Source organism: Seriola lalandi, unplaced genomic scaffold (assembly GCF_002814215.2).
Source record: "Seriola lalandi dorsalis isolate HSWRI2012SDOR001 ecotype SW California unplaced genomic scaffold, Sedor1 jcf7180002054126, whole genome shotgun sequence".
Lineage (NCBI taxonomy): Eukaryota > Metazoa > Chordata > Actinopteri > Carangiformes > Carangidae > Seriola > Seriola lalandi.
This window is the reverse complement of record NW_019524679.1, coordinates 135,517-204,328: the sequence shown is the minus strand read 5'-3', so window position 1 is coordinate 204,328 and position 68,812 is coordinate 135,517. Positions and strand designations below refer to the sequence as shown.

The 68,812-nt window shown below is 39.8% G+C and overlaps 9 protein-coding genes across 10 annotated transcripts; 7 read left to right on the top strand and 2 right to left on the bottom strand.

Annotated features, from left to right (window-relative positions):
- The first annotated feature begins 2,788 nt into the window (after nt 1-2,788).
- mmp16b (matrix metallopeptidase 16b (membrane-inserted)) lies at nt 2,789-18,585 on the top strand. Of its 2 annotated transcripts, XM_023403365.2 has the most exons (11): nt 2,789-3,237; nt 5,213-5,361; nt 5,613-5,627; nt 5,939-6,055; nt 7,167-7,471; nt 10,370-10,531; nt 10,907-11,124; nt 11,241-11,379; nt 12,539-12,689; nt 14,200-14,315; nt 14,753-18,585. In XM_023403365.2, exons 1-11 carry the CDS (start codon nt 3,109-3,111, stop codon nt 15,112-15,114), a joined length of 1,863 nt encoding a protein of 620 aa, XP_023259133.1. In that variant the 5' UTR covers nt 2,789-3,108; the 3' UTR covers nt 15,115-18,585. The 2 variants fall into 2 exon arrangements, with proteins under 2 accessions (XP_023259133.1, XP_023259135.1); XM_023403367.2 differs by lacking the exon at nt 5,613-5,627.
- Nucleotides 18,586-22,997: 4,412 nt separating this feature from the next.
- On the top strand, nt 22,998-24,544 carry LOC147819296 (uncharacterized). The gene is made up of 5 exons (XM_087173220.1): nt 22,998-23,166; nt 23,287-23,383; nt 23,583-23,702; nt 24,076-24,154; nt 24,315-24,544. Exons 1-5 carry the CDS (start codon nt 23,057-23,059, stop codon nt 24,401-24,403), a joined length of 495 nt encoding a protein of 164 aa, XP_087029346.1. The 5' UTR covers nt 22,998-23,056; the 3' UTR covers nt 24,404-24,544.
- Nucleotides 24,545-29,517: 4,973 nt separating this feature from the next.
- On the top strand, nt 29,518-30,876 carry LOC147819295 (uncharacterized). Its single transcript, XM_087173219.1, has 5 exons — nt 29,518-29,663; nt 29,784-29,880; nt 30,054-30,173; nt 30,408-30,486; nt 30,647-30,876. Exons 1-5 carry the CDS (start codon nt 29,554-29,556, stop codon nt 30,733-30,735), a joined length of 495 nt encoding a protein of 164 aa, XP_087029345.1. The 5' UTR covers nt 29,518-29,553; the 3' UTR covers nt 30,736-30,876.
- A 2,724-nt stretch (nt 30,877-33,600) lies between these two features.
- LOC147819294 (uncharacterized) lies at nt 33,601-35,169 on the top strand. Its single transcript, XM_087173217.1, has 5 exons — nt 33,601-33,765; nt 33,925-34,021; nt 34,152-34,271; nt 34,608-34,686; nt 34,889-35,169. The coding sequence occupies exons 1-5, from the start codon at nt 33,653-33,655 to the stop codon at nt 34,975-34,977; spliced, it is 498 nt and encodes a 165-aa protein (XP_087029343.1). The 5' UTR covers nt 33,601-33,652; the 3' UTR covers nt 34,978-35,169.
- Nucleotides 35,170-37,915: 2,746 nt separating this feature from the next.
- Nucleotides 37,916-39,280, top strand: LOC147819293 (uncharacterized). The gene is made up of 5 exons (XM_087173216.1): nt 37,916-38,062; nt 38,183-38,279; nt 38,453-38,572; nt 38,811-38,889; nt 39,050-39,280. The coding sequence occupies exons 1-5, from the start codon at nt 37,953-37,955 to the stop codon at nt 39,136-39,138; spliced, it is 495 nt and encodes a 164-aa protein (XP_087029342.1). The 5' UTR covers nt 37,916-37,952; the 3' UTR covers nt 39,139-39,280.
- A 6,086-nt stretch (nt 39,281-45,366) lies between these two features.
- On the top strand, nt 45,367-47,420 carry LOC147819292 (uncharacterized). Its single transcript, XM_087173215.1, has 5 exons — nt 45,367-45,528; nt 45,722-45,818; nt 46,559-46,678; nt 46,775-46,853; nt 47,047-47,420. The coding sequence occupies exons 1-5, from the start codon at nt 45,425-45,427 to the stop codon at nt 47,133-47,135; spliced, it is 489 nt and encodes a 162-aa protein (XP_087029341.1). The 5' UTR covers nt 45,367-45,424; the 3' UTR covers nt 47,136-47,420.
- Nucleotides 47,421-50,438: 3,018 nt separating this feature from the next.
- Nucleotides 50,439-51,664, bottom strand: LOC147819291 (uncharacterized). The gene is made up of 5 exons (XM_087173214.1): nt 51,507-51,664; nt 51,248-51,320; nt 51,012-51,128; nt 50,810-50,888; nt 50,439-50,617 (listed from the first exon to the last, which is right to left on the bottom strand). Exons 1-5 carry the CDS (start codon nt 51,611-51,613, stop codon nt 50,532-50,534), a joined length of 462 nt encoding a protein of 153 aa, XP_087029340.1. The 5' UTR covers nt 51,614-51,664; the 3' UTR covers nt 50,439-50,531.
- A 3,739-nt stretch (nt 51,665-55,403) lies between these two features.
- On the top strand, nt 55,404-59,876 carry pter (phosphotriesterase related). Its single transcript, XM_023403368.2, has 5 exons — nt 55,404-55,508; nt 55,981-56,416; nt 56,694-56,959; nt 57,625-57,765; nt 58,341-59,876. Exons 2-5 carry the CDS (start codon nt 55,985-55,987, stop codon nt 58,549-58,551), a joined length of 1,050 nt encoding a protein of 349 aa, XP_023259136.1. The 5' UTR covers nt 55,404-55,508; nt 55,981-55,984; the 3' UTR covers nt 58,552-59,876.
- Nucleotides 59,671-61,805, bottom strand: c1ql3b (complement component 1, q subcomponent-like 3b). Its single transcript, XM_023403369.2, has 2 exons — nt 60,860-61,805; nt 59,671-60,503 (listed from the first exon to the last, which is right to left on the bottom strand). The coding sequence occupies exons 1-2, from the start codon at nt 61,478-61,480 to the stop codon at nt 60,324-60,326; spliced, it is 801 nt and encodes a 266-aa protein (XP_023259137.1). The 5' UTR covers nt 61,481-61,805; the 3' UTR covers nt 59,671-60,323.
- Nucleotides 61,806-68,812: the final 7,007 nt, after the last annotated feature.

Genomic DNA, 68,812 nt, shown 5'->3' with positions numbered 1-68,812 from the left:
TGCTGACATATGAGATAAGACTTGGATTAGATGTGACTGAATCCATAAAAGCTTTAATAATAGCCTTCTAAATTCTGTTTTCAGCAGTATGGTTGAAAAGCCTTAGGCATTCAGAACAAACTGTCAGGTACCAATTAATTAGGTTTAATTAGAGAAGCCAGTGAGATTACCTTGTATCTCACCATCTGCCCCCCTGAAGGAAATTTTCCTTAAGCCGAACTGAAATAGTGAGGGCAAATATTTGAATGTAGGAATGGATTGTTGTTTTGTAACCGTGAGCACACACACATGCAATCACACACAATTTGTTTTCTCTACGTATGAAGAGCAATAAAGCGTGTGCATGTGTCTCATTGCTGTGTTTTACCGTTTCCTGATGAGGCCCCTGGTCCTTGGCTTCGAGCCGTGTTCACTTGCCAGAGCATGTGGTCTCCATGGCAGCCCAATGGGTTACACAGTAAACACCTCAAAGTCAATGAATGAACCTGTTTTAATCCAATAGGAATCCCTTTCTCAACTTCACAACCAGTCACATCCTGTTTCAGAACATGGAACACCTTGTCCGCAGTCATGAGTAATGTGAATAATTGTGTGATGTCTCTGTGTGTTCAGGTTTCAAAGGTAAGGTTTAATGTGTGTGGCATGCCATGCGTATAATAATAACAATATTAAAGTTTATTTATACAGCACTTATCAAAGTCAGTGAGGTCTTTATGAAAGCCAAACATGAAATAATAAAGAATAATGAACTGAACAGTAAAAAATTCAAATCAAATAGCAAAAAGCCAAATAGGGAAAAAGAACTGTACAGTATGCTCATACACACATACTGTACAGATGCACTAATGTTAAGTTAAAAATGCCTCAAAATGTAAATATAATCAAAGTGGGTTTCAGAAGTGATTTAAAATCCGATTTTGCATCAGCAGGTCATTCCAGATTTAAGTAAAAATATAAAAGGATCACCATAAGTGAAAGTATAATGGTCCAGTTCAATGTATTCTAATTATTGATGCAATAATGTATACATCACTTTGATGTTGCTGCTTCAGCTATTTTTTTCTCTTTATACTGATGGGTGGCTTCTGCATTTCCCCCCAGGGATCAATAATATCTTAACTTATCTTAGACTATGATAATACAACATAATTTATTTAATAAAAAGTAAGTAAAATGTACAATGCTATTATTTGAGTTGTAGTGGAGTACATATAGTAGTACAGTAGCAGTAAACCAAAAGTGAAGTACGAGGAGACTACTTCATAGTTGCACTTACAGTACTTGAGTAAAGTAAAGTAAAAGCAACCTACTTGGACATTTAGTAAAATTGTGTATTAAGACTCAGACAACGTTGGACTTTTCGGTTTGATCTTGTTAAACTGATGTTTCTACTCACTGATGCGGTCACTTCGGTTCATGGGGCTTTGATTGCCAGTGTGCACTGAAGTGGTTTTGTGCTGGCTGTGGTACAGTCAGGCTCTGAAGGTCTGCATTCCCAAAGCTGGTGCCATGGTTCTCTTCCTGTAAAAGGAGGGAGGGGGGCAAGGCTCATTCAAATCATTGATGAGAAAGTGCGTCTAACTGCATGAGTCATACACAATCTGAATAAAGAGGATCAAAAGACTGACCGTTGGACAAACTGCTTTAAGCAGAGCACATTCTGCACTGGATTGTGGTCACCAATGAGAATGAAAAAAAAATGCAAAGCCGCGAATGTGTCAGCTTGGCAGATGATATCCGTTTCAAATCTCTGTTGTACAAGTGATTGATAGAATGAGATCATGGATGCAATCAGCTAAAATGTAGATTTCTCTGCAGGTAAGGATATATGTCAGACTCAGAGACAGGAGGCAAAGCTCCTAGAAGAGACCACAGGTCGGACATGGGACACACTGGGAGGCTTGAACCTTACCTAGACCACCACTTGTCCTTAATGCCTCCTCACCACTAACAGATAAATGATTAGATCATGGAAGGATGGATGAATAATATTCCTTTGTTACTTATCAGTCATATGTTATCATTTGCTGGTATAGGCCTATAACACGAATCAATCTCAGATTAATTTCTCAGCTCATTTGTTTGTATGATGTTCATGTTCATGTTTCAGAGTGTCTCCTATGTCCTTAGAGGTTTTTGTAAGCAAATAGCTGGCGGGCCACTTTCTTCAATGAAACACCGCCATCTCGTGGCTTGTTCGCTCGAGGCAGGTTGTTGTGGACCATATCTGGGCTATAAAGAGCTGCAGGCGCTATAAATGTCTTGGGGAGATGTAAGGTCGTGTGTTCTGTCTGCAGACCACAGATCGGGGGTAAATTGTGGGACAAATATTTTAAGATAAGTGAGAATAATGAGGTTAATGCTCGGCTTATGCCCTGGTGTCCTGATTGTTAGTATAACCCTGCAGGCTGATGATGATGATGATTGGATGATTGATTAATTTATCAATTATTGGCAATATCCAGGGTGTTTTTTTTATTTTTTTATTACAGGGCTATTACCCAGTTTTGTCAGAAAACATAGCAACCATTTGGCTTAGCCTTATCAAAGCATCAGCGGAGGAATGTAGGCTACACCAGTCTAATCTGGATCTAGGCCTTTGTTTACTATAATGAATTTAAGTTGAAATGATCTGCACATGTTGCACAAATTGCACAGAGCAGTGGCCTGCACAGTGTAAGAGCCAAAGGCACAGGCAGTTCTGAAGAATGATATTTCATCTCTCATGCACTCTGTAGGGCAGCTCTCAGGATGCTGCCAAGCAGCGCTGCGCTGTGTGAGAAATCAAAGCGCAGGCGTCGAGTCGGGAGGGAGCCTATCTTGCGCAGATTGGGTACTGTACATGGCCATTGATGCTGCTGGATAGATGTAGCCCCTGATGTAAATAAGAATGGCGAGGGCAGCGGGTCTAACATGCCGCGTTATCTCTGCTTGACATCGGAACATTTTATGCCACCGTCGGGATTTTTTTTTTTATAAAACGCGGGGTCCTTTTCTCGTTTTCATCTGAATCTGCCTTGACAGCTCGCCTGATGGTTTTCATTTGACACAAGAGCCAAAGCAGACGGGCGGCTTCTTCTAATAAACACTCGGGAAAAACAGGTCATTATGACCTTAGTATCCTCCAGTAAAAGAAAACCATCGGATTGCTTTTACGCGGCAGCTTTCTGCTTGCATTTTTTGCTTTGGATTTCGTGTGCCGTGTCCGGAGAGGAGGATCATCAGTTCAGCGTAGAGGTAAGATAAATGGCCTTCCCTCCCTGGTTATCATAAATGACCGTGCTATCTCCTCCACATCATCTGCCTCCGCGTGAAAAACATATATATTGACTCTCCCCCCCACGCTATCCGTGGATACAATTACCATCACGCATAACATAGAGACATTGTAAGCCTATCAGGACAGCTCACGTACTGAACAGCGAAAATATAGCACATTCCTCATTTGTGGGGTTCAATGAAACAGAAGGATGCTCATTTGAGGTTGTTACACTGCGGTGCATGAGCCGAGCTGATCCAGCCCACTGATCCTAAATGTGCAACCCAGATATGATTGCATACATAGAGTATGCAATCATATCTGGGTTGGTCTATTTTAACAGAGATGCCCTACAGCATTAGGTTGTCATATAGTTTTGTGACAGGCCAACATAAAGTCAGACATGCTTTTGGCAGCATCATAGTGTTGGAGGAGATTAAACATTTGCAGACACAAGTTGCATAATAGGATTTGCTTTTTTTGTACCTTATTAATTGATGTCATTTCCATCCTCACCACAGGCTCCCCTCCCACCAGTCTGAAGAAATTAAATGCTGAGGCTTTCAGTCACACATACACATCATTATTCAATTTTATGGCTCACTGAAATCTGCCTGATATCTCTCTGAGATGTGCGCCGTTGAACAAACACAACACACACACAGGAAACACACCCACAGGAGAGAGGGGAAAAAGGGGATAAACAAGGCGTTTAGCTCAGCAGAAAGAGGGATGGAGGCAGAAGAGAGAGGGGGGGGTGGTGGTGGTGGACAGATTAGCTAGCTGGAGCATTTCTCATCGGCTGTGTAGTGATGGGGAGGCAGCTGGTTGTGGCGTGTGGACGGCTGTGGATAGCGTGGGCACCTCGTGGCCCCTCAGCATCAGGATTTGAGTCTGGCAATGACCCCTGGATGATGCTCTGTCTCACCTCTCTCCTCAGTATCAAGCGGCACTCTGGCTTTGTAGGGCAAGAGGAGGCAGGGCCACAGTCCTGCACATCTACACTGGCCGGCAGCTGCAAAACACAAACTATGACTAAGGTCACAAGAAGGGATTCAAATGCAAGTCAAATTTAAACCCAAACCAACTGCCGGATAGACAGTTTAAGCAAATAATATACTGTTTACATGCAGATTCTGCTGAGTATCTCATTGAAGCTTCTAAACATGTCACCCACACTGTGATGTTAAGTGTAAATACAACGACAGCAGCTCAGTCTCAGTTCTTGCAATAATGAAAAAAAATGATTGTAGCCATTGTTAGTCATCTCACAGCCTCTTGTGAGATGCAAAATGAATGATGCGCAGCCATATTCCTATTGATTTTTATTCTAGGCTTGGCACTGGACACGAGGTTATAGAAGTTGGTTTGTGGCTGGGATCTCGCATTTTTCTCAGCAAATTTGATTGGTTGGAAAAGGGTAAGGTAACTAAACAAACAGTACTTTGTCCTCAGCTCTGGTTGTGGTGCCCTTGAGCAAGGTACCCCATGGTGGAGGAATATCTATGGTCTCTGTTTGTACTAGCAAACCGCCCAGCATGTGAATACAGCTCTTAAAAAAAAGAGAATCTGTAATGGTTTTTAAGGAGATTCAAGTTCATATCTGCAGCTAATAACAACTCATGTAGAGAACAGACTCTTTCTTTTATTCACTTTTGCTGTATGGCACACAATGTTCAGTTGATACGTGTTCATTATAATAGATGATTAACTTATTTATTATTTGAACAAACTTGGGTCATCATGGTTGTTTTGGTGGATTAATCCAAATGTATAAAGTCCTTGGGTGTTATTTCAACACAGGACCTTTATCACCTGTCATCTCCCAATCCATCTTTATATTGTTCCTCCCTGTTTCTCTTGACTTTGAGTTTACTAATGAAGGCAAAGAATCAAGTCTTAAAATAGCCACAATATGAAGCCCCGAATCTTTTCCCTTCTTCCCCCTCATAGGGATGGCTACAGAGGTATGGCTACCTTCCTCGCACAGAACCGGGAATGTCTGTCCTGCGCTCGGCACAAACCATGCACTCAGCCATCGCTGCCATGCAGCGCGTCTACGGTCTCAATGTCACAGGGACACTGGATGAGAAAACCAAGGAGTGAGTATATACACACGTGCGAATGTGCGAGCTGAGGTGCACACGCATTTCCACTAGGCTGCTGATGTTACATTAATGCAAATGCTCCACTCATTCATTTAAAATGCAGGAGGAATGGCTATCAATATTTCAATGATTTAGTGAAGAACAGAGACAAAGATGTTTATTTCACCCCCCACCACCTCGCCTGAAACAACCTCAGGTGAAGGTTTTAACCCTTTTCCTTCTTCTCATTTTGCATGATGATGCAGTGATATCACGCTGAGGTGAGAATTCATGTTTCGCCTATGTATTGTGTGTGTGTGTGTGTGTGTGTGTGTTTGTACTTGTGATAATCTGATGTGGTATGAATGGGAAAAAGTAGTTAGTAGTTTGGAGTAGTGTAGTAGTGTTTTTGCACAACACTCTCTTATCCTGCTGATGTGATGGTGTGGCACCCGACAGGAAGAGACCTACTGAATATCCTTCACTGCTTTATGTTGTCTTGTGATGGTGTTTGCCTCTCAACTTTTCTCACTTTTCTCACTCTTGTCTTCCTCTCTTCTCTTCTCCTCTTTTCTCTTCTCTTCTCTTCAAGTTGGATGCAAAAGCCTCGCTGTGGCGTTCCGGACAAATTTAAAAGTGCTTCGAGGTCACGGACGCGGAGATACGCGCTGACAGGACAGAAGTGGCAGCGTACACACATCACCTACAGGTGAGAGACAGTGGAGGCAGTTGTCATAGCGACTATTGAGTTCAGCAGCGCTTATTGTAGGGTTCAGATATGCGAGTGTTAATTTTCTCAGCTCTCCTCTGTCTCTCCTGTCCTCCTGGGATCACATGCTCTGTGTTGTCATAGAGACTGCACAAGTACGTCACATATGTGGGAGCACACACACACACAAATATAGTTACAATCACACATCCAGAAACACATAGATTAACACATAAATTTGCCCATGTGTGCTGTGAGTATGTTTATTTTCCAGTGTATAAATAGCTCACTGGCAAAATGAAAAATGGGATCAGGCTGTTTTTCTTTTAACCCTCGTCAATTTATTTTCCCCTTTTCATAAAACAAAACAAACAATTTCAGCTGAGTAGCATGAAAATTGAAGGCTTTCCTCTCCCTCGTATGAAATTGTTTGAAAATCCTGAGAGTAAATTGTCCGTAATCTCAGCAGAAATATTCAAACTCTCATCTTATCTCGCCTGATTAAGCTCCGGCTTTTAATAGGTTCTGAGGAGAACCGATAAACGGGTCTCTGGCACAACTGCAAATTGACAGGTTACAGCAGTAATAGACGATAACACTGTCAATTTATTCAAATCCTTCCTTCCTCCCCGAATTTGAATTGACGAGCCACCTCTCCTAATGGAATGTCAATCAGTGCTGAGCCAGTGCTGCTGCTGACTGCACTTTATTCATGAAAATGAGTGGAGAGGAAGGGAGAAGATTTCCCATTCCTCTCTGCCTGCCAGCGACTGATAACGACTGCTGTGTTAAAAGTTCAGTGAAAGCTGCCAGGCTTGAAATAGTTGTGTCAAGTGAAACTTTTTGTGTGTGTGTGTGTGTGTGTGTGTGTGTGTGTGTGTGTGTGTCACCTCATTTTGAAAAGTAAAAAAAAAAGTTCACTTGAAATTAATGGGATAACAAAGCGCAGGGTTGATGCAGTATGTGGTCTATTTCCTCTTGTCCTGAATGTTTTGTCTTTTACTGTTCCAAACAGTATGTAAACTACAACTTGCATGGCATTTTCTTAGCCTGATAGCCTCCATCTATCAGCGACCCGTTCAGTTGGTTTTCTTGTTTTTTCTTCCTACAGCATAAAAAATGTCACGCCAAAGGTGGGCGCCCGGGAAACTCATGATGCCATCCGGCGGGCGTTTGACGTGTGGCAGGGTGTGACTCCCTTACGCTTTGAGGCCGTTCCATACAGTGCCCTGGAGACTGGCAGGCGTGACGTTGACATCACCATCATCTTCGCTTCGGGTTTTCATGGTGACAGCTCACCCTTCGACGGGGAGGGGGGATTCCTCGCCCACGCCTATTTCCCTGGTCCAGGCATAGGAGGGGATACACACTTTGACTCAGATGAGCCCTGGACCCTGGGGAACCCCAACCATGATGGTAAGTGGATGTGAAAAAATGAGTGTAAACCCTCAATCGGGAGAGAGAGAGAGAGAGAAAATGGCGGTAGTAAGAACAGGTGACAAGGAGACACCAATAAAGAAGTGAGTAAAGCAGAAGTAAGGAAAGGCTACAGCGAGGGAAGAGCAAAGGAAACTATTAAAGGAAGAGATTAAGATTAGGAAAAAGAAAACAAAGAGGAGAATGAATGGTTGTTGGGTGCTGACTGTTGACAGTGAGGTAAAAAAGTAAAGGGTGTGGAAGAAATGAAGAATGCAGAGAGAGACAAAAAAGATCCAATCATCAAGAAAGAAAGATAAGGACTGATAGAAAGCAAATAATGGAAAAACAGATGGCCAGGCAGCAGGGCAATAGGACAGAGATGGTATCACGGGGCAGGGTATGAAGGATGCTTAACCAAAAACAAAAAATGCAGAGATGTCTTTGATGGCTGTGCTCTGTAAAGACGCATCACCCCATCTGTCAGGATTTTGATGTGTTTTTTTTTTTTTCTGCATAATAAGCTCTTCAGATGACAGGATAGAAAGCCCTGCTATTTTAAGACATTGGTTGCTGGCACATGATTATGGCTATTCTGTTTTTAGTGAAATTGATGTAGCTCACTGGTATGCCTCAAAACAGGTCTACATAAAAGTATCAGATAAACATCCATACCGTTACTTTAACAAAATTCAAAGACAATGTCATGTCATGTGTATGGACAGGTTAAATTAGGTCAGGTTACTATTATCACATTACATTACATTATGTTACGTTACATCACGTTATGTTACGTTAGACAGTAGACAAGACAAAGTCAGGTAACTTATGTAATATCATGTTAAGTGAGGATATTATATTATAGGTTATCATCATATTGCTTTATGTCATGTTTTGTTGTGCAATGTTAAGTTTTATCGTGTTGTGTCAGATTATGTGTTATGTTATCATTGGTGTCACGTTAAGTAAAGTTAGGTTATTATGGATTATGTTGTATTATTTTTGTTATGTCATGATTTTATGTGTTGTGTCTTGTCATGTCATATTGTATTATGCAATTTTACTATGGATATATATAAACTATGTTAGGGTATATTAGTATTATTAGTTAATTTATGTTATTATGGGTCATATTATGTTAATTGTGTAACGCTTTGTGTTATGTTATTTTGGGTGTATTACATGGAGTTACGTCATATATGGCTGTTATATTTCTTGCAGCTCAGAGGGGAACGTAATTTGTAGCCATGCCTCCAAACACTCTTTACTTTACTGCATTACTGTACCTACCTATATATATTTAGTATCTATTCAATATATGTACCGATGTGCCATATGTTTACATTCTGCCCATGCGAGGAGAGGATGGTTACAACTCACATTGTGTTTGTTCTGGGAAACTGCTTGCCACCCATCAGCTCCCTTCCCTGTCCCTCTTTTGTTCTCAGACTTCCAATGGCAATTGTCTCAGACTCCCAAATCAAATTCATGTTCAGTCTTGCACAGTGTCCCATGGTTATCCATGTGGAGTGCTGAGGCTCATTCTGGAAAGCTCCTGTCTCAGCTTGTGTGTCTGGAAAGCTGTGCAATCTTTAATGGGCTTTCACAGTGGTGTAATTGTAAATGTTGCATGTTGACATGTGCGCTAATGGTAGCTCCGGCCTGTCTCGTGGGAGTCCTTATGGGATAGTATTGGTTAGGTGGAGGAGGCTGGTTGTGTGAGATAAATGGGGGAGGGGAAGGTGTAACCTTTTTGCTGCTGGCTGAGGGTCAGTGGTTGTTCTGTGCAGCACTGCTGGCAGGAGTGGATATCATGTTTTAAAGGGCAACAATCTCCTGGGGACAGCTTCAGTCAGAAGCTGTACATAAACGGTGTACTTCTTTCTAAATCTGGTTGACACTAAGAGCTGAGTGCTGACCATAGACACTGACCGTGACTTTTTTCTTTTTTCATTTGTGTGTGTGTGTGTGTGTGTGTGTTTGCATGTGATTCATATGAGACACCCAATGTTTGCTTGTAATAGGACGACATTTGTACGTGTTCAGTATGTATGTGTTCATATGAACGTGTTTGTATTTTTACTGTTCTCTGATGCCCTGGGCAGCAACGTGAGTGTGTGTCCCTCTGCTCGCTGTGAGCTGTGGCTCACATGTGGCTTATCTTCTCTTATAAAGCAAAAGAGAGAAAGTGCTCATGCTTGGCAGTTTACCTTCAGTAATCCTTACTTGCACTACTTTGCACCACGTTAGCTCAATGGAGGTTAACTCTGGATGATAGGGCTGGAAGTAATGATTATTTTCATTGTTGATTAATCAACCGGTTATTTGTCAATCATGTTTAATGGTTTGTCTATAATAAAATTACATCAGTTCCTAAATCTGACATCAAGTTCCTGTAGCACAAAATACCATGTCGAACCAACAGCCTAAAAACAATAAATATTCAGTTTACAATGACATGTAACAGATAAAAGAAGCAAATTGTAACACCCTGGAACAAGCAAATGTTTGGCAATTTACGCTTAAATGGTTAACGGATTATCAAAATTGTTGTTGCTTTATCTTCTGCTGATTGACTAATCAAGTAATCACTAAAGACCTGGGAGAAGATTGATTTTAGTGTTTTATCTTCACATCTATTGCACCAATTCCTGCAACACCTTTTAGCCATGAGCTAAAGTGTCTAGCACACGAGAAATATGTGGAAAGAAAACAGTAATTTACAGACTAGGATATACAGTAGAGATGCCCTGTAATTGTATAAATGTGTAATTTTCATATGAATTTCAATGTTTTCAATGTGTGCTTGTTCATTTTTCTCCACCTCCTGTATCTACTGTGTATGTCATAAATGTGGCGTTGTGTTTCTCATTGCACTTGTCCTCTTCCTCTCTCCAGGTAACGACCTGTTCTTGGTTGCGGTTCACGAGCTGGGCCATGCCCTCGGTCTGGAGCACTCTAACGACCCCACTGCTATCATGGCTCCTTTCTACCAGTACATGGACACAGAGAACTTCAAACTACCTCACGATGACCTACAGGGCATCCAGAAAATCTATGGTAACCGTCTCACACACCATTCGTTCTCTTTAGTCAGTGGAAGTTGGACAAAATAACTTTTTTTCTGTAGCTCCAGTAGTTAGAAAGTAGTTAAAAAAAAGCACTTTAGAGCAATGATGCATGTGTATATTGCCCCAACACTTTCTCACAATTACAAATGCTGCGGCATCAGTCATATTGGCTGAATGTAACAAGCATTTGTCAGATGTAAAATAGGCCAGCCAATTTTCATTTTCAAAACAACATGAGTCAGCGAACAGTGCTCCGAAGAGGCCAAATCATTTGTGCTAAAAATTAAAGGTACATTGGTCAAAACACTGTAAAGAGGAACAGTATGGAAGGAGGATGAAATACTGTATGTTGCTTCCTTTTGAGGTCCACCAGACAGAGCGCCGCAGCCTACCAGGCCCCCACCCACGGTCCCTCCGCCTCGCTTCCACCCTCCCTCAGACCCCCGCAAGCATGACCGCCACGCCAGACCCCACCGCCCTCCACAGGGGGCCAAGCCCTCCAACCCCAACGCCAAACCCAGCATCTGTGATGGAGGCTTCAACACCTTGGCCATCCTCCGCCAAGAGCTTTTTGTGTTCAAGGTAGAATAGATCATCAGCTTGAGTAAACATCGCTGCAGGTTATAAAGTGGTTTGGGATGATGATGATGATGATGATGATGAAGATGATGATGATTCTCCTTTATCTGTTTCAACAGGACCAGTGGTTCTGGAGGGTACGGGATAACTCAGTAGTCCCTGGCTACCCAATGCAGATCAACTACTTCTGGAAAGGCTTGCCGGCCAAAATTGACGCCGTCTATGAAAATAGTGAAGGGAAATTTGTCTTTTTCAAAGGTAATAAAAAGCATTTTTGGATCTCAATGTATTCTTATTTACTAAAAGTATCCTGTGGATTTTGTAACCACTCATAGCCTTATGAAGCGAGAGCACACAGGTGACATGACGGGCATTTCTGCCAAAACAAAAAAAATTATATAACAAACGCAAAATTTTTTATCCGATTTTTTTTTTCCCAGTGTAAATTTACAAACATAAAATCAATTAATAAAAGTATTTTTCTTATCAAAACAAAATATACACAAATTAATCTTTAACCCTTTACCATCAGTGATAAATGAGTAGCATAAGTGGCAAGTATTTTCCCACAAAATCACAACAATGTAATAACTGACAAATGACAAAAAAAAAGAGAGTAACCTTTTACTGTTTACCACCACAAGTACATGTGAAAGTGTGAGCTCTTTAAACTCACAGTAATATTTTGTTCATTCATTAGAAATGATTTGTTTTGCATACTGCCATCACAAGTACGCATTTATAGTTGTAGACTGGATGAGTGACTGTGAGGTTGTTTTGCGTTCTGTACGATAACAGAACGGGTGCTCGTCCGGTACAGACAACTGTCCATGAGGCAGATTAACATGACATCTGTCACCCAGTGGGATCAGAGTGCCTCATGCTTTATTTATTCTCACATGGGGACTTAACTGTGCGTGTGTGTGTGTGTGTTTGTTTGTGTGTAAAAGTGTGTGTGTGTGTGTGTGTGTGTATGTGTGTGTATGTGTGTGTGAGTGCCTAGCTACTTACTCCAAGCACACCACCACAGCAGCTCCCCTCACTCTGCCTCAGGCACTTATGATCAAACTGAATTAAATGCAACAATAGCTTCAATAAAACTCAAAACAACAAGTCTCGGTGGAGTTGCCTTCAGAGCATCATCTTGCTGTTTATTGTATTATAGATAACACAGCATAGATTTTCTGCTGTGAAGGTATTTTAAAAATGAGGCGATACATCTGACCTTTGAAATCACATGCATAGAAATAAATAAACTCACAGGCAGGAAAAAAAAAAGAAAAAAAAAGCCACACAGAAGGCTTGAATGAGCTGAGAGCCAGCAGTGTTTTGTCTTGCGCAATTTTTGAGGTCATCTTTATGATAATGTCTTTGTCCCAGAGCCCTGACTGTCCCTAACTGTGAGTGTGTATTTTAGGAAACCGTTTCTGGGTCTTCAAGGACACGACTCTCCAGCCTTCGTACCCTCAGGACATCTCGCTGTTCGGGAGCGGCATGCCCACTCAGAGTATCGAGACAGCTGTGTGGTGGGAGGATGTCGCCAAAACCTACTTCTTCAAAGGAGACAGGTCTGTGTGGAACGATTATTAGTGCTGTTATGAAGTCAAGCAATCGGGCAGAACAGCAAATCTCTCGGAGCAAAAACAAGTACTATGAGGACCACTGATGGCTGAAATTCTCTATTAAAGTCGATTGAATATGTGTTACCAAATGGCATATACAATCATTACATCTTTTCATTTGCCTTTATAAGTATATTACAGTATGTTGAGGAGAGGATCCTACAGACAAAAAGAAAAAAAGTATTTTTAAGTGTCCTCACCTCTGTTCCTCTCTACTGATGCAATGTTTGTCTATGTTTGGAACATTTAATGATTTTTGGGACTGTTACCCATGAGATGTTAAGTAATTTCGCAGGTGTGTGGATCAGTGCATCTTTAATTTTGGCATAAATAATTTAATAATTTGCCATCCTTGAAGCTCTGCAAGCTGTCACATGTTGCTTTGAGACAACTGATTTTCTCTTTAACAGCTGACAATGCTTCTCATTGGCATCCTATTCGTTATGGACCATTTGTAGTCGTATCTTACTTCAGAGTTTAAGTCCTTTTCTGTCAAGTATTTATATAGATTTCTGCAAATGTAGTTACCTGCAGGTAAAAGTGACTTGAAACCAGAAAGTCTTTCCAAAACAACCAAATCAGAGAGTCTGCTGTTTATCTATGTGCGTTGCAAGTATGCCAGTGTGACTCACATGTTTGTTCAGCTGTCATGATAAATCATATCCTAAGAGGTCAGGGGACCCTGTGGTGAAAGCTGACAAAATGCTTGATACTGTCATCCCTCGACCTGCTGCTGCATATCGTGACAAACAGGACGTTCTGTCCATCGTCTCAAAACATTTTTCTCTTTCTTTCTCTCTGTAACAGGCTGGTGTTTTTTCTAATTTAAAAAAAAAAAAAAAAGACATTGTATAGCAAGATTTATGTGTGTGTGCACCAGTGTGTGAAAAGCAGATCAATCACAGAAACCTCTGAGACGAATGTGCGTGGTAGATAAACACAGTATGGATGATTGATTGACCGATGTCTCTGGTCATGTGAATTAAGTCAGTTGTTGATCATTTAATGGTCAGATAGAGATTGAAGACTGTTGTCTTAATTCTGGCCACGATTTACAAACAAAAGACGAGCGTCATGACCACAGTCAGGTCCAGTGCCATTTGAAGTTTTGGCTCCTATAATATCAAGCTATACAGCTTTGATATTGTTCTTTCCCTGCTGTATTACAGAGCATAGTAGACTTCTAAAGAAGTGTAAAATGAACAAAATAGTCCTTATGCAGTTTAGTACGAACCAATCTGCAGAATTTCTTTGTGTGTTATTGCTGTTTAAAAGCATGAGTGGTTATCCCCAAATATCACCACATTATCTCCACTGGGTATTGGGCAACAACATATTATATAGGTCACAATCGCTCAGCCTTAGTATTACGCCCTGATCAATGATTTAAAAAACAACTTATCAACAGTAAACCTCTGTATTGACTGCTTTGTTTTCTCTGTCTGTCCTGTTGTAGATACTGGAGGTACAATGAGGATATGAGGACCATGGACCCGGGTTATCCCAAACCCATCACCATCTGGAAAGGCATCCCTGACTCTCCACAGGGGGCTTTTGTGGACAAAGCCAACGGTATGCCCACTTTACTGACTTTAAAACTAGTTAGTGAGATTTTGAGATAAATACCATCACATTACCATTGTTTTTAATAAAGTAGTGATACCAGGCAATTAGCAAGAAATCAATATTCTATAAAGCTGGATGTTGTCGGTCATGTGTCACTATTGTTTGTTAAGTCCTGAATGTAACACAACAGTTAAGTAGGAAAATTGGAAGTTGACGGAACATTTACAATGACTTAAATTTTCCAGTTTCATTTAATGATTTTCCAGAGCAAATGTTTAAACCAGTGTAACATCTTTGTTCATACTGGTTAGTAGGGGTCAGAGCATCTGCACATGACTGCTACTACCGCTGTACCAGAAAGTGTTGCAAGCAAAAAAGGAATAATCGCTGCCTTTGTTTGTAAATGTATGATTAAATATATGTCCAATAATCCCTCTGTCCAGGCTTTACCTACTTTTACAAGGGAAAGGAGTATTGGAAGTTCAACAACCAGCTTCTTCGTGTGGAGCCTGGCTACCCAAGGTCCATCCTGAGGGACTTCATGGGTTGTGATGGCCTCCCTGCAGACCCCGACTGGGACTGGAGCCCCCCGGTGGCAGAGGAGCGCCACTACGACAACGGTGACGTGGACGTTGTCATCAAACTGGACAGCGCGGGTGGCACGGAGAAAGCAGTGGCCATCGCTATCCCCTGTGTCTTGGCGCTGTGCATGATGGTCCTCCTCTACACTGTTTTCCAGTTCAGGAGGAAGAGCACGCAGCGCCACATACTGTACTGCAAGCGCTCCATGCAGGAGTGGGTCTGAGGGATTGTATAGAGAGGGATGTGAAGCTCTGATAAAGGTCTAGTTAATGCTTGAGACCCTAAGTACAGTAATTGGAAGCACTGTAAAGGGTACAGTACATAAGGATTGCCATGTTGGCAGATTTTAAAACTGCTTGAACTCACAACGTGCAAGCTGCAAAGAAGCCGAACTCAACTGAAGACAGTGAGGGAGCCACATCTCCTATGTCCAGCTAATATGTATGTATCTGCTTTGACTTTTTTCTGTAACTTGGAATGAACTCAATTAAGTGAGACAGAGTTAAGCTTCTGTAAGTGGGACCTTTGTCTATCCTCGTCTCTGCACGTCGCTTAAAAAGCCCCTAGCACTAACTTCAGTGGACAAATTAGATATAGGCTTCTACTTTACTTTCATTTCTTAATTAAATCGCCCTGAGCTGTGCTTTCTTTTTTTTCGTTTTTTTTTTTGTATTTAGGGTCCCTGTAAAAGATTATTCATTGCGTGGAGGACTGATACACAAACCAAATATGACCTTTTCTTCCAAAGAGGATTACTGCTCGATGTTGTTTTTGATGGGATATTTTTCCTTCACGGATCGAACATTGTGGCATCACACTCAGATTTTCTTTTGCCATTTCTATTCATATCCACCCGTCTGCTCTGTAATCTGTGGGGATAGGAAGCAGCCGTTAGTAAGAGCTAGGAACTCAAGACTGTTGTGGCGGTCCATCTCCAAAACAGGGGCCAAAAACCTCTCTGCAATATTTATGAGACTGCCTTAATCACGGATTGCTTAAACTTCCTTTTCTTTCTCTCTCTGTCTCTCTGGTAGATGGGTATGAATACAGACAGTGTATGAAGGCATTGATTAGTGCCCATAATGCAACTTCAAAGCCAGTAGTTAAGGACAGTTTGAGCCACAGAGGGTCCATCGCTCTTGAAAATGTGCTAAGCCGTGCTAAATACCTGATGGCAAGTAGGCTATCAGCTTTCATTTACTGCCTCACCGGAGGGTATGAGAGAGACAGCGAAGGTTAGTTGTGCGTGTGTGTGCGGTGAAGGGAGAATAATTACCCACACTCTAGGTGTACTGTACTGTAGTGTCAGTTATTGAACAGTTAACATCCTGCTTCCTTTATTTTCCTGCCAACTTTGAAAACTAACACTCCAAACAAATGTCAGTCCATAGATTTTAAACAGCTTTACTAATCCACTTTGTTTTTTTTTTTTAACTTTTTGTACAAGGTTTGTAAGTTCACGTAATATTTCACATAGCACAGAACGGAGAGAAGGAGGGGAGAAAAGAGAAAGGAGGGAAAAAAACCCACATGTACCCATTTTTAAAATGAGACACACATTTCATAATAAAAGAAAATCATCTCTACATATCTAGATAACAGCAGCCGGTGCTCTTGCTCAGTTGCTCCATCTTTCCACCAAGTTGTTGCAAGTAGTTTTCGAGGAAATGCAAAGAAAAACTATTGTTGTGAAAAAAAAAAAAAAGAAGAAGAAATCATTTCTAAACAATAAGGGGAATTAATCAGCACGAATAAAGAAACTGCATTCTGGTTGTCAGAAAAGTAGTTGAACTGGTTTTGCTGGTGTTCAATAAAGGAACCAGGTCGTTTTATGCACTGTAATTGTAATTAACCGCCATACTAAAAACTACACTTATGTTACATTAATAAATTACTAATAAATGTTTATGGAACTACTCTAACATTGCTGGTATTTACAGGCATATCGGAAATCCAAAACCAGCAAAATGAAGTCTGATGACAAATATTTCACATATATATCATGGTCTGTGATGTTACATATATATATAACATCATACATACAGCATATGTGTTTTAAGACACTTTAATCAGGTGAGTATGAAACACAAAAAGATGAAGATCTGATGTGAGATGGAGCTGAACTGAGCAGAGGCTTTTTCTCTCCCCCACGTATTGTATTATAAATGCAATGCACAGCCTGGATCCTAACGAAATATATTGTCTCGCAGTTGCCTTTGGTCGCCTGCCATACATGTAACAATGTGGTTGTGTGGTGCAGCATTTCTCAGAGTTTGCCAGATGACCTGTCTGTGAGCACTCATAACGCAACATGTTTTATATTTGTGCTCACTGTTTTTGTTACTCTTTTACTTGAAATGGTCATCAACATCAATCGTGCGAGGATGTCTGACGTAATCTTCCCTTGATATCGAGGCAAAGGCGTTTTATAACATATCAGAGAAGGAATATGAGATTTTAAAATATACTTTATCATAAAAAGGATACATGGATTGTACCAGGATTGTTGGGTTGAACTGTGATTAGATGTTGTTTTCTCTCATCGTCATTTGTTAGGTGTAAAAACCTAAAAAGTAAATAAGGGCAATGCATGCCATTGTTAAACTTAAGATGTCATTTTGGACACTATTGTACTATTCAGTCTGTCCCTTTATGGTTAAATAAAGTGACTGATCAGCATTGCAGGTTTCTGCTTGGATGCATCGACAGATCCGAACCTGTCGTCTTTCAAAAACCATGTGAAATTTCTCGCTTCCAGTCTGTTCACCTTGTTTCGATCTTCGAGCGATTGTCAAAATGAGGAAGAAAAATTGACATCGACATGTTTTAAAGAAAGGAACATCTTTGCTTTCCTAAAGCAGTGCATATCAGTTCATGTTGATCCACGACCACTGTTAACGTAAGGCGGAAACAAAAACCTTTGGCTCAGTGTTGTGTGTGATGTCTTCTCAGTTTGTGTGTTTGTGGTGAGGCTCTGATGGCTCCAGCGAGTGTGAATTAAAGACGGCCAGTGAGGCGAGTCGGTACTGTATTTATTGCCGTATTTATTCCTCTGTGCTCAGCACTTCAAATCTTGCATTGCATTGTACTGAGGGCAAGAATCTGTCAATAAAGTGGGTTTGAAATGCAATGATTTTTTTTTTTTCTCTCACTGCTACCTAGTAATCCTCCTTCTGTTACTGCCTCAACAGCAAATAATTCATCTGGTTTGAATTTTTTTCCATCACAGAGGTAAATCACAAACTTTAAGAGGTGACGCATTTACATGGGTCTTTTTGGTTGGACTTGAAATATCTGGTATTTTAGATGTGTCTCAAAGCTCTGACCTCTCCCTGTTTATCTCCACACTCTTAGGGGCTTTTTTTGGTGTTTGCCTTGATACATGCTGCTAAGCATTAGGGCTAATTTGGAGTGTCATTAAAGGAAGTAGATGGGGCTGATTAGGCAGCAGTCAATACACCAGAGAGGCAAAAGTGCGGAAGAACGAGGAGCATTTTGCAATCACTGCAGTCAAGATCTTATACACATCTCATACATGCAGCATATACTCCAAGGCATAGTGTATGAGAAGTAAACATAATATGTACATAAACACAGAGTGTATACTGTGTGCTTGGGAGAATTTTGTTTTTAATCGTCCGTTTCATGGATAAAGAAAATACTGTGTGTTGTAAATAAAACAAGTGCATATTGAGTGTCTCGTATCATGTTCTCACACACAAACACTGGTGAAAAGTTTTATAGTTCATCAACCAAACACGGTGACAGCCTGAAGATGCATGAAGACAAGTATGATTAGATGCAACATTAAAGGACAATTTAAACCTGGGTTAATTATTGTGCAAGATATTTTTCAAGAAGAATAAAATGATACGAAGAAAGACACATTTCCACGAGCAGTGGCACAATGATCAAGAAACACAAACAATAAAGTGCAATATTTTTTGTAGGCCTTCATTTTAGAGAGAGAGGAAACATTGTGTGTTTATATGGTGAGGAAACTAGAGATAAATCCCTGATAATGAGACCCACACAATGGGCAACTCTAAATGCTCTCCGTAGCCATCCGCCTGGGTCAATCCACATCCTGTTTGAGTAACAAGAGACACAAAAGTGCACAAAAAAGGGAGTAGGAACACAACACAACCTGAGTCGGTCACTCAGTCATCCAGAAGTGATAAGTCAAAGGCAACAGCAGAACTGATGAAGCCTTGATTCAGCAGTTCTGAACCCATAACACAGTTTCTGCAGATTATTATTTTTGATTGATTTCTGAAAACACATGCCGTAAGTAAAGTGGAAATATATAAACAGCGTAATTACTTATTAGCGGAGTTAATCTTTAGTAGGCTACTAATAGTTTACTTTTACAGTATGTACCGTCACATAGATGTAGATGTAGGTACTGAGGAACAAGAAGTTATGGAATAAGGGGGTAACACTTTGGGATCGTACAAAGAATTTATACTGTAGTTTTTTAACTACTACTATTAATGTCTGACCTGCTGAGCGATGATCTGGACGTTTGGGAGGAACTCCCAAGAGAGAATGTATAACGTAGTTATTATTTAACTACTGGGTACCTATTCTATTAAATGATGGCTTCTGCATCACTCTATAAATATGTTGTGATTTTATTTCAAAATGACCTTAATACTAAAAATTAGGCTACAACTACATTGTTCCAAAGTAAATGCACAAATGTACCCTGTAGTTACTTCAAGCACCCCAAAGTTATAAAGGAACAAAAGTAACTGTATATTGCCATGGATATGAGGACTGACGACCAAGAGAGGTGCAAGTGAATACCTACAGATCATATCAACAAGGAGAATTGGACCATAATGTCTGTGTCATTAAATACAATATTTGAAATAATGTTTCTTTTTTTAGATAATAAAGAAATGCAGCATGCTATTCCGACACAGGCCTTTTCCACCTCGTCTTAGGATGCCACCTAAAATGAGCACTGCCTCCTCTACAATCTAATGGACGGTATGAGATTTGTTTTGCTTACATATTTACAGCAGTGTTTCAAATATAAATAAAATAACCTGCAAAAACTGTCTTATGCGTCCAGAACTACTAAGTCAAGGCTTCATATAAAAGTCTTCTTCGGTCCTCCTGTCACCCTTGAATTAGCACTTCTGGATATACTATGACCTGATGAAGGAGTGACAGACTCCCTTTGTGCACTTTTGTATCTCTTGTTACTGAAACAGGAAGTGGACTGAGCCATGCAGATGGCTACACCGAGGATTTATCTCTAGTTTCCTCACTATACAAACACACAATGTTTCCCCTCTTTCTAAAATCAAGGCCTACAAAAATTATTGAACTTTATTGTTTGTGCTTCTGGATTATTGTGCCACTGCTCTCGGAAATGCTTCTCCTTAACTAAATAGTATGTTATCCGTTATTCTTTGCTCTGTCCAGTTCACACACAGAAATAAAAAATATCTTGCACAGTAAATAATCCAAGTTTCCTGAATAAATTGTCCTTTTATGTTGCATCTAAACTTACTTGTCAACACAATTCCCCCCAGCACACAGTATACACTCTGTGTTTAGGTACATATTATGTTTACTTCTCATACACTATGCCTTGGAGTGCATGCTTCATGTATCTGTGTATAAGATCTCGACTGCAGTGATTGCAAAATGCTCCTCATTCTTCCGTACCCTTGCATCTCTGGTGTCGAATGCTGCCTAAACAGCCCCATCTACTTCCTTTAATGGCACTCCAAATTAGCCCTAATGCTTAGCAGCATGACATGCAAAAACATGTCAACCAAGTCAGCCCAACAATATCCATGAAGGACCAGTCGTCACACTAACTTTAATGTGTTGGACCAGATGACTGTTATGGCCTAGATCATCAGATATATCTTATAAATACATTTGTTCTGATGTTGTTTTCCATGCTTTATGTGTGTGTGTTTGTCTGTCATGTAAACAGAAAAGTCTGTATTGGTCACAGTGAACATGCTGTGCATGAAATCATTTTTTTCTGCATTTAAAAAAAATTGTCAACTCATGGTCATTCACAAGTCAGTTGACTAATTATTCCTTTGTTGAGTTGGATGTGTGGACTGGTGAGCATTACAAAGAAGAGGGTTGAATTCTTACAAGGGTGTAGGTTCATGCCACTTTTAAAAGATACATAAGGGTAACGAACAATTACCTTTGGTGTTAAGCCAGGTGAAATCTGCCAACCTTTTCAGATAGTTTTCTCCCTCTTCTTTTTTTTTTCGTTATTCAGGTTAAATGTCCCGTATTTAGAGTCCTGCATTTAGATCTTTGCTCATCTTCTCTCTAACCTGTTCTCCTGAATCTCTCATGGTGCCATTCTCTAATACTGGTGAACTTAGTTAGCTTAATTATAAAAGACAGCACATTTATGAATTTTTTTTCCTTTTTTACAAGACACACACACAAAAATGAAAAATAAACAAACATGATGGAGCAGAACAAAATAAAACAAATTGCATGCTCACAGAAACAGTGCACATATGCATGTATGCATTGTAATCGCATACACTGTGGTTAATCCACAGATCGAAATAGGCCGAGTCCGTAAGATTAACATTCTGATTAACAGCTGATGGGTTGTGGGTGGATCAAATAATAGGCTGCATAGAGTAGGAAGAAAATATTAATTACATTGTCTAAAATGTGAACATAGTTTAAGCTTAATTTTTCATCAGACACGAATGATCTAGCTGTGTCCCAATTCAGAGGCTGAACCCTTCGGAGGCTGCATTTGAAAACCAATGGCCTCACAGCAGCTTCCTCCAGAAGATGCGGCCCCTGGCTTCTGTGTTTGAACTGCTAACCCACACATCACTACAGTCCGTACAACGACTGAAATATCCAAAAGTGGACTGAGGATCAGAAACATGGAGCCAAGACCAAGTGAGGACGAGGAATGCCCAAGACGAAGGCCAGAAAACTGAAATCCTGGCGGATCAAAGCACAAAGCAATACAATACAGTACATTGCAATACTGTCTAATATGAGACGCAATGATGTCAGATGTTGACAGTGGTCCCAAAACAGTTTTCAACAATGTTCTCAGTTTTGCATATAGACATTATGCACACCAGCCATGTACTTGGTTTTGACCTAAACTTGTTTAAAGTAAGGAAGGGAATCTGATTTTCACTCTCTCAAGATAAGACTTTTTGCTATGACCACACCGAACATGAGGGCTTGTTGTAATGCAGGGGAAAGACTTAGAGCATAGCTGGAGCAAGCCAATATCAGAGAAACTGTTAGGGATTAGCTGTTTGCTGTATATGTCGCTGTACAAATGAAAAATGTCATCCAGAAACTCTTGAGCTTCCCATCACTTGACTTAAACTTATCACAGGTAGCAGAGACAGAAGGAAAAATTCCATTTGTTATAGTCAAAAAGTGCAGCCGATGGATGAATTTAAGCCAAAAAAGTTGAAGTCAAGCATTTATACAGCATGCTTTGATCCCAACTAACCCTTTCCCTGAAAACTACTAAGATTATAGATCCAATAATAATGTCAAAAGACTGGAAGGTTCAAAATAAACTCCTTAAAAACTCTTGAGTCTGGGTCTGACTGAGGCTCAAACATGTGGCTGAGTCTCTCAGATGTTTCCTCAGCTAACTATCTTGATACGCTCTGCTGTTTCACCTGTTAACATAGTGCAAGCAGCGGTGGTAGGATAAGCCCAAAGCCTGATTTTTCAATGAGGAAGTAAGTGCAAATGTGCATCGAGCCCCAGTTTTCCTTTTTTGTCATTTTTTATGCAGGAAAACAAAATTTTAATCATAGCAGAGCATTCTTATATAGTTTAAAATGTGTATGGAGAGGAACTTCCATCCCTAGGTATAATAAAAGACAAAACATTTGACCTCTAAAAATGTCACGTGTGTCACATTGTACTATCATATTTTATAACATTTGGTCATTCCCAGTAATTAGAACAATCAGCACAAGACCACCAAGTCAGACAATCACCAAAATATCCCACAAGTCATAACCTTAACCAAATCAATTTCAAGCATCATTACTGACCCTCATGACAAGCCTCATATATTATATAAATGGGCTTGTAAGGGAATCAGCAACCAGCACACTCTCAACAGTAACACTGCACTATAGGAGAAGGAAACCTGCTTCACTGTGACCATGAGGACTCTGCTGCTGGCCTCTGCTCTTTTTGCAGGACTGATTGGCTCTTTAGCTGCTGCCCCTTTCCCTGTTCCTGTTCCTTACCATGCCTTCTGCAGAACACTGTGGTGAGTTGCGATTGCTGATCTGGTTTAAGAGTCTGTTATTTTGTGTATCAATAGAAGATGTTTTGTTTCACATATAAAGCTTGAATGTGTCCAAACTGTGTTACTTCTCTTCTCTTCTAGGCTCTTTGCAAGACCTTGCACTGAACTCAGCACCACAATGCTGCAACAGATTCAATCATTAAACCCACTGCTTGGCTGTGATGAATGTCAGTATATGGTAAGAGCTACTCATTGTTCAAGTAAAAGGTGTTTTAGATGGGTCGAATTCCAACAATCAATAACAAAAAAATTATTTACCAATGTCTTTGATTATATATCAAAGACATTGGTAGTAACAAGTACTTTGACAATTATTTACCAAAGTCAATGTAAAAAATCATATATGTAGTGTAACCATGAGTTGTTCTCTCTTCTAGCTTGTGTCAGCCACCCCTCGAGCTATCAAAGCCAACCACACTTCCCTTGATGGCCTTCAGGCTGAGAGCATAACCTTCACCTTCAGTCCCACTGTACTGACCGGTGGCTGCCGTGTGTCTGTAAGTATCAATGAAATTTTTAACTGACTTCTGTTAATCAAGGACAAAAAAAATTGAAGTAGTTACCTGACACACTGGCAAAATATGGATTAATAGAATAGTGACTATAGCTTTAAATACATATTTATTAAAAATTCAGAATTATTACTGAGCTGTAAATGTGTTGGAGACCATCTAGTCATTCTTAACAGTGCATAAATTATAGTATACTTTAGTCGTCTATTTATTTTTCTATTTACTTTCTTACTTAACAGGCACAGTCTACTTCTCTTGGATTTTAAATGTATTGGATTGTAAAAGTGTTGGAAACCATTAAGACATTTGTACCACTGCATAAATTATCAGTATAAATTGGTACTTTCTTACTCACCAGGCACAGTCCACTTCTCTTGGATTCACCAGCCTTCTTGATGATGGCCTCAATTACTGCAACCTCTACAACCTCCTGTCAGGTGGGTCGACAAGACCAGATTGTGTCATCTTTTACATACGAAACTATTTCAAATAATCAAATTGCTCACATTATTTGTTGCAGTGTTCCTGCTTTGTTTGCTCGAATGATCAATTTCTAATTCTAAAATTTTAATTCTAATCTCCATGTTTTATTCCTAGTGAGTGGACTCAACAGATCACCAGGCTTCATGGAGATGACCAATGAATGGGCTTGCCTGGGCTATGGACTCGCCACCTGTAAAGCCTAACAAGAGTCAATGTTGAGATGACTTGACCATGATTATTTTGGTACATTTGATTTAAAAGAAAAGTTCTTGTCCCTTAGACCTGGCTGTTTCTGTTAGTTTAGTGTGATAGAGAGAAATATCAATAAAAAAGTTGCAATTCTATTATGCTCTCTATGTGTATGTGTGCTTTTTCATCCTGCAACTGAGCATGAAAAGGGAACCATCCCATGCTTTCATTTCACATAACTTCCTCCTCTTCTTTATCAAATTTCCAAAGCTGGATAGGAATATTGATGTTTGTTACATGTTAACAGATCTGGAAAATATAGTATTTAGAATTTATTTATAAAGGATTAAACTCTTCTCAATCCATGAAGAAACACTTAATCCTTCTCTTGATCTGAAAAAAATCTACATATTGAGATACATGGTTTTGTTCAAACAGCGATTATATGCCCAAACATGGTGTTTGTTATGAAGAGCCCATGATGAGCACAGGGTTCAGATCAGAGAGGTCTGTTTCTCCCAGTCAAACCACCCCTGCATTCTCTGTCATTGCCCTTAGGAGCACTGAAGTCCCCGGGTATAACTTCTGGCACCCTCTCCAGCACCCTACCTCAAGACTACATATTGCCCTAGCCTCTACATGACACTCAAAGGAAATGTCAACCAAAACAGCCAAATAATATCCAGAGCTTTAAGCATTTTATGGTGTATCTCATCCACCTCTGGTAGTGAAAACCTAGCTCCTGTTACCATAAACTGTATATAAAGATGGACGTAGCCCCACTGACATCATCCATAGATCTCAGAAGAGCAGTTTTGAAGCTCAGAGTGGGTTGCTGTGCTGTCACCATCTTGGCAGTGTCTGACTCTGCTTGTATATGCCCATAGACATATATACATAGACGCTGCATTTGTCCCTTCAGCCCATTGCTGTGATACGTCAACATATTGGTCCGGGCAAGACTGCCTTGTATACAAATAGGAATAAACACAGGACCTGCAGTTTTTCTGGATAAAAAGCTCCATTTATATAAAACATTTATATTCCTTAACCGATTTCAATGAGTCATTTTTATGTTCAAGGGTTTATGATCTACGTGCAGTAAAAATAAAAGTTTGGTCCCTTGTTAATTAGAATCATGATAGTTTATGCTGTAATCACTGCTTTCTATAAGGAGCTGCGTATCAGCATTAGGTTTACATTAAGTGAATAAGGCAACGTGGTGGAAAATAATTAATTGTCATAAGGAAGACTTCTGTGCTAACCAAACTGCAGGTGACAAACAAGACACAGTGTCTTGTTTCTGTGCTAACCAAACTGCAGGTGACAAACAAGACACCTCCTGTGTCTTGTTTGTCACCTGCAGTTTGGTTAGCACAGAAGTCTTCCTTATGACAATTAATTATTGGCTTTGGTCCCGAGGAGTTCAGCATTTATTTTCCGACAACCAGCTAAAACTGTGCCCACATTTCCCTGCAACTTTGCAGCTACTAACTCTTAGCACTACTCCGGTCACCAACCTCACCGTCACCAGCGCTCGCTCTCTCTCGCTCCACCACTCACACCTTACCAACAGAGCTATAAATGTAATGTAAATAGTAGTTTAATTTAGTAAAGTAAGGTGAGTCTTACAATTCCTTATGACAATTAAATATTTTCCACCATGCCAGTAATCCAGTTAATCTGAACCTAACGTTGATACACAGCTCCTTATGGAAAACAGTGATTACAGCCTAAATTATCACCATTCTAAGTAACTACAGACCAAACTCATATTTTCACTGCATGTAAATCATACACCATTGAATATAGAAACCACTCAATGAAACAGATTGAGAAATATAAATGTTATGGAGCTTTTTATCCAGAAAAACTGCAGGTCCTCCGTTTACCTGCGCTTGTTTACAGTCTTGCTCTGAACAATATGGCGGCGACGTTGAAATACAATCCAGTGTCCAATAAGGTGTCTAGGTGTATATGGCTATGTGTATGAAGGTTTAATAAGTGTGGAGAAGATACACCCCCGTTAGCACATCTGGAAATCTAGAAGTCTCCCTTGATGGCTAACCGAAGGCTAATTCATTTGCTGGCTAATTGGCTAGTCCATCAGTTAAGCTAACAAGCCAGGTGAGTGCAGACACTGATACCTGCTAATTAGTGCTAACTTATAAACAAAATAATGCCAGAATGTCACTCCCCTCAATACACAGGAGCACAGACCTCCTCACGTTCTGTCAATTAACTGCACAACAAGCAATATTATTTGTCCGATATATGCATGAAAAAGCAAAAGCCACCAACACGAAACAAACACAAATACGGCTCAGTGACCCGAATGAGCTATGTTGACACATAGCAGACACTGAGCAGCTAGACAACTGTGACAGCACCCACCTGTCACTTAAAGCAGCCATGCCCTCAATTATGTGTAACTAAAAACCTTAATAAAACTCAAACTGGTGAGTTGTATAAAAATTCACCACTGCAGTTTTCATGAAGGGGGAAATTAACTATAGACACCAAAACTGTTTTTTGTACCAGGCTATAAACATGTTTATTTCTGTTGTAAAGTTGGAATTTTAACATGGGAGTCTCTAGGGATTGACTCGCTTTTGAAGCCCGCCTCAAGTGGCCATTTGAGGAACTGCAGTTTTTTGCACATCTGTGTTGGCTTCATTTTTCAGCCCGGTAGGTTGCCACTTGAATGTAACTGGCATCAGAGTTTAGTGTTAATGCATCTGTTTGAAGAGCCAGTCGTCTTTTTAACTTCAATGTAATTGGCCAGATGAATGTGATGCCATCACATTCATATGTTTATAATTACATTTGGCCTGATGTTGTTTGCCATTGTTTACCATGCAGTATATGTGCATGACTTCTCTGTGTCTCTAAGAAATGTCTGTAATTGGCACAATGACCACATGAATAACAAATGATGTGCATAAAATCATTTTTTCTTCATTAACATAGTAGACATCTAATGGTCATTCATAAATCAGATGACTAATTCTTATATGCTCAGTTGGACCAGATTGTGTCATCATTTATATACAAAACTATTTTAAATGATCACATTGCTCACATTATTTGTTGCAGTGTTTCTTCTTTGTTTACTTAAATGATACAATTCAGTGCAATCCCTGTTTATATATAGACAAAGGAATATGAGAAATGAATCTGGAATGACCAAATTTCCATCCATGTTTTGATTCTAGCGAGTGGACTCAGCTCAGCACCAGGCTTCATGGAGATAACCAGTGAATGGGCTTGCCTGGGCTATGGACTCTCCACCTGCAAAGCCTAACAAGCTTCAATGCTGAAATTCATTAACCAAAAAAGGCATGATTTTGGTAGGCTTCATTTAAAAAAACAGTTTTTCCTTAGTCCTGACTGTGTCTGGTAGTTGTTATGAAAAAAAATAAAAGCATACACTAGAAGTTGTTTGTGTTTTTACCTTAAAATTTTACTTTTAAATGAGAAGTACGTGTTAGCTTGACCTGTCATGGTGTAGTCTTTAAAGGTGGGGGTCAAACTATACATTGGAGGACGGGCCGTGACTTACTGACCTGAATGAGTGACCTCTAACCATGTAATGATTTCCACAAGACCACCAAATCATATGTTTTGTCAAGTTGGTCTCAAGAATCATTACTGGATTTTTCTTAATGAATAAATTTGCTTTTCATAGACTCTTTTATATTTTGTTTAAAATTCACAAAAGTACTCAAAAAATATGAGTAAGTTCTTCAACAGATTGCTGTGAACCAGAATGAATTCATGTACAAATCAATAAATAAAGTGGTAAAATTCCGTTCAATATGATAGTAGAGTAATAGTCACCCCCCAGGGCCACTCCTTTTCAAGCTCACAGTGACCATATAAATTACAAATTGGGTGTGTGAAATCACTTCATTGTTCACTGACATGGTAAAGAGCCTGATGGTCATTCACAAAACAGGTGACTATTTGTGAAATCAGAGATTTGGAAGCCACATTGGAGAGAGATTAGTATTTATCCATTTAATCATTCCCCCACAAATTATAGGTAAAACAAAAATAGGTATAGAAAATATGTTTCGACTTAATTTTGATGAACTGAGGCTTTAACTTAAAGAATTTTAGAATTGGATTTTAAAAGACAGCACTGACTTCTAGATAGATAGATAGATACTTTATTTATCCCATAGGGGAAATTCATATGTTCATTAGCTCATTGTTGATAATGATAATAATAATAATAATAATAATAATGATAACAGTTAATAATAAATAAACGATAATATTTAGATTAGTGAACATCCTTTGACTGAGTTGTTGTATAGCCTGATGGCAGTGGGAATAAAGGATCTCCTGGACCTCTTTGTTCTGCAGCGCAGTGAGATGAGATGTTTGCTGCAGCTGTAGCTGCTTCTCTGTCCTGCCAGAATGTTGTGGAGAGGATGGTTGGTATTGTCCAAGATGGCCTCCATCTTACATTGCATGCGTCTCTCCACAACAGTTCTGAGAGAGTCCAAACTCCTGCCAAGCACAGACACAGCCTTTTTTACCTGCTTGTCCAGTCTCCTTGTGTTCATGTCGGACATGCTGCTGCCCCAGCAGACTGCAGCATAAAAAAGTATACTGGCCAACACTGACTGATAAAACGTGCAGCATTTCACTGCAGACGTCAAAGGACCTGAGCCTCTAATCATTCTCGTTCCATCGATATTACTTACAAAAGAAACCTTCAATTAGTACATTAAAACTCCACAGTAACAAAAATTAGATGTCATCAAAGACTGGATATGCATCCCTTGGGAACAAAAATAAAAGTGTACACTAGAAGTGGTTTGTGTTTTTACCTTAAAATTTTACTTTTAAATGAGAAGTATGTGTTAGCTTGAGCTGTCATGGTGTAGTCTTTAAAGGTGGGGGTCAAACTATACATTGGAGGACGGGCCGTGACTTACTGACCTGAATGATTGACCTCTAACCATTTAATGGTTTCCACAAGACCACCAAATCCTACGTTTTGTCAAGTTGGCCTCAAGAATCATTACTGGCCCTCATGACAAGCCTGTTATTTTGTATAAATTGACCTGCAAGAGAGACACTCAGCCAAACACCGGCCCACTCCCACCAGTGACACTGCACTACAGGAGGAAGCAACCTGCTTGACATCACCATGAGGACTCTGCTGCTGGCCTCTGCTCTCTTTGCAGGACTATTTGGCTCTTTAGCTGCTGCCCCTTTCCCTGTTCCTGTTCCTTACCATGCCTTCTGCAGAACACTGTGGTGAGTTACGATTGCTGATTTGGAATCAGAGTCTGTCATTTTGTGTATCAATAGAGGATGTTTTGTTTCACATTTAAAGCTTGAATGTGTCCAAACTGTGTTACTTCTCCTCTCTTCTAGGCTCTTTGCAAGACCTTGTACTGAAATCAGCACCACAATGCTGCAACAGATTCAATCATTAAACCCACTGCTTGGCTGTGACGAATGTCAGTATATGGTAAGAACCACCCATTGTTCATGTAAATGGTGTTTTAGATGGGTCGAATTCCAATAAAGGATAACAAATAACCAATAACAAAAAAATTCACACAAAAAAATGATTTACCAATGTCTAAAGTCAATGTAAAAAATCATATACGTAGTGTAACGATGAGTTGTTTTCTCTTCTAGCTTGTGTCAGCCACGCCTCGAGCTATCAAAGCCAACCACACTTCCCTTGATGGCCTTCAGGCTGAGAGCATAACCTTCACCTTCAGTCCCACCGTACTGGCCGGTGGCTGCCGTGTGTCTGTAAGTATTAATGAAATTTTTAACTGACTTCTGTTAATCAAGGACAAAAAAAATGGAAGTAGTTACCTGACACACTGGCAAGATATGGGTTAATAGAATAGTGACTATAGCTTTAAATACATATTGATTAAAAATTCTAAATTATTGCTGAGCCGTAAATGTGTTGGAAACCATTAAGTAATTTGTACCACTGCATAAATTATCAGTATAAATTGGTGCTTTCTTACTCACCAGGCACAGTCCACTTCTCTTGGATTCACCAGCCTTCTTGATGATGGCCTCAATTACTGCAACCTCTACAACCTCCTGTCAGGTGGGTCGACAAGACCAGATTGTGTCATCTTTTACATACGAAACTATTTCAAATAATCACATTGCTCACATTATTTGTTGCAGTGTTCCTGCTTTGTTTGCTCGAATGATTAAATTCTAATTCTAAAATCTAAACTCTAATCTCCATGTTTTATTCCTAGTGAGTGGACTCAACAGATCACCAGGCTTCATGGAGACGATCAATGAATGGGCTTGCCTGGGCTATGGACTCGCCACCTGTAAAGCCTAACAAGAATCAATGTTGAGATAACTTGACCATCATTATTTTGGTACATTTGATTTAAAAGAAAAGTTCTTGTCCCTTAGACCTGGCTGTTTCTGATAATTTAGTGTGATAGAGAGAAATATCAATAAAAAAGTTGCAATTCTATTATGCTCTCTATGTGTATGTGTGCTTTTTCATCCTTCAACTGAGCATGAAAAGGGAACCATCCCATGCTTTCATTTCACATAACTTCCTCCTCTTCTTTATCAAATTTCCAAAGCTGGATAAGAATATTGATGTTTGTTACGTGTTAAGATATCTGGAAAATATAGTATTTAGAATTTATCTTAAGGAGTAAACCCTTCTCAATCCATGAAGAAACACTTAATCCTTCTCTTGATCTGAAAAAAATCTACATATTGAGATACATGGTTTTGTTCAAACAGCGATTATATGCCCAAACATGATGTTTGTTATGAAAAGCCCGTGATGAGCACAGGGTTCAGATCAGAGAGGTCTGTTTCTCCCTGTCAAACCACCCCTGGATTCTCTGTCATTGCCCTTATGAGCACTGAAGTCCCCGGGTATAACTTCTGGCACCCTCTCCAGCACCCTACCTCAAGACTACATATTGCCCTAGCCTCTACATGACATTCAAAGGAAATATCAACCAAAACAGCCAAATAATATCCAGAGCTTTAAGCATCTTATGGTGTATCTCATCCACCTCTGGTAGTGAAAACCTAGCTCCTGTTACCATAAACTGTATATAAAGATGGACGTAGCCCCACTGACATCATCCATAGATCTCAGAAGAGAAGTTTTGAAGCTCACAGTGGGTTGCTGTGCTGTCACCATCTTGGCAGTGTCTGACTCCGCTTGCTTGCTCCGGTCACCAACCTCACCGTCACCAGCGCTCGCTCTCTCTCGCGCCACCACTCACACCTTACCAACAGAGCTATAAATGTAATGTAAGTAGTAGTTTAATTTAGTAAAGTAAGGTGAGTCTTACAATTCCTTATGACAATTAAATATTTTCCACCATGCCAGTAATCCAGTTAATCTGAACCTAACGTTGATACACAGCTCCTTATGGAAAACAGTGATTACAGCCTAAATTATCACCATTCTAAGTAACTACAGACCAAACTCATATTTTCACTGCATGTAAATCATACACCATTGAATATAGAAACCACTCAATGAAACAGATTGAGAAATATAAATGTTATGGAGCTTTTTATCCAGAAAAACTGCAGGTCCTCCGTTTACCTGCGCTTGTTTACAGTCTTGCTCTGAACAATATGGCGGCGACGTTGAAATACAATCCAGTGTCCAATAAGGTGTCTAGGTGTATATGGCTATGTGTATGAAGGTTTAATAAGTGTGGAGAAGATACACCCCCGTTAGCACATCTGGAAATCTAGAAGTCTCCCTTGATGGCTAACCGAAGGCTAATTCATTTGCTGGCTAATTGGCTAGTCCATCAGTTAAGCTAACAAGCCAGGTGAGTGCAGACACTGATACCTGCTAATTAGTGCTAACTTATAAACAAAATAATGCCAGAATGTCACTCCCCTCAATACACAGGAGCACAGACCTCCTCACGTTCTGTCAATTAACTGCACAACAAGCAATATTATTTGTCCGATATATGCATGAAAAAGCAAAAGCCACCAACACGAAACAAACACAAATACGGCTCAGTGACCCGAATGAGCTATGTTGACACATAGCAGACACTGAGCAGCTAGACAACTGTGACAGCACCCACCTGTCACTTAAAGCAGCCATGCCCTCAATTATGTGTAACTAAAAACCTTAATAAAACTCAAACTGGTGAGTTGTATAAAAATTCACCTCCGCAGAGTTTTCATGAAGGGGGAAATTAACTATAAACGCCAAAACTGTTTTTTGTACCAGGCTATAAACATGTTTATTTCTGTTGTAAAGTTGGAATTTTAACATGGGAGTCTCTAGGGATTGACTCGCTTTTGAAGCCCGCCTCAAGTGGCCATTTGAGGAACTGCAGTTTTTTGCACATCTGTGTTGGCTTCATTTTTCAGCCCGGTAGGTTGCCACTTGAATGTAACTGGCATCAGAGTTTAGTGTTAATGCATCTGTTTGAAGGGCCAGTCGTCTTTTTAACTTAAATGTGCTCATTCAGTGCTCATGTGGACTAGTGAGAAAGATTAAAGAGAAGAGGGCCAAACATTTATTGAAGGGTTGGTTCACCCAATTTTTTTTTGGGGGGGGCTTTTGTGCCTTTATTGGACAGGATAGTAGAGAGAGACAGGAAATGGGGAGGCAGAGAGAGGGGGAATGACATGCAGCAAAGGGCATCCAATGCGGGACTCGAACTGGGGCCAACTGCAGCGAGGACTGTAGCCTCTACACATGGGGCGCCTGCTTAGACCACTACGCCACACGACGCCCCCACCCAACTTTAAAAAGATAAATAGATATAACAAACACTTACCTATAGTACTATCAAGCCAAGTAGACACTGTGGTTAAATCTGCCAAGCTTTTCATATATAGTTTTCTCTATATATATTTTAATTTTGTAATTAGGGTCAGCTGTCCCTTAATTAATCAGAGAAGTTTGCTCCACCTATCTCCAACCTGTTCTGAAACCCTGATGGTGAACTGAGTTTTTGTTTGCTGATTATATTAATTATAGTTGTGGTGAATGTCTACCCATTTTAAAATGGGAATCCTTTCAAAGTATAGTAAGAGCAATCAGAATGAGACCACCAAGTCAGACAATCACCACAAGACTCACAAGTCATAACCTTAACCAAATCAATTTCAAGCGTCATTACTGACCCTCATGACAAGCCTGATATTTTATATAAATGGGATTGTAGGGAATCAGCAACCAGCCCATTCTCAACAGTAACACTGCACTATAGGAGAAGGAAACCCACTTCACTGTGACCATGAGGACTCTGCTGCTGGCCTCTGCTCTTTTTGCAGGACTGATTGGCTCTTTAGCTGCAGTCCCTGTCCCACCTGGTCCTGCTCCTTACAGTGCCTTCTGCAGAACAGTATGGTATGCTTGATTTTCATTTTGTGCCTCTGTATTTGAATTTGAGTTCAAAAGAGTTTTTTATTGTCAGGAAAGCTAATTATTGTCTCAACTAAAAGCTTGAAATTGTTAATATTTAATAGTTCAGTGTGTCCTAACTGTGTTACTTCGCTTTTCCTCTAGGCTCTTTGCAAAACCTTGTACTGAAGTCAGCACCACAATAGTGCAGCAGATTCAAGAGTTCAGCCCTCTGATTGGCTGTGACGAATGTCAGTATATGGTAAGAATCACTCATTGAACTCCAATAAATGATAACCGTTTAAAAAAATCCACAAAACATTATTTACTAATCTCTAACATTAATGTCAAAAGACATATGTAGTGTAACAATATGTTGTTTTCTCTTCTAGCTTGTGTCAGCCACCCCTCTATCCATCAAAGCCAACCACACGACTATTGAAGGCCTTCAGGCTGAAAACATAACCCTGTCTCTCAGTAACACCAAAACAACTGGTGGCTGCCGTGTGGCTGTAAGTATCGATTACACTCAATTTTTAACTGACTTCTATTAATCAAGGAAAAAAATGGAAATAGGTACCTGACACACTGGCAGGATATAGGTTAATAAAATGATAGCTATAGCTTTAAAGACATACTTATTAACTTCATATATTTTGATTGATTTTTATTTTGTTTTAAGTACAGCAAACAAAGAGGACCTAAACTGGTGAATGCTTGCTCATGATCTAGCTGATCAGAATTATCACTTATTTACAAATGTATTGGAAATTATTAAGTCATTCATAACAGTGCATAAATCATACAGTAGTACAGTGTGTGAGTTTATTGAATTTCCTACTCACCAGGCACAGTCCACTTCTCTTGGATTCACCAGCCTTCTTGATGGTGGCCTCAATTACTGCAACCTCTACAACCTCCTGTCAGGTGGGTCAACAAGACCAGATTGTGTCATTTTTTACATACAAAACTATTTTAAATAATCACATTGCTCACATTATTTGTTGCAGTGTTTCTTCTTTGTTTACTTAAATGATACAATTCAGTGCAATCCCTGTTTATATATAGACAAAGGAATATGAGAAATGAATGTGGAATGACCTAATTTCCATCCATGTTTTGTTTTTAGCGAGTGGACTCAGCTCAGCACCAGGCTTCATGGAGATAACCAGTGAATGGGCTTGCCTGGGCTATGGACTCTCCACCTGCAAAGCCTAACAAGCTTCAATGCTGAAATTCATTAACCAAAAAAGGCATGATTTTGGTAGGCTTCATTTAAAACCCTAGTTTTTTCCTTAGTCCTGGCTGTGTCTGGTAGTTGTTATGGTAATATGTAACTGTAGACTAAGACATGCTGCATATATCACTGCCTATAGATTAAGTAAATAACAATAAAGAATTGCAATTGTATTATGATCTCTGTGTGTTTGTATGTGTGCTCTTTCATCCTGCATCCGAACATAGAAAGGGAGCCATCCCTTGAAGAAGAATCCAGTTTTAGATAACTTATAACTTATTTTTCCCATGCTTTCACTTCCCGTAACTTCTTCCTCCTCTTTGCCAAATTTCCAAATAGCATATATATGTTATAGTAATGTAATGTTGGAGGTCAAAATATGAATAAACAGCTTTTTCCTGCGTTAATGGTGGCAAAAAATTACTGTTACACAGTGTAAAAATCAACATCATTAGATACTTGGTTTCTTTGGAAAGCAACGCTATGCAGTCCATGATGAGCACAGGGTTCAGGTCAGACAGGCTGCTCCTTCCCATCACCCCCTAGCATAAGCATGGAATCCCCTTGCAGCACCCTCAAACACTCAAAGAAGTCCAGATACTCTGAACTGCCGTTTGGTACACAAGCACAAACAGCTGTCAGAGACTGCCTTCCTGTGTGATGTAATTGCATAGAGGTGATGATGTGGTTATCTGGAGAACACTCCAGCACACATCTGTGAAGAGTGTCAGTCATCCAGGTCATGGTTATCCAAGAAAAATTTGATTTGATGGCAACTGGACTGGGTTGTAGATACTTGAATATGTTTCATCTCTAATCCAAGAGGCTTCTTGAGTTCTGACTGAAGGAGTGTTTCCCACCAATGGTGCTAGGATGGTAGCTATGTGTTTGGCAGTGTTATAGGGATGATGCTGCTGAGGGGGGCTCCTTCTTTGTGAATCTTGGGCTGGCTTCTCCAGGATACAGGCAATGATATTGTCCATTGTCAATGGTTTTCATCCTTCTTGAGCTTCTGTAAACTTTCAATTGGCTTCTTATATCCACTATGATATGTGTTGGTATTTGGCTGGGCTGGGCCAGGTCCCATGGTCTCGCTAACAGATGCTCAGTATGGATCTATCACATACAACATACATTTTATTTATTTATCTATTCTTCACCATAAAATCCATTCCATGCTATAATTATCAGTTTAATTATCTATAGTTATCAGTTTGTTGTCAATGACAACTTTCTTTCTCTCAACAACGTCCAGATCAATGACCTCCAAAAAAATGATGATTTCAAAATTAATTACGTTGTGTTATTTAAACGTACATACAGTAAAATGCCCACCTTTTTATGTAACATAATAAAATAAAATATTAAATTTAACAAGTACATTTCTTGTTCAGATTTTTCTTAATGGTAAATATTTACTTTTCATAGACTTTCTTTTATACTCTGTTAAATTCACAAAGATAATCAAAAAAGTATGACTAGTAGTTCTTCAAAAGAAGAGATTGCTTAGAACCAGAATTAATTAATGAAATAAATAAATAAATAAAGTGGTAAAATTCCGTTCAATATAATAGTAGAGTAATAGTCACCCCCCAGGGCCACTCCTTTTCAAGCTCACAGTGACCATATAAATTACAAATTGGGTGTGTGAAATCACTTCATTGTTCACTGACATGGTAAAGAGCCTGATGGTCATTCACAAAACAGGTGACTATTGCGTACTGTGCTGAGTTACATATGTGGATCTTTGAAATCAGAGACTCTGGAAGCCACATCTGAGAGAGATCAGTGTTTATCCATTTAATCATTTCCCAACAAATGATTGGTGGAACAAAAAAAGGTATAGAAAATATGTTTTGATGTAATTTTGATTAACTGAGGATTTAACTTAAAGAATTTTAAAATTGGATTTTAAAAGACAGCACTGACTTCTAGATAGATAGATAGATACTTTATTTATCCCATAGAGGAAATTCATATGTTCATTAGCTCATTGTTGATAATGATAATAATAATAATAATAATAATAATAATAATAATAACAACAACAGTTAATCATAAATAAACAATAATATTTAGATTAGTGAACATCCTTTGACTGAGTTGTTGTATAGCCTGATGGCAGTGGGAATAAAGGATCTCCTGGACCTCTTTGTTCTGCAGCGCAGTTAGATGAGATGTTTGCTGCAGCTGTAGCTGCTTCTCTGTCCTGCCAGAATGTTGTGGAGAGGATGGTTGGTATTGTCCAAGATGGCCTCCATCTTACATTGCATGCGTCTCTCCACAACAGTTCTGAGAGAGTCCAAACTCCTGCCAAGCACAGACACAGCCTTTTTTACCTGCTTGTCCAGTCTCCTTGTGTTCATGTCGGACATGCTGCTGCCCCAGCAGACTGCAGCATAAAAAAGTATACTGGCCAACACTGACTGATAAAACGTGCAGCATTTCACTGCAGACGTCAAAGGACCTGAGCCTCTAATCATTCTCGTTCCATCGATATTACTTACAAAAGAAACCTTCAATTAGTACATTAAAACTCCACAGTAACAAAAATTAGATGTCATCAAAGACTGGATATGCATCCCTTGGGAACAAAAATAAAAGTGTACACTAGAAGTGGTTTGTGTTTTTACCTTAAAATTTTACTTTTAAATGAGAAGTATGTGTTAGCTTGAGCTGTCATGGTGTAGTCTTTAAAGGTGGGGGTCAAACTATACATTGGAGGACGGGCCGTGACTTACTGACCTGAATGATTGACCTCTAACCATGTAATGGTTTCCACAAGACCACCAAATCCTACGTTTTGTCAAGTTGGCCTCAAGAATCATTACTGGCCCTCATGACAAGCCTGTTATTTTGTATAAATTGACCTGCAAGAGAGACACTCAGCCAAACACCAGCCCACTCTCACCAGTGACACTGCACTACAGGAGGAAGCAACCTGCTTGACATCACCATGAGGACTCTGCTGCTGGCCTCTGCTCTCTTTGCAGGACTATTTGGCTCTTTAGCTGCTGCCCCTTTCCCTGTTCCTGGTCCTTACCATGCCTTCTGCAGAACACTGTGGTGAGTTACGATTGCTGATCTGGATTCAGAGTCTGTCATTCTGTGTATCAATAGAGGATGTTTTGTTTCACATTTAAAGCTTGAATGTGTCCAAACTGTGTTACTTCTCTTCTCTTCTAGGCTCTTTGCAAGACCTTGTACTGAACTCAGCACCACAATGCTGCAACAGATTCAATCATTAAACCCACTGATTGGCTGTGACGAATGTCAGTATATGGTAAGAACCACCCATTGTTCATGTAAATGGTGTTTTAGATGGGTCAAATTCCAATAAAGGATAACAAATAACCAATAACAAAAAAATTCACACAAAAAAATGATTTACCAATGTCTAAAGTCAATGTAAAAAATCATATATGTAGTGTAACGATGAGTTGTTTTCTCTTCTAGCTTGTGTCAGCCACGCCTCGAGCTATCAAAGCCAACCACACTTCCCTTGATGGCCTTCAGGCTGAAAATATAACCTTCACCTTCGGTCCCACCGTACTGGCCGGTGGCTGCCGTGTGTCTGTAAGTATTAATGAAACTTTTAATTGACTTCTGTTAATAAAGGACAAAATTAGAAATAGTTACTAGTTACCTGACACACTGGCAAGATATGGGTTAATAGAATAGTGACTATAGCTTTAAATACATATTGATTAAAAATTCTGAATTATTTCTGAGCTGTAAACGTGTTGGAAACCATTAAGTCATTTGTACCACTGCATAAATTATCAGTATAAATTGGTGCTTTCTTACTCACCAGGCACAGTCCACTTCTCTTGGATTCACCAGCCTTCTTGATGATGGCCTCAATTACTGCAACCTCTACAACCTCCTGTCAGGTGGGTCGACAAGACCAGATTGTGTCATCTTTTACATACGAAACTATTTCAAATAATCACATTGCTCACATTATTTGTTGCAGTGTTCCTGCTTCGTTTGCTCGAATGATCAATATCTAATTCTAAAATCTAAACTCTAATCTCCATGTTTTATTCCTAGTGAGTGGACTCAACAGATCACCAGGCTTCATGGAGATGACCAATGAATGGGCTTGCCTGGGCTATGGACTCGCCACCTGTAAAGCCTAACAAGAATCATTGTTGAGATAACTTGACCATGATTATTTTGGTACATTTGATTTAAAAGAAAAGTTCTTGTCCCTTAGACCTGGCTGTTTCTGTTAGTTTAGTGTGATAGAGAGAAATATCAATAAAAAAAGTTGCAATTCTATTATGCTCTCTATGTGTATGTGTGCTTTTTCATCCTGCAACTGAGCATGAAAAGGGAACCATCCCATGCTTTCATTTTACATAACTTCCTCCTCTTCTTTATCAACTTTCCAAAGCTGGATAGGAATATTGATGTTTGTTACATGTTAACAGATATGGAAAATATAGTATTTAGAATTTATCTTAAGCAGTAAACCCTTCTCAATCCATGAAGAAACACTTAATCCTTCTCTTGATCTGAAAAAAAATCTACATATTGAGATACATGGTTTTGTTCAAACAGCGATTATATGCCCAAACATGGTGTTTGTTATGAAGAGCCCATGATGAGCACAGGGTTCAGATCAGAGAGGTCTGTTTCTCCCAGTCAAACCACCCCTGGATTCTCTGTCATTGCCCTTATGAGCACTGAAGTCCCCGGGTATAACTTCTGGCACCCTCTCCAGCACCCTACCTCAAGACTACATATTGCCCTAGCCTCTACATGACATTCAAAGGAAATATCAACCAAAACAGCCAAATAATATCCAGAGCTTTAAGCATTTTATGGTGTATCTCATCCACCTCTGGTAGTGAAAACCTAGCTCCTGTTACCATAAACTGTATATAAAGATGGACGTAGCCCCACTGACATCATCCATTGATCTCTGAATAGAAGTTTTGAAGCTCAGAGTGGGTTGCTGTGCTGTCACCATCTTGGCAGTGTCTGACTCTGCTTGTATATGCCCATAGACATATATACATAGACGCTGTATTTGTCGCTTCAGCTCATTGCTGTAATATGTCAACGTTGTTGCCATATTGGTCCGAGAAAGACTGCCCTGCAAACAAACAGGAATAAACGGAGGAGCTGCTGTTTTTCTGGGTAAACAACTTTATTATGTTAATATTCCTTACCCGATTTCAATGAGTCATTTTTATATTCAAGGGTTTATGATCTACGTGCAGTAAAAATAAAAGTTTGGTCCCTTGTTAATTAGAATCATGATAGTTTAGGCTGTAATCACTGCTTTCCATAAGGAGCTGCGTATCAACATTAGGTTTACATTAAGTGAATAAGGCAACGTGGTGGAAAATAATCACCATGAGGACTCTTATGCTCCTTAACTGCTGTCCCTGTTCCTCCCACTCCAGCTCCTTACCATGCCTTCTGCAAAACACTGGTGAGTTACAATTGCTGATCTGGATTCAGAGTCTGTCATTTTGTGTATCAATAGAAGATGTTTTGTTTCCCATTTAAAGCTTGAATGTGTCCAAACTGTGTTACTTCTCTTCTAGGCTCTTCGCAAGACCTTGTACTGAAATCAGCACCACAATGCTGCAACAGATTCAATCATTAAGCTCACTCCAGCCCCTTACCATGACTTCTGCAGAACATTATGGTACGCTTGTTTTTCATTTTGTGTCTCTGTATTTGAATTCATTAGAGGTCAGGAATACTATCTATTGTCTCAAATAAAAGACACTGTTAATATATTTTCATGTTTAAAGATTGAATGTGTTCAAACTGTGTTAAACTCTCTTCTAGGCTAGGGTCTTTGCAACACCTTGTGCTGAAGTCAGCACCAAGATAGTCCAACAGATTCAAGCATTCAGCCCTCTGATTGGTTGTGACGAATGTCAGACAATAGACAATAAATCGCTTTTGCTTCTTGCTTGTGTCAGCCACCCCTCTATTCGTCAAAGCCAACCACACAACCATTGAAGGCCTTCAGGCTGAGAGCTTAACCTTCAGTCCCATAATGACTGGTGGCTGCCATGTGACAGTAAGTATCAGATGCTTTTTTTTTTTTTTTTTTTTTTTTTAAAACAATGGCTTACCTTAATCAAGTAGCAAAAGGAACATATTAACTGACATAGCAGTTGCTTTTATAAAATGTACAAATCACTGATAAGCTAATTTATGGTAAAAAATTAAATATTCCCTTTAGTGGATTTGGCAACAAAGCAGTTTATCTTTTCACCTTCCTATCATCTCAAGGACAGTGTCACACCATCTAGGTCAATAACAATGTATCTAAATGGGTCACTAATATGTATTATTTTAATAACTGCAGGCATGATGTTTCCACTTCTTTTGTACTCCCAATGCCCAATATACATAGACATTATGACAAATTTTAATGGGCAACTGTGTCTGAGCACCAGTGTGCCCTGGAGGCAACAATCTCACTATGTGTCTACTGGTTTGTGCAAATGTTGAAGGTTTGGGAAAATGCACCAATAAAGCACAATTTCAGCTGACAAGATGAGGGTAATAAGGTGGGTCCTGCTTTATTTCCCCAATCTGAAGACCATCTGAAACAGGGTCCCCGTTTCAAAAACTAATTTTGAGACTTTCAATCTTTCTGTTTTTCTGCTCATTGGTTGTCTATTCCTGAATTAATTTGTGTTTAATCAGTTAACATGGCAACCCTGGGGCCATAGAATTACACTTTGCACAAAGAGTGGGAGGAAGTGGGGATTAATGAAGGCCCAAAAGCTTGTTTTTGTCTGCAGGCCACCTAGCAGGTTAACACAGCTATGGATGAACTTCTGATGTAGCTTAAAGACTTATTTACTGATTTGCAAAACAGTCATAAATGCTTTGGAAACTACCAGTAAAGTCATTAGAAGCACCTCGGTATAATTTAGCATTTAGTAAGCCTAAATACTTAATGACTTGTTTATCTACCAGGCAGTCCACTTCTCTTGGATTCACCAGCCTTCTTGACGGGGAACTCAACTACTGCAACCTCTACAACCTGTCATCAGGTGAGTTCAGGCACCAGCATCTTTACTTTTTATATAAAAATGAATGATCTTTCCATGGTTACTGCTCCACATCAAACACATCAAAGTGCACATCAAAGTCAGCATGTTGACTGCTCTGCAGCTGAGGATGCAGCAAGCAGAAGCTGCAGAGATAAAATTAAGGTAGTAAATAGAGCTGCCTTTTTTTAAGATCCCATGAAACAGACTGCTGGACTTTCTTGGAAAACCTAATGCCTCACCAGTCAGTGTAATTACAAAGTGAACCAGTATAGGGCTGCCTCTCTTTTCTACAGTTATTAGCACATTGGGTCACACTCAGGACCTGACTATGGGGCACACTGGTAGAACTGAGGCGAAAGTTGATAATCGCAGCCTCCCTCTTGGATTTAAGTGGTTGACCTTTGCTGCGTTTTATTCCCATGTGTCTATTCCTCATTCCCTGTGTGGCGCAGAGTGTAGGGTAAGAGAAAGAATGTAGTGAGAGGGGCCAACAATGCCACCTGGGGAATCACAACCCAGGAGATACCATTTATAATCTCTAGCTGTTTGTTAAATGGACATTAGGACACAGGCTCGTTAACTGATAAAGGGAGAGACACGGTTTTGAATTTAACTAAATATTTTATTAGAACCAAACGACTAGCAGGGACTGAAGCTACTGAAGAGGAGAATTAAAAAAACAAAAAAAAAAAAAAAAAAAAAAAAACTATTTTATTCATTGCATAGATTTCTTTATGAAGAGTGGCATGGATCTTGAAGTTTACAGAAACTTTACCTAAGATTATCAATACTAAAATACCTAAAACCAGTCCAACATAAACTAAGCAAAATAGGGGGGAAAAAAAAGTTAAAGTGAGCTGAGGCCACTGGTGGAGAAGCAGACTACTGAGGAGTGCCCAGGGGTGCTACAACTCACTTACCTCAGGTGCAGCACAGCAAACCTCACCGCAAACAGGGTCGGTGCATAAAAACCTCACCCGGGGTGCCTAGCCTCCCAACCTGGCAGCACTCAGCTACACTGCAAAAGGAAAGGTAAGACAAAAGCACTTAATCACAGGTACATAAGCAACCAGACAACTAAACAACCAAAGAATTAACAAAGAACAAACAAGGAACTAAACAACCCACAAACAACCCAGTTGACTAAACAAATGAAACCAATAAAGCAAAATAAACGAGGCAAAACCACAGCAGGTGAACGGCCTCTGGTATGGGGCATGAATGGCCAACTAGAAACAGTCTAGAACAGTCTAGAAATGGATGAGGAGGTGCCGCTGCAGCCAATGATACCAGCCACAATTGACAGGAACCAGCAAGAGACTGAAAGAATCCAGCAGGTGCCCTTTATAACCTGGCTCTGATGAGGAGGTTGGCTGGGGGAGGAGTCATCCCAGGGCTGTGTTCACAGGCCCTACACTACCTGAAAGCATTCACCACTACAATTGTCTAAAATTGTCAAAAATACTTATTAAAAGAAGCACTGATATCATTTCATGAGCCCTTTAAAGGTTCCATGATACCTGGACCGTTAGTGTAAACCAATATGCTATTAGTTATGGAATTTGTTTGGACTTGTTAGTTACACTTACAAGTGCAGAATGATGGCAGAAACACACATAATCCAGAGGAGCCACCAGTAACAGCCAATACTTCCCACACTCTGTTGCCTGTGGGCAGAACATTCGAGCTGTCAGTCCAAATGCAGATTACTGCTTGCTTCCACTGTTGTTGCTGTTTGTACGCACATGGGTACAGAGTGTTCAGGAATAGAATAATGAGGTGGAATTTACATTTATTTACAATAGATACATGACGGATATCAGATGTAACTGGTTACACACCAATTTTTCCCACTTCTTCCTGGTTACAGTTCAATTATTTGAGCTTTGCACACCACACTGCCTATCAGGGGATTTGCAAATTCTCATTCAAGACACTACACTTTCTGGGTTTTTCAGTGTTTGGGTGGTTTTGAGATACAGCAAGTTGACCATGAGAAGCACAATGGAGACGGCCAATGGCAAGAGACTCGACATATAGCTGCATTCATGGGATTTCAAACAGTTCAAAAGTCCTCCAAACAAAAGGTTTCAGCACAGGACTTGTAAGGTAAATAAGCGTCGACAATTGAATGGTCATACGCCAAACACCAGAAACAGACAAGCCACAGATTTCTTTCCTTTTGGTTAACCCCTGACAGTCAGGTGCCAAACGTGTTAAACACCAACGAAAAGAAATGGGATAAATAATGTCACTGTTGGGTTGATAGATAATGTTAATGGAAGTTAAGTCAGAAGTCCATCAGTAGCCCAACCAGTATTGAAAATTGCTTTCTCTTCTACGCCATTCGCTGCTTAATCTGAGCTCAGTTTCAACTTCAAACAAGTAAACATATATGCATACATTTTCTGCCACCTATTAGGGTCGATAAACATGTTTATTTCTGCAGTAAAGTTGGGCATTTTAACATTGGAGTGTGTGGGGACTGACTCGCTTTTGGAGCCAGCCCCAAGTGGACTATTGAAGGAACTGCAGTTTTTGGCACATGAGTGTTGGCTTCATTTTTCAGCCCCAGAAGTCTCTGCTTGTGAAATATCCAGTGTAAATTCACTCTCTGGGCTAACATTAAGGCCATGTTTAAGCATTAGTGTTGACTGACTGATAGGAAGTCACTTCCTCCTCGCTGAAGATGACTCAACATAACCTTAATTATAAGAAATCCAGCAGTCACATGACAGACCTGCAATAATTTGACTTGTGGACAAAGCCGTCTGTTCCGGGTCGATGGTCTATTTGTGGAGACAAAACTAATCTGAATGACGTAGTAAAATCCTAATGATAATATAGTTTTTGCAGCTGGGAGCTTGGCGTAGGTTGGTGTCTGTGTTGTTTGCTTCTTTTTTCTTTTTTACTGGTTTGGAGTCTGTGGGGCTCCATTGGAAAAAGATGAATTTTTGATTATTAATATTATTGATTTATGCAATAAGTTTTTTTCCGACTTTAACTTTTCCTTTTGCTGATCAAGTCACAGATATTGAGTATTTTAGAGAAAGATTTTATTAAGACTTTATTAGTGCTGCGTCTCATTATAGTAAAAAATGTATAACACTAAAAACATGCACAAAGACACATGTACATAACAGCATTTATTCCAACTGCTGTGTCCAAGGGCTTGAGTTGAGGCTACTCGCTACAAGACCAATAACTCACGTCCTTGATCTGATCAATTTTAATCGGCCATACTGGCCCTCGTGACAAGCCTTTTAGATCTGAATTCTCCTCGGAAATGTATCCACTTGCCTACTCACGAGCTCAGGTTACATCAAGGGGATACATAAAACTCTACAGAGCAGGCAACCAGCACACACTCACCTCCAGCATCATTGCAACCATGAGGACTGCACTACTGGCCTCTATTCTCTTCACAGGATTGTTCGGCTCTTCAGCTGCCATTCCTATACCTGTTCCTTACTATGATTTCTGCAGAACACTCTGGTAAGGCTCACGGGCGTCTCTTTATTGAGGGTTTTATTTGTGTCTTTGTGTTTGAGTTCAGACAGATGTTCTGTCAAATTGAAATAACAAACATTAGATGCTATAAAAACATCCAGAGGAAGTCCATTGCTGCTGCTTTCTGTCATTTCAAGAGTAATGTGTCCACACTGTGACAATTGCTCTCTTCCTCCAGGCTGTTTGCGCTTCCTTGTGCTGACGTTGGCTCCAAACTGGTGCAGCAGATACAAGCCTTCAATCCTGTGAATGTCTGTGAAAAATGTCACTATACAGTAAGATTTGTTGTTTTATTGCTTTTCTGGTGTTTGACATTTTCAAAAGCACAGACTATAATTAAAAATGAGTTTTAATCACATGTAAGGGACATTGGAAGTTTATGTTTCTCTGCTCATCATTATTCTGGCCTGTTTCTACATTACTCATAGTAATTTGCTGAGATATTACTTATACTAAATAATGTTGTTGTCTTTAACATCGCCACTGATGACAAACAGTACATGGGCAAAAGTATTTGGACTACTTGTCCTCTGCATGCTTTTATTCTGCAGCCGTTTTTCATGGTTTGGGTTAGGTCCCTTTGATCCAACCTAGGTAATTTTGTTACAGCATACACAGATCTTTCTTAGATAATTTGTTGTCTGGGACCAAATCATTACAGTCTGGGAAAGGCTTTTTCCAGTTTAATCTTGACAATGCCCAACTGCACAAGGGGTTATCCAAAGAGAAATGTTTTTTTTTCCAGGTTTGTGTGGAAGTAATGCTCTCGTGGCTTAGTGGGAGAAAATATCTTACAGGTTCCAAAATCTTATGGAAAATCTTGCCAGAAGAGTGGAGGTTGTTGTATCATCATGTTTACGTTCATGGTTTTGGAACGAGAGGCAACAATCAACCATATATGTGTGTGAAGTTTGGGTGTAGACTTGGTCAATGTGAAGACAGTGCAAATCATTCTGAAGATCATATATTAAATCTAATATATACATATAAACAACCAATGTTATCTCTGTTCCAGCTTCTTTCAGCCACCAACTCATCTATCCATGCCCACCACACTTCCCCAGACAACCTGCATGTTGAGAGCATAGAGTTCACATTACATAGGACCATGCTGACCAGCAGCTGCCGTGTGTCTGTGAGTCACTCTGAAGTTCAGACCTTAACATGAGTTACCTCCATAAATCAAGAAAATAAAGCAATAAGAAGCTTTTATTTTGTTTGTTTGGAACAGGCTCAGTCTGCTTCTGTCACGGTCACCAGTTTTTTTGACAGTGGCATCAACTACTGCAACCTCTACAACCTGCTGACAGGTGATTATCTTTTTTCTAAAAGAAGTGAATTATCTTGTGTTATTAAACCAAAGTTAGCTTCTCAAGTTTAGTCTTTGCTGTTATAAACACACATTCCTTCCTATTTGTGGATGTATTGTGTGGAAAACATTATAATGTGAAATAATCAGATTTCCACTCATCTGCGTTTGTGAATGAACCTTTTGTTTTCTAGCGAGCGGCCTCAACGTAGCACCGGGGTTCATAGAGATGACCAGTGAATGGGCTTGTCTTGGCTACGGATTCGCCACCTGTAGAACCTAAAAAGCTGGAAATAATATAGAAGCACGGCCTGTTGCATCATGCTTCGTGCTTTGTGAAATGTGTTCTACTCATGCTGACGTGTGTCATGAATTGCCCCGCTGCCTGTGACTCTGCTCTGCACACCCGAGTCACTCTTTCGTCATTGATACACATGACATGTAGGAATTCCTATTTGATATGGTTAAATGTCATCAATTCACATCCAGACTTTGTTGATATAATATACAATTCATGAAAAAAATTTCAAAGTGCATAAAACTGAATAAAGAAGGAAATAAAAACAAGCATGTGAGCATCATGTATAATTTTGAAGGTCTATTGACATCGCATTGGCTGTTTCATGCCGTGACTGTAAATAAGAATAGTCATCATCACCTTCGTCATCAGATAATAACTACAAATATTTTCACTGGAGTTTTCAACCCTGCTTTTATATTCTGTGAAATCACTATATTATTGATTTACATGGTGAAATGCATGATGGTCATTCCCAAGTCAGATGACCTTTTCCAGCTGACTGGGCATCAGGAGGCTTGTCAGTCAATTTTCTCTCATCTTGAAAAAGAAGACAGCAGCGGATGTCTACGTATACAGAATAAAAAATCCACAGCTAAGGAAAACAAAGGACTTGTAACATTCAATGATTTATTTATTCACTTTAAATAATAAAAGCAACATGTTACCCAAACCCTGCACACACACACACACGCAAATTTCTGCTAAGTGTAACCAGACGCACAAACAGACACACACAACCAGCAGAGTCACAGCAACACATGAAAGTCCCATCACAACTGATTTTAAGCATTGAAGAACATGACCATCACGTTCATCATCATCTTTTATCACTTTAACATAGATAATGTAACAGCATATTTTTTGATTAAATCATACCAGTTGTAGTGTGTGGAAGTAATCAAATAAACAAATAAACACATTATCATAAAAAAAAAAAAAAAAATTAAATGACCAGGGAAATTGACAACAATCATATACTTTTATCATGAATTGTATAATTTTGTACACATAGCAGTTATGTGGAAATATAACGCTCAGCCTTAATGTGTGATAAAACATTGTGTTGGACAGGAAAGAGTAGCTAAAGAAAAAGAGCAGCAAATTCATCACAAATAATCACCCAACAATTGAAATTCAGTGCCACGGTTGGAGACAGTGATATCTTCAGTTCATGGTTTACAGTATGTCTAAAACTTAAACTAAAGCCAAATCAGTGTAAACTACATCATTATTATAGAAAATGAGGTCAGGTCAGGTCAAATTACTTAATTTGTACATTTGGGTAAATTTGATTTGTAGTTTAAAGAGTCATCAATCTTACACACACACATTTACCACACAGCACAGACAACATCATGTGCACAAGATGAATAAAAATGATTTAAGTAAGTAAGTAAACATTTCTTCTATGCAGTATTACTAGCACTTATTGATATGCTGCTGGAACAAAGCTCTTTTGGACAATTAACCTTTGTCCAGAATGAAGAAGGTGAAATTCACTGTTCAAAGGGGTCGGGAATTTAAAACAGAGCCAGTTATCTGCTGTGCCTGTTTGGTGTACAGGGACGCTGTAGGTTAACCTGTGACTCACCAATCAGCTTACTGGAGCATTTGACAATTTGATTTAGAGAATTCCTGCTCTTTAAAGATAGGTTTGCAAACCATGATGCCCAAGGAAAAAAGATAAAATGCTCTTGTCAATGTGGAAATAAGAAAAGCTTCCTTAGACACAACAATCCCCCTTTTTGCACACAGCCTCACAATTTGCCTAAAAGTTCAGTTTTGTGTCAAAAATGATCCCAAGTTATTTGTTAGATTGTACACATTCCACTTTCTGACCCTCAATGGATGTGATCCAGGAGGAAGTTGATCAGTCACACCTGTGATTGTGACATGTGTTGGCCTGTCTTCTAAAATCAATTATCACATTTTTTGTCTTAGATATGTTTGGTTGAAAGATATGATAATTAAATTTAGAATTCGGGCCAACATACGTCACAATCACAGATGTGACATTGACCAACTTCCTCCTGAATCTGGGTCAGCCAGCTGGCCGAAGGAGTCAGACGACAAGAATCCTTTTGAGATGGAAAACATGGATAGTTTTTTCAGTGTTGAAGAGTCTTGTGGACAGTGTGACAAAAACAGAGTGTACTGCATCATGCTTTTGTATGAATAATGACTTTACAGTCGTTTGTAGGGCGACCATTTTTTCTAACCCTATTTAAGAGTCTAGTTGAAGAAGAAAGAAAGGAAGGAAGAAAGGAAGGAAGGAAGAAAGAAAGAAAGAAAGAAAGAAAGAAAGAAAGAAAGAAAGAAAGAAAGAAAGAAAGAACTAATACTCCACCAAAACAATGTAAAATGTAAATAGTATGGAAGTACCTATGAGCTAACTTCTGCTACCTTGACCTGATAGGCAGATGGAGTCTAGGGAGAATTTAGAGAGCATAACTTCTGTACCGTAATTAAACATTTACTCTGACTTAACCAGTTTGTCCGGACTCTTTATGTCAAGTGTTAAATAACTTTACCTTAAGTGCTTAAGGCCAGATTACCCAGACCCCTAGGAACCCAGAGGCCCAATAGTTCATTTGCCCACAGGGGTTTCTAGTAGGGTCATCTGACCATAGTCAGAGGTGCACAGTTTGTGCTCCGATCACATTTTTGCTCCTTATTGTTTAGTGTATAGCACCATCCTGTGTTAAGTTCAAGAAGGTTTCAGGAGGACAGCTGTATCAGGGATGTCGACATGTCTGGCAACAAGACTGATATTGTGCTCAAAGTCCAATATTTAGTCAAACAGTAACTTTTTCCTGTCTGCATGCTTTATAGTTAAAGAGTCAACAAGCTTTAAACTGAAATGACAGTATAGTGAGTTACTTTCTTGAAAAGCACATCATGGGTTCCAAATTCTGCTTTGTGTGTTTAGCTGCAGCATTAATTATAAATTGTATCAATGATGAAATAATCCGGAAAAGCCAAATATTGATCATTTGCATTCTGTTGTGTGAGGGGTTTTGAAATAAAATCAGCTGGTGTCAGTAACTGTTGCCATCACACTATCTGAATAGTTTGGAAATTACATCTATAGATTCTAATTTTGTAAATTAGTTCACCAACAGATGTACTATAATTACATTTAATAATGTCTCATAACTGTAGCAGAGAATGAGACATTTTCACAAGTTCATGCTTTTATGTGCCACCAGTGTCCCACAAGCACACTGATCATTCGAAAACAACACCACAGGCAGAGTGTATTCATTCAGAGCAAAAACACACCACTTTTAGTCATGTGAACAAAGCTTTTATTCAGTAAATCCATTCTCTTGTGGGACAGTGTCAACCATTACAAAACACACGTCTCAGATTTCACAATCATTTGCAGGAAGATAGTCCAAATCCAAGGCAGAGCCACTCGTTGGTGAACTCTACGAAGCCTGGTGCTTTAGTAAGTCCACTTCCTGTACAGACAGGAAACACAATGGTAAGGATAAACACTATACACAGTGATGGTGCTCAATATCCAGATTTTGGGATTGGATTCTAACTGTGATTTCGAGGTCTCCCTCGTATGTAAGAATATTGCTGTAAGTTGCGTAAAATACAGTTTTAAAAAAAAATAAAGTCAACAATAATAGTGTGTGAAAATGTACCTTGTATTATATTGTGGAGGTTACAGTAATTGGTGCCATTATCAAACAGACTGAACCAGAATGCAGACACGGATGAACCCTGAACAGCAACCAAAGAAAACACATACAATTTCAAAATTATAATTTAGTTTTTTTATTTTCTCTAAATGAATAACATTTTACTGATGATGATTAAGAAGAATTAGATGCAGAAATCTCTTACTTGTACATGGCAGCCCAGGCCCATAGATATGGCGCTCATGGTGAAGTTAACGTTCTCGACCTGACCAACCGCCGAAGTGTGGTTGGCCTGAATTAGGAGTGGGGTCACTGGGCCGAGCTGGAATGGAAACCCAGAAAAACCCTTATATAAATCAGCATGAACTACATGACAGTAATTTTAGTCACTAAAATAAATCAGTTCTTATATATAAAGTTCCTCTTTAACAACTGTCTTACCTTGTATGAGCCCATGGCCTTAATCTGAGTCACGATGGCCATGTTGACTTGATCACATGGCACTGCAAGCAACCTAGGAAGAGAAGGCGTAAAAGATAATTCTATCTATCTATCTATCTATCTATCTATCTATCTATCTATCTATCTATCTATCTATCTATCTATCTATCTATCTATCTATCTATCTATCTATCTATCTATCTATCTATCTTCATTCTTCATGGAAGACTGGAAATCTAAATGAGGACTAAATTCTCACCAGACAATCTTGCAGAAGGCGTGTGTTGTTTCCGTTCTTTCGCCACTTGTGATGAAGCACATTCCCAAAAAGAGAGCGCAGGCCACAACCAAAGTCCTCACAGCCATGATGAAGTTTGTTCCTTGTTCCAGAGGCGATGTTCTCACAGTCACTGTGTGAATGTTTCTGCTGTCGGGGTTTATATAGTACACTGCATGAAAAAGAACAACTCAGCTTGTCACATGGACCCGTGGAAAAGGTGATTTGCATGACCCTTTGCATGAACAGTATGGCATCTTTCAAACCAACAGGATCAGATCCAACAGCTTCAATTCAGCAGAGGCCCCTCAAACAAAAATACCAGTTCATTTTTAGCATTTCTGCTTAGAAATGATTTAATCGATGAATCGACCAATCTGTCACCTATTACAGTCATTTTTGGTTGATTGACATAATTGATTAATCGACCACATGGTTCACCTATAGTCTGGTTTAATCAGGAGCTGGAAATTTTTTTTATCTAAACAGCTTTTTAATCCTTTTCTACAGTCAAAAGATTTCTTATTGTAATAGTAGCCTAAGGTCGTACTTAAGTGAATCTTCAAACTTATGCTCCTCAGCATGTCTCTTTCTCTAAACTTACCTCAATCAAAAAGTTGTTCCTTAAACCTGTTCTTTATGCAGCAACCACTGGCTTTTACACATATTTCATTCATTACTTTCAAAGCAATTAATGTCTTAGATGATGCATTAGTCTCAAAGGTATATGTTTATTCTGCAGAGCTTTTACTCCTCTGTGCTTCAAATGCAAAATATAGCAATATACTGTATGTACATATGATGCTGCAAAGTGTGGATAAACCTGTTCTCATACAATTATGTACTTTTGGTCTGGGGCTTCACGGTTTGGGTCAAGCCCCTTGGTTTCAGTTATACAGTGATAATACATACAGTGATATTATAGAGAATAATGTGCTTCAAACTTGGTGGAAAGGGTTTTGACATGAATACACCTGGCTTTTACCCACAGTCAGGCCCGTGACCAAATCTAGTGCTGAAGAACTCGCCTGCAAACTGACCTGAACTGTATCTAATAGCTTTGGGATGAAGTGTAACGCAGCCTTATCGCCCAACATCAGGCCGACCTCACTAATGCTCATGTGGGTGAATGGGAGCAAATCCTCGCAGCCACGTTCCGACATCTTGTGAAAAGCTTTTTTTTAGAAAAGTGGAGACTGTTGCAGCAGCATATTAATGCCTGTGGTTTCGAAAGGAGATGTTCAACAGTTATATATGAGTGTGATGTTGAGGTGTTGACATACTTTTGGCCATGTAGTGTATATGATATGTTGATAGTCCTACTTCTAAATGTCAGAGTAAGTCAAAACTGTGAGCTTTATTTTCATCCACTTTAATAAAACTGATTATTTCCTCCTTGATTGATACCTATTGTTTCTTTTACTATACAATTACAGTTTGTACTTAGACACAGTTTTCAGCTATTTTAAGTGAATACTGTTTTCTGCTATTAACAGTGATTTTGTTTAGTTTTTTTAAGCAGAGTTCATAGGAAGAAGTATAAGGCAGAAGTTAAGGTAGAGTTACTCTGAAGACTCCCGTCCTCTGACTGAATAAAACTTACATTAAAGCATAATTTTGATCACATTTTCCTGCCTGTGTATCATCACGAAACATGTGCCTCTGCTTAAACGCTGTAGTTCAGTGTGGAGTTTACAATTCATCAGTTTCATTGTGCTCATAATTCATGATCACACTGTTACTTCTTGAAACAAACACGCCTATTGATTCACGATGCTCGAGGCTCTGGACGGTCTAATCAGCATGAAAATGAGATAAAGAGCAGAAACAACAAACAGAACACCTGACTAAACCACTGGCTTTTATTGTCACTCATGTCATTTAAATTAACTGAAAGCACCCCAGTCCCCCCTCAGGCAAGAGTATATTTCTACTTTCATGTAAAGCATTTTGAGTGGCTGTTAATATTAGAAAAGCAATATATACATGCAGTCCATTTACCATTTACAAGGGTGGGCTACTGTGTGTTGTTTGGAAAAATTAAAAAAAATATAAATCTGATGTTTTACTACCAGAGCATTTGGTTCACATCTAACTGCAAAATATGTGCCTCCTCTCTGTCTGCAGAGGGCACCAGACCACAACACTCAACTGTTCCTCCTCTCCATGCTGCTGGCTTGAGGTCAGTCTTTTTCTGTCAATTCAGTGTAAATACCAAATATATAAATGCAGAAAACAAACAAACAAAAAAATACAGTTTAAAGATAGTTCAACACTGAGTTTAGATAAATAGGCCATGCTTTCAGTACATTTCCACCTCAAATGTGATGGTTCTTCCATCAGGACTGAACAATAGCCTCAGCAGTAAATCATTACAGACTCCTCAAAAATTACACAAACTCAAACTCCCTTTAATGTCTGAGATGTTTCCCAGGCGGCCTGTCCACACGAGAGAGGGCCGTTTTAGTCATCTGCTCTCCTTGAGAACCTCCCTGTGGTCGTGTCCGTCTGAAACGTGTCAGCCATGCAGATGAATGAGAGTGACCAGCTTCTCTTGTCACTAATGAGGAACCCTGCAGTGGGATGGTACTCATGAGGAGCAGCACTCCAAAAACTAATTTGCCATAGGGAGTTTGTATAATTTTTGAGTTGGTAAATTCAATTTGTATCCCTGCTGCCTACAGACATCACAGTGGCTGACTGTGCTGATTTTGTTTTTCAGCTTATTATCAGTGGCGATGCTTAATATGTTAATATATTAGAGGTGTTTTACTTTCAGTTTAACCAGTTTTATTTCATAGATTTTCATGATCTGTCTTTTTGGGCTTTATATCAAAATTTAGTCTTAGCATCATTTTGTATTCTGCTACAGTACATTATATATTTCTAAAGTAATTTCTGTTTAATAAAATTATTATATTTATTATTTCAAATAATAAGTGATTAAGTAGATAAGTAAAGTTTATTTGTATGGCACCTTTCTAGATCAGGTGTTTCTCCACAATAAATGGACATAGAAATAAATGAAACTAAACTAAAGTAAGTCTAAGCAGGTGGGTCTGGGGCTGCTTTTCAAATGTGTCCACAGATCTTGATTCCACAGTTCCTGTTTTCAAACAGCTGAAAAAAAATTACACAAATAAAAATAGTCACTGCATGTAACCCTGACCACCGCCCACTCCTTAGCTAATAAAGACGAGAACGCTTCATCCAGCCTTGAACATGAAAACTAAACACAGTATGTTTCCTTTAAATCGCAGCTGTTCCTCTGTTCCACAGAGTAGTCATCTCGCCAACAAACGGATGGCACAGGCTCTACAGTATGATGGTTGTTTGCTCAGCCATTTGCAGAGATGGTCAGTGCAATGGTGACTGTTCACAGGGCAGTTCCCTGCAACAGCAGACCAAATGCTGCTGTGGGGACCATCTGCTCAGTGTACAGCACAGAAACAAAGAGTCACAGTCTGTCTCCCAATCGCTGCATCATCTTCACGTTCTCCTCAAATTACTAAAACATACATATATTGTATATTGTATTATACATATATTTGTCAGATTTTAAAGGACAGTTCATTACCCATTTGCCAGTAACTGAAATGAAGACCTGTAATATGTTGTTGTTATGTAAATCTGTAAATCTATTAAATCACGTGCTTCTAAGTTAAACTATTTGGTACCATTCTCTAATACACCACCATGTATAAAGGGTTTATACATTCAAACAAATTATATATACATATATATACATATATATATATATATATATATATATATATATATATATATATATATATGTATATAAGGCTATATTTCTGTAAACTTTGATCTGACATACACCCCGCAGACCTGCTGTCAGCAGTACTAAACTCTCGTAATATCTCGCGATGAAAGGCACTTCCCATGTTGCTGTGTTAATCTGTGAGCGGTGGAGCAGCTGTTTGTGCTCGGCCGGTGATAGGAGTGGACCGCTGTAACCGAAACAAGGTCAGCAAAGTGTTTCAGCAGTTTAGATGCAATCAGTGATTTCAGCTGATGAAAGCTGAAGTATTCGCCTCCCTCGTGCTGCAGCACTGACTTCACTGCACGTTTTTTCGGTTGATTTTAACGAGTTTCAAGTTGTACTTTTACAAAACGCTGCTTTGTTGTTAGTCAACTACTACTGTGCTGCAATAGTTACTCATATTTTGCCAAATATAGCAAATGCTGTAAGAGGGAAGCGATCAAAGTAATTTAGCCTTCAGCTGGACACAAGTTTTAATGAGGATTAGGATTTGCAATTCCCAGTTCAAAGGTCTCTCTCCTGCACTCACCATGAAGTCAGCCTGGTCAATGAGTTGTCAGAGCTTCTTTTTACAAACACACTCCTGTTGTAAAGACCTGCTAAAGCTTTAGCACGTAGGGTATTTGTCTCAGTTATAAATAAATCTGTAATCTGTGTCCTTTCAAACTGTGGCAGCATCATGTCAGAGTTGACCGGGAAGGTCCAGACTGTCCTTGGTCTAGTGGATCCAGACCAGCTGGGCCACACTATGACCCATGAGCACCTGACCATGAGCTTCGAGTGCTGCTACTTCCCACCTCCTCCAGGTGATGAGACGGTGGCGGAGAACCCGTTCCAGATGCAGCACATGCACTGGCTGAGACAGAACCCCTACAGCTGCCACGAGAACTTGCTCCTGCAGCAGGAGACCGGCGCCGTCCGGGACGAGCTGCTGGCCTACAGGAAGGCCGGCGGGGGCACGATAGTGGAGAACACCACCACGGGCATCGACCGGGACCTGCCCACCCTCCGGCAGCTGGCCAAGGACACCGGGGTCCACATCATCGCAGGAGCAGGCTACTATGTGGACTGCACCCACACTGAGGCCACCAAGAAAATGAGTGTGGAGAAGGTGTGACCCAGTCTGAGAGCGAGTGTAGCAGCAGCTACTCTGGCACACACACTTTTGTCAGGAAGTTTAAAACAATTTTATGTAAACTGTGGAAGCTTCATAAATATGTGTGTGTGTCTGGAATAGGATGCTGATACTGTATGTCTAAGTCATAAAATGAGAAGAACGCATCAAGCTTGATAAAGAAATAGAGAAATCAGAAACATGCCGTCTGAATATGATATGTAAGGTGCAATGTTTTCCTTCTTTAACTAACTCCCGATTCCCTGCGCATCAGCTCACAGACATCATCGTCAGTGAGGTGCTTCACGGCGCAGACGGGACAGACATCCGCTGCGGTGTGATTGGAGAGATTGGCACCGGCTGGCCCATCACAGAGAGCGAAAAGAAGGTGCTGAGGGCCACGGCTCACGCTCAGGCTCAGCTCGGCTGCCCCGTCATCATTCATCCCGGCAGAAATCCTGCCGCTCCGGCTGAAGTCGTCCGGATTCTCCAGGAGGCCGGTGGTGACATCAGCAAAACTGTCATGTCTCACCTGGACAGGTGAGTTGCTTGGTCACTGCAGAGATTTTGTTGACAGTGTGGTAAGCTTTTTATTGGTTAAGGTTAAAAATTAAAGCCACATCTTCCATATGCCCCGGCCCTCGTGTCATGTTGCTACTTGAACCACTAGCGTTTGTTTTTCTCCCTGGTTTTACTATAAATAAATGTGTTAGAATTGATTATTCGTACATTTCACCACATCTCCACATGAATATATCTTTAGCTCTGTATGTGCTGGAAGAAAAGCAGCAGTTATGAGATAATCCATAAGATAATCAACTAATTTGCACTTTCTCCTCATTTCGTCTATTCACATTCCATCACTGGAAACCTTTTCCAAGCTGAAGTGAGATGAAAGGAAATCTTGTTTACCATGAACACAGGGGATCAGTGTCTTCTTAGAGAGGAAACACAAGTTTAGTTTTGAAAGCACAGGGACATAAAGTCTGCATGGAAATGTGTTTAAACTGATGTGCTCTTTGGGGGGAAAAAAAAACCTGGTTATGTTTCAGTTAAAATAAGTCAAAACTGAAAATGACAAGCCTTACTGTTTTACAACAGATCAGCAGATCGCTGGTATTTTTGCATGATTAGGAAATTGAATAAAACATTTTAAGAGAAATTTAGCTCCTTGACTTTATCCTCTTTCTGTTCTGTTCCTGCAGGACTATATTTGATGAGGGTGAACTGCTCGAGTTTGCCAAACTGGGGAGTTACCTGGAGTATGATCTGTTTGGAACGGAGATGCTGAACTACCCGTATAACCTGGAGGTGGACATGCCCAGTGACATCCAGAGAGTTAAAGCGTGAGTGCCGCTGCTCAGGGTTAAACTCGTCTTTTCAGAGTGACATTTGTGATTGGAACTATCAGTGCGGTCACACTTGTAGACTGCACTGATTTGTGACCAATTCACACTTTAATGTGTGTCCTCTGGGTTGGATCCAATTTCCTTTTAGTTTGAGAGAATCCCTCTATTTTTTTTTTTTTTTTTTTTTTTTTTTTTTTTTTATATGTACGGTATATAGCGTTAGCGTTGTTGGACGAAAATTTAGTTTTTGTGTTTAACCCCGTGTGGAGAGAAGTGTGTGTCCTACAGCTTACTCATAGAAACTGTGAGACACTGATCTCCCACCACAGTGCAGGGAGGAGTGACGAATGAGTTGCGTCGCGCCGGAGATATTCATATTCTGGCCAGACTTTTGTTTGCACGCACACACACACACACACACACACACACACAACACACACAACACACACAGGACAGGTTTAGTAACGCACGAAGTCTGAATGGCAATGACGTATACTCTTAAGCGTAAAATTATCAGTTGTTGTACTGTCCAAGGTCTGATGGTTTTCACAAGTTTCTTTGTTTGTGTTCAGCTTGGCGTTCCTGGTAAAGGAGGGCTACGAGGACAAGATTGTGGTCGCACATGACATCCACACCAAGAACCGCCTGACCAAGTACGGAGGCCACGGCTACTCTCACATCCTGAAGAACATTGTGCCGAAGATGCTGATGAGGGGCATCTCGCAGCACCAGGTGGATAAGATTCTCATCAACAACCCGAAACACTGGCTGACCTTCAACTAAAACAAACAAAAAAAAAAAAGAGAACGGAGACAGGCGCTTTGATGTAGAGATTATTTTATCTTCAGATGATGAACGAACAATGAATATTCTTAAGATCTTGAGCAATAATCACATTCCAAAGTGAGTCGTAAATGTGCTTTTGGGCCCCTAAACCAATAAGCTTCACAGCGTCTTTGTCTTTAATGTCAATGTTCTTCAATTTTTCAGCAAAGCAAAATGTTTTGTAACATCTTTTTCAATGGAAAATAATTACAAACTGTTTCCTCCAGCTGGAAGAGTTTTTACAGAGATCCTTATTAATTAAAGCTTCATTTTAAATTGTGATTATACATTATTCACACAAGCAAATGATATAAAAGGAGCCTTGCAGGATCACAGTGCCTCTCATTAGCAGTCTTGTTTTGGTCCAATTTATGCCACAAAAAAAACAGCTCTTGTCTGCAGAAATGTGAAAGAAAAATAAGTCAAACATTTCCCGTTCCGTGGAGGTATTGTCTACGGCGGTGCTGACAAATATGGTGCTAATTGATTTTTCAATTCCAATGTCAGTGTCGTAGCTGCTGTCTCTGTATTTGTAAGTGACATTTCTGCAAACATGCGGTATGGAGGGAAAATAATGAGCGTTTTAGTAATCAGTATGCTGCTCTGCTCTCGACACATTGCGGCTGTGTTAGATGAGTCGTCCTGTTGCCCCTCAGTGGGTGCCTGGGTGTCTATGGGAGGCCGACTGTCTGGCAGGTCCGGATGAAGGACACGTTCTCCTCTCACCTGGGAACAGGTGGCTTCACAGGGTGACTTCACCACATGATCAATGGCAGGATTGCAACAGCTGACTTGTGCGCCGTGAAAAACTATATAATTTTGATTAATCTCCCGAGAGGGTGACAAGAGTGAGGCAGAGAATTTCATTTTTACATTATACTTTACATTCTAGCCGGCAGTCTTATCAGGAGGGGCTTAACAACCAGCAGGCAGATCGATGAACATTTTTGATCTCGAGGAAACATTTCTGTCCGTGTGACTGTCCAGCTTTGTGACGGTGACTAACTATCGGGCCACCCTGTTGGCCCAACCAGCTGTTGTATTGAGACAGACAAGACTAATGGGTTGCGATTATGAGTTTGTGACAGTGCTTCAATGTGAACATCAGAATGGCCCTTTACAGATTTCTATTTCTCTTTAAAGTCTTTTTTTTTTTTTTTTTAATGCTGCACAGAGTTAAACTGTTAATTTATTTAATCATGCATCACTACAGCTTTAAACATTATCACTCAGTGCAACAACTATCACGATGTTTGAGAAATAAAGCACACATGGACAAGCAACACTGTGAACAGAGTGGTGATTATGTATCATTTTAGCATCTATACTTCAGTATTAAAAGTCAATATATTTTTTAATCTACATTCACTCAGTATGTGTTAACCACAGCAGCTACAGTATGTTTGACACATCAGCAAACTTAATTTGTGAAGCTAGAGTTCATTCAAGTGCACTAATCAATCCGACAAGGGTACAAGTCAACGCTGTATAAAGTAAATCTCATTATTACTATCCTGTAATTACACTGTAAGCGCATCGCTATTGCAAAGAACAGTCATTGTCTCTCTTTTTTTCGCACGACTTCCTCCACATCTTCCTTCACCCTTTTTGCAATATGGAGATGGTGAGCTCTGTCTCTAGTAATCCATCTGACATTGAATTGAGACCGAGCAATGAAGCAAGCTATATGCAGAGCAGATCCCCCTCCCTCAGCAGAACTCTTCCGTGTTTCAATCAGCGTACAACATGAAGCCGGTGAAGGTGCTGTACTTGTTGTTGTTGCCCCCGTGCGCCTTCCCGCCATCCAGTTTGATGTAAATCTCGTCCCCGGGCTCGAGGTGTAGGACCACACTGTTGCTGGCGTAGTCGTAGTTCTGGTCGGCGTCTTGGGCGATGGCACTGGCTCTCACCTGGAAGACAAAAGGTGTTATCTCTAGTGATGAAACGGGTCTTTTATTTTGACATCAGAGCTGTGGACAGCTCCATCACGTGAGGTCAACTCACTGATGACAGGCCATGTTCACTTCATTTCAGCCTTAAAATAACCCTCGAACAACTCTTTGTACTTGGAAGTGTGTGGGAAAGGTATTCTTGGAGTGCCTTTCTGTGTAGAACTGTGCGTAAAACGTGTGCGTAAAAATGCGGGAATTTAAATTTGTTCGTAAAATTAGCGTGTCTCCTCGCTTTGTATCGTAAAAAAAAGACCACATAGATATGGTTATTGAGTAAAGCTATTGTTACGTAACTATACCATGAAACGTCATACCTGATTGTTTTTACAGAGGTCAGCCCACATGCTGGTTCCATCTCCGCCCCGCATCAGCACATGGTAAACAAAGAAGTAAATCCCCGGTATGGAGCAGGTGAATTTCCCTGTGGCGGGATCATAGTGGTTGCCAAGGTTTGTGACTACGTCGTCGAATTTCAGCACTTCATATCCCTCATGCTGCTTCTTCAGTCCTGCATAAAATGCAATCTTTGGGACTGTGTTGTAAGTGGCAGCGCTGATGGCACCGTTGGGCCCATTTACTCCGGGTGCTCCGGGTGGACCCGGAGGGCCCGGTACCCCTCTCTCTCCGGGAGGACCCGCAGGTCCAGGTGGCCCGGGCTCGCCAACCGGACCCCTCGGTCCCATCCTCCCGGCGCGCCCCGGCTCCCCTTGAGGACCTTGGATAAACGTCGGAAGCGACTGGACCAGGCGGTTGTCTTTGATCGGGTTGGTTGCCTTGGCCGTAGCTGTAGCTGCGGTCCCGTGAGAGTCGCACACCATTTGACAGGATCCGAGCATCTCGTAGCGGGCAGGAGTCCCGGCGGAGTTCACCACGACAGGGATCAGAACCACCAACACCAGCACCAGCGCGACGCCACAAACACCAGTTGCGATCATCTGCGCTCTGCGGATTCGCGGTGTTCTCCGGAGTGGATGGTCTTCCAGCCTGCTTGTGGGCGATATCTTTGCAGAGATGAGAATTTCACCTGTTCTTGTATTATACTGCAACTTTTGGAGGCGAAATGGTCATTTAAATGTTTATGCGCAAAAGTAACCATCCACAATCTTTACGCGCTGCAATATCCGTCCAATTGGTTCATCTCCACTTTCTCACCGCGAGAAAAACAACAGCAAAAGACTTTCTGAGAGGAAAAACTAAACAATCTGCGTTATGTGATTGTGCATCACAAAGTCAGCTGCTCAAGTTTCTGCCCACCACGGTGCCACAGGAGAGAATGGGCTAGAAAATTAAGCGTTACCCGTTTCAGTGTTTGGAGAGTGAGGGGAGGGGTGGAGGTGATGGATGGGTTAGAAACCATGCATTTCTTCAATCAAAAGAGAGAAAGTGAGCAACATGCACACATCGATGCAACTTTGAAGCTTTGAAACGTGACTACCTTATTTTATGCATTTGTTTTGTGAAGTCAGGGAAGGTGCTTTGTGTCATTTAAACGGGGTTTTAACACTGTGCTCGTAACGTTACATCCCACAAAATGTTATTAACACTTATCCAAACAGCTCTAAAGGTCTTAAGCATAGTTAGGCTCATTAAAAGACAAAAAGCTATACTTCTTTGGCACCTGGTCACACCTTAGTGGTTCCCTGTGTCCAATTTATCATTTGGAGAAAATCTATAGAGCCACTGAAAGGAAGGAGGGAGTCACTAGGAGCTGGCAGTGAAGGATGACTTCACACAGATATACTGATGAAATGCTGAGGCATTTAAAGAGGAAATAAGATGAAATCAAGTAACTACCAATATTTATTTAACATTAGCAGCTGTAAGTTAAAAATCGTTGGTGGTTATATTGTAATAAGTGGGTAATAGTTGTTGTTTTTTATCCAACTGAATTTCAAATTATCTATAAAATGATCCAAACAGTCCATCATATTTATGTCTAAGATAATGATAAAAGTTAAGCACAGTGTGTGGGGGGGGGGGGGGGGGGGTTCTGAGGTTTGAGTGATGAAGGGCTAATTCTTCATGAGGAGGGCAGATGATGATGTGCACATGAATGCAGAGGCTGTCACTGTGTCCATGGCACCTCGCAGCCAGGTGGAGAGATAGATGAACAGGAAGGAAATAGATAGCCTTGTTTGTTTGTTTGTTTGTTTGTTTGTTTGTTTGGGAGGAGGAGGGTGGGATGATTGCAGCATGGATGAGAATCTATGGAAGTTCAAATGCAATAATGTATGTTGTTGAATCACGATCTCAAAATGTGCCAGACAGAACTGTTCACGCTTAGGAAGGCATAGTTAAAAGGGCCATATAAAATCATCAATATAAAAATATTCAGCTGTATAAGTTGACAACAAATACTAAAGATTGATCCGTTTAAAGTGTATCTCAGTTTCTTAATTTGCAGACACTTCATAACCTCCTTGATCCATCATACAAAAGATTGAGGGGCAGACGGCCTTCTATGAACCATGGCAATTGTGAAGCTAACAATAAAACTAATTCTACCGCATTTGACTGATATGAAGTTGTCCAATGTTCTAAGGAGGTTACATCAAATATTGTCGTATTTCTGTCTACTGTGTTGTGGCAGCTATAGGAGAGCACATCAAATATCCAGAAATCATGCATGACCAGAACACATGCTGCTGATTTATGCTGCTGATGTCTGGTAACATGCAGGGCAGCTGACAACAGAACTGAATACATTTTGGGCTACTTTAGCAAGTATATGAACATAGATGAGGAGCGAATGCGATTAAAAACAAGATCCTAAGTGATGTCAGGTATAGTATAGTCTAGTCTCGCATAGCCAGACCTATCTCCACAGAGCTGTGTCAGCACTGGAGAATGGTCCGGCTGCACCCATTATCATTCTGCTATAATTACCACCGTGCGGTTGTATAGCTTAAAGTGTTTTTGCAGAACATTATGATGTCACAGTGAAGTTGACATTTGACCGTTTGGATGTAAAAATGTCATCACTTAGTCAATAGTCAATGTTTGTGCCGGATGTAAAGAAATTCCCTCTTGGCGTGGCCTGATATATCACATTCACATGAACATGGGGTCACCATGACCTTGAACTTTGACCTTTGCACACAAAAATCTAATCATTCCATCTTTGGGTCCACAGCCGCCCTCCAGAGAGGGAGTATTGTTTTTGTTATTGTTGGCGGATGGAGGTGTTAAATACCTTTAAAGCTCGAACTGTTCTGTTTTTGCGTGACCCAGGTTCATCACCTTGGGTTTATTATCTTCAACCTTAGCAAGAAGTAATAGAGAAGCACATGTGAGACGATGAGTGGTTATATTTCTTACAATTTTCCTGGTGGCCTTCAATTACAAATTTCAACTGGGATTAAATAAAAAGTATCACAGAGATTTAGTTCAAAGTGTATTATTGGCATTAATTGATTTTTGGTCACTTGTTGGCAGTGAAAACAAGCTGTATAAATACATAAATACATTTACACATTTAGCAGCCACGTAGAAACATCAGTATTCATTTGGAGTCATGTTTCTGTCCACCTGCTGATTGTAAGTCCAATTTTTACTCCAATTTTAGCTCTGTTTGGTTTCCACTAACGTCTGAGAGAAATATGTAGCTTTTTAGCTGCTGAATGTTCCACTATGTTCACCAGGTAACAGCTATCTGTGTGTGCTGTTCGGTGCCGGGCAGGTAGCATACACTGGATTTTTAAAGCAGTCCACAGGCCTCAACATGCAGCTTTTTTCAGTGGAAACTACCTGTAGAGGCCAAAAATGACACTGATGGTGTGGTGCACTGAAACAGTAACGCTGCAGGTCGTAAAACAAAAACAACAAGCTGAAAGATACTAAAATGCTTCATAGAGCTGAGGAAACCCTCTCACTACAAATGACCACTTAGACATCACATGTTACACGTTACACATTGTGCTCAAGGTTAAAAGAATTTTGGTTAGTTCACATACAGGATCTCTCTAGCACATTTGTTGGTTTGTCTGTGTTCTGCTTATTGGTTTTTAAATGGGTGGGGCCAACATTCAGATGTGCACCAATCAGGATTTAACATGTGATTCAGAATATAACAGTTGTTTCTGATTAAACCCAATGACAGTATATAATAATGGGCAACATGACGGCTCCTTAAAAATAAAGTCAAATCATCTTGATTGCCCCCTAGTGGCTGGCTGCAGTATAGGTCGTAAACCCTTCCCCCTCCATGTTAGCGGATGGGACATGGGCCAAATACATTTTTCCCAAATATTGTTTCCGTTCAAATGTTGATATTTCTGATAAGTTTGGATTTAATTAGCTATTTGATGCTATAAAACTTGAGTGTAACGTCGTGATTGACAGCCATGATTGACTTGCAGCTGGGTCATGTAGGTGAGCGAGACCTCAATACCACGGCTCCACTCCCTGATCACTACTCTGCGGACTCTGGCTCCAAATGACGTCATCAGCACAAGATGGCAGCTCTCGGGATATTTTGGCTTCATTTTTGTACAGTGGGAAGAAGCAGAGATGCGTCATCCATCTATATATATATATATATATATATATATATATATAGTCATTGATTAAACCACATCCTCTCAGTCCTGATGAAGTTTTTGGTTTTGGATTGAGTTGCACCAACCATTCTTGAATCCATTACTAAGTTTGTACATATGGTCCTTCGTAAGTTTTTTAACTACCATTGGACTTGCATTGCCATTGTGCCATTAAAACTTACAAAATGTCCTCACTAGTACATTCAAAACATTTAAATCTTTGACCATATGCGTTTCACTTTTAAAAGGTATTATATCAACATTAGCCCTGTCACTTGGTTCAATTAGTTATACAATAGTTACACCTGGCAATTACTGGGTGTAAATATGTAGAATCAACTCATCTCTACATAAGAACTGGTTTGTGTGATGTGACCTGTTCTAATCCATTCACTTGGTAAATACTTATGTTAGAAATAGGAGTCTCAATTTATGAACAGGTGGTGCAACTGGCTCTGTGTCAAACTCTTAATGTTTGCTGTGTTTTTGTGCATTTTTAGTCATGACTATATAAATTCATAAAGATGAATGTTTTTTGTTTTTTTTTATCTATGCATTTTTGTTACAGTTGACAGTAGTTTGGGAAGGCACTGCATGTGAGCTAAAATACATTATAACTTCTAAAGGAACACATTTTCTGTGGGATGGTTGCAAAGTGAGAGATAGAATAGTATATAATAGAATAATATATAAAGACACACATGCACACGCAGGCTCACACAGTGGGACATACTGTGGTGCTATGAGTCAGTGAACACTTGTTAGTGGTCAGGCTCTTTCCCTCCAGTTGGCACGAGCCTCTAGTGACTCAGGGAGACTTGTCGACCAGGAGCCAGAGTGAACAGCAGTGTCAAAATACACCAAAAGCTGTGGGAAGAAGACGCAACTTGTATTAGAAATCTTTTCACAGTATCACACCAACTGAATCACAGTGTACATTTTTTTCTATTTCTGACAAAAAAAGAAAGAACAGCAACAATCTTGCAGGTGTCCAAAGTTGACTTTCATCACTCTTTTCCAGCACAAGATCTTAGTTACCCAGCTCACCTCTGCCGGCATATTGAAAGATTCCTCTGGTGGTGGAGAGCCCTGACAGGTTGTTTTGAGTCTCGGCTTTGGAGTTCATTTACAACCAGTCAAGCAGGAGTCCTGTGGGAGCCTGATGATTTTTGACATCCGGACAAGCAGATGTTCAGAGGACATGAATAAAACATACAGCCCATCTGACCACAGGCCGGAGGCTCTGCGAGTGTCTAATGAAATATGAGGCGTGATTTCAATTCACACGCTACAAAAAAATCCCTTTGTCAGTAACTGTGATGCTGCATGAAAAATGTATGACATTTATGTAGCCTGACCTGGGTGGCTAAGCAGGGTTCAGTTGTGGTTATGACAATCAAAGCTGAGACAGGTTTGTCAAACAATTTGTGCGTTGAATGGAAAAGAAACTGAATGGACTCCTTATTACCAGCCAGGAATACTAACAGAAATATTATGTGACCACCGACACCCAAGTGTTTATCAACTGATAAAACACCATGTGTGCCGGGCAGTGATAAGATGCATGTCCCTTAAGTACTTTTCACACGTTCTGCTCTTTCAGAATTTGAGCGTTTATTTTTCTTTTCCACAGAAAATGCCAGTGAAAAGGCTGGGCTCAACAGTTCAGCTCAGCAGGGGGATAACAGAATGCGTTACCACACCACCCACTCAAAGCTGGTCCTGTAAGGTATTTAAGATGGATAAGCAATCACAATCGTCCAGGGTGGGACTTAAGTTGTATACTGGAAAACGGGGCTTTTCATTCAAGTGAGAATCAAGGTGTGATTGATGATTGTTTTGTTTCATTTCATTATTTGCTTTTAGCTGACAGGCGAACAATTACTTTCAGACCTTAATTTTCATTTGTTGCATGTCCTTGTGTCAGTGTGCTGCTGTTCTTTTCATTCTTCATTTTTCAGCCGTGTGGGAGGAAGTGTTCTGCGTGTACTCTACTCTTGTATGCTATTCTGACAGATTACAATTCACTCAGATTTGTAAACGAATCAAAGCAGTGAGCAAGGTCTTAAAATACTGTGCATCTAAAGTTAAAGCTTCCCGCATGAAGGAAGTATGCAAATACAGATTCTGACTATTCAGATCTTCGAGTACACTCCAGCTTATCTGTAGAGAGAAAAGAAGGACTTGAGAACTTTGAATACAGGCATTGTGGAAATGCTAGTGTCTGTGGGTTTTCTGTAGTGCCTCCTTGAGGACAGTTTATTAACATTATCGAAACAGGCCGTAAACAATTTCAATGTTATCATTACCCTTTTCTTGAACTCCTTTTTATTAGATTTTAACAAAGTAATTTTTGTCTTTGAGTCTGAAAAGTGGAAAATCTACCAGGACAATCAGACTTTTTTACACTTGTTTTTCTTATGCTAATCGCTTTGTTGCAGATGTTTCGCACAATTATATACATTTTTTTTAATTCTAGTGCAGCCACCTGTCTTATTCTTTGTTTTATTATATACAGCATAAAAATGTTTTATACACAGGTTTAAATTATCTCAATGCAGTGGCATATTTTTCACTTTTTTAAGATAGTGTTTTTATGACTCAGTTAAAGGAGCTATTTGTAAGTTTTGCTATTGCTACATAGCTAACATTAGCATTAACACTTGCACTTACCAGTCTAGAAGAAACGTTGCAAGTTCACCATCCCTTAATTCTTTTACTCACCAAGAGTTGTCCCCAGTTGCAGCAAGCAACCCTCTTGTTTTGCTTCTATTTTTATCACTTCTTTTCTTCTACTGAAGTTAGCATGCTAACCAGCTAGCTCCGGCCTGGTCAGTCCATCTTGTCACTTCCCGTTAGCGAGTCCCTGCTCAGAGGTTGTATTATAACCTCTTATGTTGTAATTGTAACAATGGCCAAAGCTCTTGGCAAGTAAACAACAATTAATGCTAACATTGGCTATGTAGCAATAGCAAAACTTACAAATAGCTCCTTTAACTGAGTCATAAAAATAATATCTTAATAAAAGTAGGGAAACATAACCGTCAACTATCAGTTATCTTGGTAGTTTGCCAGTGATTTTACACTTTGCAACAAAATATGACAGTGAAAGTATGAGACATTTTAAATTGGTATATTTGTGTTACAATTTCCTTTGGTTATTACAAGCTCACTGGGTTAAACAATGCTGTTGATATCTATAATTTACATTTGACCATTTCTGACTGTAGCACTACTTACTAATTCAATTAAACGGTCATATTATCTTCTTTGTAACAACTTACTATCCACAAGCAGGAGCTCAAAGCTAAACTCCTACAACTATTTCAGAAGAAGATATGTGTTCAGTCTGAAAATCTGTCTGAATTGTTATTTCATTTTACTTGAATCACTATTGAAAAAAAAAAAAAAAGAAATAGATACAGAGATGTGGGCAGTGATGCAAAGCGTCTGGATCCAGGCAATCGATTTTAGGTTCTGACTAACATTAATTTTAAAGGCTGATACCAACATTTTTAGACTTTAGTCACTAGTGGCTAACAGCATCATATCAGACTTTTCAATTCACGTTGTATCACGTATCATTTCACAATAGAACTCTTCAGTGCAGCATTTCTGTGTATAGGAAACTGGGTCACACAGAACGCTCAAAATTGAAACACACATTATCAAAAAAAAAAAAAAAAAAGTAAGTATTAAGTTATACTCCATTGGATAACTTATGTTTTA

Coding starts and splice junctions, on each gene's coding strand:
- mmp16b (XM_023403365.2), top strand. CDS start 3,109: ATGACCTTAGTATCCTCCAGTAAAAGAAAACCATCGGATTGCTTTTAC. Junction 7,472..10,369: donor GGGGAACCCCAACCATGATG/GTAAGTGGATGT, acceptor TCCTCTCTCCAG/GTAACGACCTGTTCTTGGTT. Junction 14,316..14,752: donor TTTTGTGGACAAAGCCAACG/GTATGCCCACTT, acceptor CCCTCTGTCCAG/GCTTTACCTACTTTTACAAG.
- LOC147819296 (XM_087173220.1), top strand. CDS start 23,057: ATGAGGACTCTGCTGCTGGCCTCTGCTCTTTTTGCAGGACTGATTGGC. Junction 23,384..23,582: donor GTGATGAATGTCAGTATATG/GTAAGAGCTACT, acceptor TCTCTCTTCTAG/CTTGTGTCAGCCACCCCTCG. Junction 23,703..24,075: donor CCGGTGGCTGCCGTGTGTCT/GTAAGTATCAAT, acceptor CTTACTCACCAG/GCACAGTCCACTTCTCTTGG.
- LOC147819295 (XM_087173219.1), top strand. CDS start 29,554: ATGAGGACTCTGCTGCTGGCCTCTGCTCTCTTTGCAGGACTATTTGGC. Junction 29,664..29,783: donor GCCTTCTGCAGAACACTGTG/GTGAGTTACGAT, acceptor CCTCTCTTCTAG/GCTCTTTGCAAGACCTTGTA. Junction 29,881..30,053: donor GTGACGAATGTCAGTATATG/GTAAGAACCACC, acceptor TTTCTCTTCTAG/CTTGTGTCAGCCACGCCTCG.
- LOC147819293 (XM_087173216.1), top strand. CDS start 37,953: ATGAGGACTCTGCTGCTGGCCTCTGCTCTCTTTGCAGGACTATTTGGC. Junction 38,280..38,452: donor GTGACGAATGTCAGTATATG/GTAAGAACCACC, acceptor TTTCTCTTCTAG/CTTGTGTCAGCCACGCCTCG. Junction 38,890..39,049: donor CCTCTACAACCTCCTGTCAG/GTGGGTCGACAA, acceptor TTTTATTCCTAG/TGAGTGGACTCAACAGATCA.
- LOC147819294 (XM_087173217.1), top strand. CDS start 33,653: ATGAGGACTCTGCTGCTGGCCTCTGCTCTTTTTGCAGGACTGATTGGC. Junction 34,022..34,151: donor GTGACGAATGTCAGTATATG/GTAAGAATCACT, acceptor TTTCTCTTCTAG/CTTGTGTCAGCCACCCCTCT. Junction 34,272..34,607: donor CTGGTGGCTGCCGTGTGGCT/GTAAGTATCGAT, acceptor CCTACTCACCAG/GCACAGTCCACTTCTCTTGG.
- LOC147819292 (XM_087173215.1), top strand. CDS start 45,425: ATGAGGACTGCACTACTGGCCTCTATTCTCTTCACAGGATTGTTCGGC. Junction 45,529..45,721: donor GATTTCTGCAGAACACTCTG/GTAAGGCTCACG, acceptor CTCTTCCTCCAG/GCTGTTTGCGCTTCCTTGTG. Junction 45,819..46,558: donor GTGAAAAATGTCACTATACA/GTAAGATTTGTT, acceptor TCTCTGTTCCAG/CTTCTTTCAGCCACCAACTC.
- c1ql3b (XM_023403369.2), bottom strand. CDS start 61,480: ATGATCGCAACTGGTGTTTGTGGCGTCGCGCTGGTGCTGGTGTTGGTG. Junction 60,504..60,859: donor ACCTCTGTAAAAACAATCAG/GTATGACGTTTC, acceptor TTTGTCTTCCAG/GTGAGAGCCAGTGCCATCGC.
- LOC147819291 (XM_087173214.1), bottom strand. CDS start 51,613: ATGGCTGTGAGGACTTTGGTTGTGGCCTGCGCTCTCTTTTTGGGAATG. Junction 50,889..51,011: donor GCCTGGGCTGCCATGTACAA/GTAAGAGATTTC, acceptor GTTGCTGTTCAG/GGTTCATCCGTGTCTGCATT. Junction 50,618..50,809: donor CCTCCACAATATAATACAAG/GTACATTTTCAC, acceptor CTGTCTGTACAG/GAAGTGGACTTACTAAAGCA.
- pter (XM_023403368.2), top strand. CDS start 55,985: ATGTCAGAGTTGACCGGGAAGGTCCAGACTGTCCTTGGTCTAGTGGAT. Junction 56,417..56,693: donor AGAAAATGAGTGTGGAGAAG/GTGTGACCCAGT, acceptor CCTGCGCATCAG/CTCACAGACATCATCGTCAG. Junction 56,960..57,624: donor GTCATGTCTCACCTGGACAG/GTGAGTTGCTTG, acceptor CTGTTCCTGCAG/GACTATATTTGATGAGGGTG.